A 72,089-nucleotide genomic window follows, 5' to 3' on the forward strand; every position below is an offset into this window, starting at 1 on the left:
AATCAAAATGAAATAAAAATTAGGGTTTTTTTTTATTACAAATAAAAATATTTCTTAAGAATAAGAATAGATCATATCGCTGCAGTGTACTTATTATGTTGTCTTCAATTAAACTGCTGTGGTTCATGTAGTCGTTCAACTGCGGACAAGTTTATTCTGTTAATTTTATCAAACAATTATTATTGAACATTATACGATTGTGTTTGGTTTTTTAAATTAAGTTATGTAGCATATAATAAAAGATTCTTAAAATACACAAATTTATTATCTCATTCTGAAATGTTTTACTCGTAATTTGGTAGACGTATCCAGTGAAAATGTTTGAAGAAATAGATTATATCACGTGACTGACGCCATTGTGTGCATGTGACGTGAGATATCGTCAACGTCCCTAACTGCGTTATGCTTTCCAACTCCGTTCTGTTTGTTTTCTCATGCACATTTCATGCAATTAACATCCAGTTTGTTGTCAACTGCTTATCGTTCATTTGTGAGGTTTTTCTTCCCAGTTCGAGAACATTTTCATTAACAATAAAGTTCAGACAAGTAACTTAAGTATCTAAATACAAAACTTTACAAACCCCTAAAACCATTAATTTTACTAAGTCGTTTTTGTTTATTCCTTAAAATTATCATTATCAGGTCCACATGACTTGTAGAAATGACTTAAAATGGAGAAAGATGAATTAACACGCGTGCCAGACCAGCAAGGCCAAAGCATTTAATTTTTACGATTTTTAAGACCCCTGTAAAAGGTATGCTACATTTTTGTGCCTCTATTGTACATAGTGAATAGTTGCACAGTTGACGAACACATTGTTTAAAAAAACCTTTAAAGGATAAATTCAGTTTGTCAAGTGTTCTGATGCAGTCCACATTTTACCAATACCCATCGTTAACACTTGATGTCAATACTGATACGTATTACGTTCATACCAATGAATATTTTGTAAAATTAGCTTTGTTGATCTGGTACATGTGAGGTCATGTGATACGCACCAAATGTTTATATATCTACCTCCATTTTAAGTTAATTTTTACTATTCATGTGGACCCGATATCAGTAATTTTAAGGAATAAACAAAAATGACTTAGTAAAATTAATGGTTTTAGGGGTTTGTAAAGTTTTGTATTTTGATACTTATTTTTCTGAACTCTATAATCCTATTGTTTATTAAACTGTTCCTGAACTGTGAAGAAAAACCTCATAAATGAACGACATGCCGATGACAACAAATCGGATGTTAATTGAGCGAACTGTGCACGAGAAAAGAAAGTGAACGGAATTTGAAGCATAACGCAGTTAGGGTCGTCGACGATATCTCTGCCAGTGGTCTCATTAGCAATCTGCAGACAATAATGTACGTTTAATGTACGAGACTGTCCGCATTTTGTCGCGTCTCCCAAGATTCTTAGATTGAAGAAATAAAATTACGGTTTTCGAAGACGATTATTGAGACCTAATCGTAATGTATTAGACTATTTGTCATACCGCTAAGTAAGCTTTGAGTCTTGGTAGCAACACAGTCTTAAATTTGGAAACAGGATCAATGTCGAGTGTAATTTGCGGCTGTTGTTGAGGCTGTGGTCCGGGATTCTGTTGCGGAACACCTTGTTGACTCGCTGCCATCTTCTTCTTTCCATGTAACTTCCACCTTTATTATGAAACCCGCATCTGAATTAAAGACAGTCACAAAGGATGAACGGCGGACACTCCAATATTAAATTAACCATAGCTGGATTTTTTTGCGCCACTCCCCTAGTGGCACCAGCGATTAAACTCTTATAACCCTTTGGCGTCACTCTTCAAGTGACGCCGGTTTAGGAAGTTATAATAACTTCCTAAACAACTAGTAGACTGCCAGGATTGGACTGAACTGCGGTTGGACACGGTGGGGGTGGAGGTGATGGGATGCCGGGATTTGGGGCATTCTTTGGGGCTACAGGCGTAGGCGGTTCCAATCTAATTAAAATTAGCTCCACTATTACATGTGGATCTAAAGACAGCCAGTTGGAGCTCATGTCCACCAATCAAAACCTCACTTGCAGAATCCTGCCAGTGATTTAAAACTAACAACACTGCGTAGTCCCCAATGTCCAGGTAACATTTCGTCTATAAATAATAATTTATTGATTCGATTTCAACTTATTTTCGTGCTTATATCCAATTAAGGTTCAAGCACGCTGTCCTGGACACACACCTCAGCTATCTGGGCTGCCTGTCCAGGACAGTGGGTTAGGTGTTAGTTTGTTAGTGATTAGTGAGAGAGAAGAGGGTGTAGTGGCCTTACACCTACCCGTTGAGCCTTTAAGAACTCGCTCTGGGTTGGAGCCGGTACCGGGCTGCGAACCCTGTACCTACCAGCCTGTAGTCCGATGGCTTAACCACTGCGCCACCGAGGCCGGTAATAATTTAAATATTGACCAATCACACTTCGCCTTTTATAACGTTATTTGGGAGCATACAAATTCTAAAAATATCGGGCGAGTCTATTTTAGTGGCCGCAGTACAGCGAACAATACCAATACGTACGGGGTGGGTTATCAGTCTTCAATTTTACATTAAAAATTATTTATTTATTTATAAAATAAAAAAAAACTAAATCAGTCTTCAGTTTTACATTACAAATTATTTATTTTATAAAATAAAACGTTTTAAGGCATTCGTAATTCACACGAAACATGTCGTATACCCTCAGGATAATTCGGAATGTTTTCAAATTATTTTTAAATCACTGGCAGGATTCTGCAAGTAAGGTTTTGATTGGTGGACATGAGCTCCAACTGGCTGTCTTTAGATCCACATGTAATAGTGGAACTAATTTTAATTAGGCGGTTCGACCTTACGTTTTGTGTAGGGCCGGCCTCCCCTTCCTCCCGACCCTCACCTGGTCACACCAATGTTTAAAATATGATTGGCAGCCCCTTTCCTCTTAACCTCCCATGGGCCTGGGCTTAATGAATATTGGTTAATAATTATTATTAATTTTAGTCCAGCACATCTAAATTTGCGCCGGAAGGAATGCTAATATATTTCTTTAAGGGCGCAGCCAAAACTTATTAACCCCAGTTTTCCCCTCTTTTATACTTTTGGGGTTAATATTCAAAATTTCAAAATTGACCCTATTTGTTAGGTTATCCCTGTCCCCATTCAGACCCCCGATCCTATCGGACGCCGGACTCGGGATAGGCGTGTTCGAAACCCTAGTGGTATATGGACACGTTAAACCAGTTACTAAGCTAAGCTAAGCGGACACTGCGAGTTACACTGGCGTAGGAAGCAGGGTGGGGGGGTGGGGGGGGAGGGTGGTTATGCCTCCAGTTTGTAGCAGCAGCGATGGTTTTTATACCGACTACCGCATCGCCATAGTACAGACTATCAGCTGGCTTACCTTACTCAGGAAATCGACAATGCCTTCCAAGAGAAAAAGAAAGTGCTTGCAGTATTCTTTGACCTGTCAAAAGCCTTTGACACAGTCTGGAAAGAGGGGCTGTTGCTTAAATTTCTGGAAGCAAGTGTCAATGAGAAGATGCACAGATGGCTGAGTGATTACCTGTACCAACGCACTGCAAGAGTGGAGGTAGACAACATAGTCAGCATCATCGTCAAAAAGTGCCCCAGGTAAGTGTGATATCACCAAGTTTGTTTCTTGTCTACATAAATGACATCACAACAGCCATACCAAAGTACATTGTATAAAGAAATAAAGAATTGAATTAAAACTATATATTTATACGTGTGACCCTCCCCCTTTTTGGCACTTGCCTACGCCCGAGTTGCATGCGAATATAGACCCGTAGGAATGGGGAGGTACACCCCCACCCCCACCCCCACCCACTCGAGAGAACAAACAAGTACTTTTTAAATAAAGATACAAATGTGACTGTAAACATTGTCACATATCTTATTTTTCTTTTCTTACTGTTTGATATTATTGGTCAGGTCTGTACGATTTATATAGCTGTATACCTGTACATGTAAATTAATTGATTGGTTGCGACTGTGCCACACGAGAGTTTGTGCACCCCCCCCCAATCTCCGCCTGGCAATATTCCCTTATTAGGCCACCCATGTCGACCTCAGTACTATGACTTTTCCATTCAAATAAGACTACAAATGTACTACCGGTATTAATATTGTACCACTATTGTAACTGAAAACATAACTTTTACCCCCCCCCCCCCCCCACACACACACACACAAATGCAATGCTTGAAATCATAATGCATGTCAAATAATTCATCAATGAGTAATAAATAAAAACAAGTTTGTAATTTTTAACACTTTATTTTTGTTCATTCTTTTTTACTTTTAGAATAATCCTGCTGGAAAAAAAAAAAAGTTAGAACGTGTAGTTGGAACAAGCGTGGATTAGGATGGTGCTGTCTTAACATGGGATGAAACAGGAGGCAATCCCAATCGGGTAGTGGTAGAGGATCTGGATCTTCGAACTGTATGAGGTTGGGATACCAGACTCTGCCTGGCCACATTAGAGCAATGAGAAGTAGTCGACAGCGAAACTCTTGAAACCACTGGAGTACTCATGGGAGCAGTACTGGTGGAGGGAACACAAAAGCGTCCAGACAGTCCCAACTGATGGCCAGTGCGTCGAGATCGAGAGCTTCTGGACCCGGAACCAGTGAGACGTACCACCTTAGGTGACTATTGAAGCGTGTAACGAACAGAGCATAGTCCTTCATGTCCTTCACCTGGGAAGCGAAGGCCGTCAGGAATACATCAATATATGATAAAACATACAAAAGACGTCGTTGAGTGGTGTCCATTGCTATAATGGTGCATTCAGGAACCTCAACTGTAGCAGAGTATTTTCCAAGTCGTTCCAAGTCACCGTCGAGTTCAGGTACCCTATCCTTGAATGGCATATTGAATACCGGATAGGAATGGGTGTACCATGGCGGAAAAGCCAACGGCGAAGTAGTCTCTTGAAGTTAAGAGTCCAACTCTGAAGCCACATTGGAAATCATGGTGCCTGCTACTAATGACCGAAGAACAACATCACGGGACTCAGCCCTTCCAAGTAGGTGCCAGTGGATGAAGTAATGACGGTAGCAGCTCATAAACAATTTCCAAGCAGTCCTTCATGGTCATTTGGTCTACCGCATCTGTATCTTCAACAACAGACACATGAGACTCATCATCTGGAGAAGCCTGGTGCAAGCGTGTCGATCTCCTACACAGGAAGTTCTAGGAGATGGCTCTTGGAAAGCCTGTTGCGAGATCTAGATAAACTCAAATACTTCCTACTAGTAGTTGGTGGAGCCCCAGGGACCGGCGCAGGAGCTGTCTCGCCCATAGACACAGGGGTTGTATACACTAAAGTGGGAGCCGTCAGTAGTAGCTGGTCAGCTGCAGAAACAGTTGCCAAAGGAAAGATGGGAACCACTGGACCGGTGGAAGTGGTGGCAGACATTGCAGCGAAGGTATCGTTGACAAAAGTGATTTCAGTACTTATGCAACCGAGTCCATAATGGAAGAGACTGAAGGTGTGGGAGCCGGGGCCGGATCGGTCTTCTTAGCCTGCTGGGCAAGAACCCAGATGTAGAACCCAGTGGAAGACAGAAGAGACATCTCGAGTCCATTTCGCAAGGCAGGTGGCAACCTGGACATACATCATGCGGGTCTCTTTACGTTATGAACTTTTTACTTAGTGCAATAACACACCACTCTAGTTGAACTAGTGTCTGACATATTCAATTAACTCTGTAATGAAAAAGCAAACACATGAGTCTGTACAAATGTGGTAAACAAGAAGCCACCATTATAAAAATGGTGATCAAGACTGTCAACTGGCATACATGATAATTAATAAATTTGGAAAGAATACTTTAAAGAAAGTGATTACCACCAAAATAATTGTACACCAATAATGTAACAACATTTAGAAATGTGTTACTAACATTAAAGTCTCAAATTAACCAAGTAAAAAGAATAGATGGCTCAGAATACGACGGTGCGAAAAACAAGGACGTCCGAACAACAAGAGTGAAGGAAAAAGAAGGAAGTTACGTCACGTGACTGTGACAGGAAGGGGTGCACAGTAGAAGAATCTTAGGTTATCCAATTGGATGTTGGAATGTTCGGACCAGACTACTATCCTTATGGGAATATGCACTAGTTTAAGGACAGGTGATGTTGAAAAGAAAAAAGCATGCACAAAGAAGAAAAAAAAAACGAAAAAAAAAACAACCTCCACAAGGATTAATGTTCAAAATGCAAAAATAACAATCAACTTCCATGTATAAAATGCAATCAAAGTCTAACAATTATGGCTAGCAACACAGTGCTGAAAGGTTTAAGGCATTTATGAAAATACATTAGGATATACTGGATATAATATTCATATATATATAAAAGCAAATAAAATAAATATAACTGCTTACGTAAAATACTTAAAAGAATACCATCAATGAAATGTTACAAGATAAGCATATATTAAAGTAAAGAAATAACATACAAACAATAGACAGTGAAACTCCTCTAAACCAGACATCTTGGTTCCAAGTAAAAAGTCCGGTTTTAAGAGGTATCCAGTTTAGAAGTTCTCTTCTGTACAGATATTTAAAAAGGGACTGTGAAAAACGTCCGGTTTTGAGGGAATTCCAGTTTACAGAGGGTCTGGTCTTGAGAGGTTTCACTGTATTTATATTAAATATATATTTTGTTAAAAAAACCTTATATATTAAAATGTAATTTGTGAAAGAAATGCAGATAAAAAGTAATCAAAACAGTAATAAAAACGAATGGAAACATACGAAATTAAATGGAAACAAATTAATACACTGTACAAAAAAAAGTGAGTATTTATCATGAAACAAAAGAGTAAATGCACGAACCTAAAAATGTGCATAGTAGTCAGACATACATAATACATAATAAAATCTAATGGAAAGTTGTAATTGATTATAAAATTCTTTAAAATTATGATCATCCATATGGGAATTATGAAAATGTCTACAAGTAACCTACTTTTAAAGATGCCCCTAAACAAAGCCTCAAATGTCTGACTTGTAATCAGAAAGTTTTTGTTTTTAACAGAATGTGTGCATAACCATCAATTTTGGATGATTTCAAATTAAACTTTATAAAACCACGACTATAGAACTGTATTTATTATCATTAAGTTGCGGGATTTAGCTCAGTCAGTTGAGTGCTTGCCTAAAATGCTTGCGCCGCAGAATCGAACCACCTCAGTGGATCCATTCAACTGATTGGGGTTTTTCTCATTGAAACCAGTGCACCACAACTGATCAAAGGCTGTGGTATGTGCTTTCCTGTCTGTGGGAAAGTGCATATAAAAGATCCCTTGCTGCTAATGGAAAAATGTAGCAGGTTTCAACTGATGACTATGTGTCAGAATTACCAAATGTTTGGCATCCAATATGGTTAATAAATCAATGTGCTCAAGTGATGTTGTTAATCAAAACAAACAAACAAACACACTTTATTATCAATACTACAACTCAATTCAACACAAACTCAGAAATTAAACCAGCAATATATTAATTGAAGTAAATAGGAACAACAACACCCAGCTTATTTTAAAATATTGCTGTTTGGATTTTTAACATACAATATGTATGACTATTTTGACACTTATTTTACAGGCACTTTTTATACGCCTGTCTATGATGGGTCGTATTATTGTGTTGCGTTGTCCATCCGTCCTTCTGTTAACTTTTTCTTGTCTGGACTATATCTTGCATATAGATGCATACAGGACCATCAAACCTCACATGTAGGAACAACTTGGGATGGCGGTGTGTCGCATACTATTACTAGGTCACTGTGACCTACTTTTCACAATCTACTGCACATTGTAAATCCTTGTCTGGACCATATCTTGCATACAGGACCATCAAACCTCACATGTAGGAAGAACCTGAGATGGTGGTGTGTCGTGTACTATTACTAGGTCACTGTGACCTACTTTTCATGGTCTACTACACATAACAGTAAATCCTTGTCCGGACAATATCTTGCATACAGGACCATCAAACCTCACATGTAGGAACAACCTGGGATGGCGGTGTGTCGCATACTATTACTAGATCACTGTGACCTACTTTTCACAATCTACTGCACATTGTAAATCCTTGTCTGGACCATATCTTGCATACAGGACCATCAAACCTCACATGTAGGAAGAACCTGAGATGGTGGTGTGTCGTGTACTATTACTCGGTCACTGTGACCTACTTTTCATGGTCTACTACACATAACAGTAAATCCTTGTCCGGACAATATCTTGCATACAGATGCATACAGGACCATCAAACCTCACATGTAGGAACAACTTGGGATGGCGGTGTGTCCCATACTATTACTAGGTCACTGTGACCTACTTTTCACAATCTACTGCACATTGTAAATCCTTGTCTGGACCATATCTTGCATACAGGACCATCAAACCTCACATGTAGGAAGAACCTGAGATGGTGGTGTGTCGTGTACTATTACTAGGTCACTGTGACCTACTTTTCATGGTCTACTACACATAACAGTAAATCCTTGTCCGGACAATATCTTGCATACAGATGCATACAGGACCATCAAACCTCACATGTAGGAAAAACTTGGGATAGCAGTATGTCGCGTACTATTACTAGATCACTGTGACCTACTTTTCACGATCTACTGCATATAACAGTAAATCCTTGTCCAGATCATACCTTGCATACAGGACCATCAAACCTCACATGCAGGAACAACCTGGGATGGTGGTGTGCCACATACAATCACTAGGTCAAATAATTTGTCTATATTCACATTAGAATTGAATCACATCCTGTAACATATTCATTAATATCTATGGTTTTCCAACAAACTCCTGATGGGCGTATCATGTACCTCACCGGTACTCTTGTTCACATAGAGATAAACTAAATTAGTCGTGGTGCACTGATTAAGTTAGAATAAGAACTTGATCACTACACTAAGTGCAATCTTTCACACCTCAGTTGAACATTCTATGACTGAGTTACAACATGCCCTTTTAAAACAAGATCAGCTGAATTTAACACAGAAATATGTCCAAGAATTGGTGAAGATTTCGACAATAATTCAGCATTACATGGTGGTCAGTGGAAAGGCTGAAACAACACACTGGATATCTACAATACTCTTGAATAGGATTATGAGTAAATTAAAACTCCATTTTCCTACCAGGAATTTGTTTTTTGCAGATGAAACAATGACATGAGTATCTCTTATTAATGCTTCAGTATTACAAAAAATTTGAATAAATAAATACATACATAAAAAGAGCAATATGTAAAATATAATTTTTAAAAATCACACTGATGTTACCCTTAAGGAAATTAAATCCACTGAAAAGAGTTAAATATTTTGTCCTGGTTATCTGCATTCAGGCAACACAACAAACACTTTTAAAACTGGTAGAACTTCAAGGGTCAATCACAATTATCAACATGTTTACATTGGTACACCAGAGAGTGGAAGGGATACATGCCAGTGTACACTTTTAAAACCAAAAACAAATGTTAAAAATATCCATGACCACGTCAACATCTTTAGATACGATTTTAGAGAGAGGAAAGGAGGAAAACATATATGCTTTGTATGATTTAGATTTTTTTTGTTTTGAAAACAAAAATGAACAATTTAACTATAAAATCTGCATCCCTAAGCATCATGTAACAAATGGCGATCAAAAGACTACTGATATGTAAAAATAAAATGCTTTTAAAAATAATTGATAACATTAGAAGAACAGACAAAAGATCAATTAATTTTCAATCAAATCCGTACACACAGTAACAATTACAGTATACCCAAGTAAATGGAATGCACTGTTTAAATATAAGAGTTTGTACATAAATACATGTATTTTCATTCTGCATGAAACAACAAATACTGAGGCATATGGGCTTTAAGGCACAAACTGTGTGTCTGAGACAATTCTAACGTACACTTCAATTTAACAAAATATGCATATACAATATGTATTTCTAATACAGAAATCAATCGACTTGGGGGTCTTCAAGCTGACTTGCACATCTAAAACAAACAACTATTCCACATAGATGCACTATACACAGATTGGATTAGAATAGAAATCATAATTTATTTTACATTTTCAGATAAAACACAACTTTAAGCTTAATATATACTTATTACCTGAAGTGTTATTAAAGGGACTGTCCCAAGTTTGATGCCACTGTAAGATGTTTCCAACTAACAGAGTCTTTTTGGTGACTACTATTACATATTAAATACATTTTCTTCTTTAGAATACCAATATTTATATATACAACGTGTTTATTGTCGTTTGCTAATGTTTGTAGTAGTCATTCTTCATAATACTTCGTAATATATATTTTTTCGTATGTACGAAATTATTAAAAGGTAAAATTGTTTTTGGCCATTACAAATATTAGGATGACAACAAACACCTTGTTTATACAGACACCGATATTGTAATAAAGAAAATGTCTTTTAATGTGTAATGTTAGTCATTAAAAATACTATCTTGTACACATGTGACAATGGCAGCAAACTTAGGATAGTCCCTTTGATATAAATATATTTTGGCTATAGTATTTATTTAATATGACTTCTTATTACGTAAAATTACTAGATCATAACAGATATTGTTTCTTAAATTACTTTTGTAACAATATTTTAAATAAGCCAAAACTAATGTTTTATTTGATTAAATCGAACTCATACTAGATATTTTAGTACAAAACACCCTAAAGTACAATAATAAAAACAGGTTATGGTTAACACAAGATAAAAGTGAAATATATTATTAGAACTTTAAAATAGTCATGGTTAAGTTTGATTAAACATACTGAACCACTGATTCAAAATCTTAAAGGTTTTCAGAAACAATTTTAAAAAGAGTTCTTAAAACATTTTCATCAACCATACAAAAACAACTCCTAAGGGTCAGATTCAAGCCTTTAGCAGTCAAGGTTAGGGATATTTCACAAGTTTTTTTCAAGCATATTGGTGAAAGTAAAATTTTAATATACAGTATTTGTGCCTGGTCAAATTATTTTAAAAAGTATTAGCTACAATACTTAAAACAAGTCATGGCTACTTTATAAATAAAAAACAGAAGCCTTTTTTATACTAAGAAAAACTAGTTAAGGGCCAATACACTTTTTGGTAATTCCTTGCTTGTGTCATATTATTTTAGCAAGTTTTGATCATAAATGACTTCCAAACATTGTTTTGGTAAAATCTGACCTGTGACACATGTAACGATGTTGCACATGGTGGGATTGTCATTACATTTATGAAAACTACACAATTCGATCAGTTAGGATTCATTACATACTGATTTTTAATAATACTTGTCATTTTGTTCACTCTAAATTGTTTTAAACAGTAATTTTAAGAACTTGCTATAATGCTGACCACATTTACAGAAACATGCTGAAAAAACTACTGGCCCTTAATTCATTTTGTTTGGTATATTATACAATCTAGAAAACCTTCACATTTAATGTTTTTATATCCAAAACAAGCTGTACTTTCATTATTCATACAACATCTAGTAGAAAAATATTTTTAGGTTTCTACAAGAGAGTATAACTGAAATGAGTCACCTTAGTTCAAAACAGTAGTTACTGTTAATATGTTTGGTTAATAGCTGCACAAAAGACACAAACATCTAATGCTGTGATTGTATAAATGTTAGTTTGACATAAGTTCACTTATGTGTAATGAAATAAGCTAAACACCCAGCAGTTACAGTTTCCAAACAACTCCAATAAAAGTATTCAGAATAATAAAATAATTCATAATGTCTAGTGATGATGTAAATACAAAATCTACTACATAATAATTTAACAGTTAAAATATATAAATATATACATACAGCCACGTTATGGATTTATTGATGGTCTGCTATTTAGTTTTATGAGATCATTAATAGCAGAAACAAATCCCAAGCGAGTCATTCAAAAGTTAATGCATGTTACAGAAACATTTCTTATTTTAATTGTGGGCAAGATACAACTTAGTTTTCCATTTGTTATATTATTTATAATAAAAAACAACAACTAATCTTTTCTTTGCTGGCCTAAAAAAAAAAGTATAAAATGAAATAACCTCATGTTACATAACTATTTATAATTCTATTAATTTACAAAAACTACTATAAATAATAATAATAATAATAATAATAATAATAATAATAAAATAATAAATTGTATTATTTTATCTGAAATACATGGATCATTTTTTGTTGTCATGGTAAGAATGTCTATGTAATAGTTTGGAAGTCATGAATGCAGCTCAAGGCACATGTTCTGGAAGGTTGCATCTGATGAATGTCATCATCCACTCCATTTTAGGATGGACATCCACTGAAGCTGTCTGCTACTTATCAATGGCTGGGGCTGATTTTCGGCGAGCCATCATCACAGCTGGTTTCAAATATTGCTCCAAAAAAGCAATACTCAGTGGTTGCCTAGCCACCATTTCTTCAAAAGGAAATCGTTCAGAATTCGACTTGGCTGGTCCAAAATCAATCTAGTGTTAAAACAACAAGAAATTAAAGTTGCAGTCTTGCTTCACCATATTTAAACTAATGCAAAACACAAATACAATAATTTCTACAGATGTAATAAATGTGTTATCATTAGGCTGTACATAATTAATTGTATATACATTTTTATGTGAACTACATGTACATTCTAAGCAAAAATAGCCAAAGGATCCTGAAGAATGGTGCATCTTAAAAATATTACTGTGGTTGATTTATTCTATGTAGATAATGTACACACCTGCATAAGGTAAGTAACCATAGAGCATATTTTCCTGTCTTTTTTCACTGGTTCAATTATCCATCCACTTGGAAGCACCTGGTAACAGAAATATAAGACATAGTGCATAATTATATATAACCAACAAGTAACAACAACAACAAAAAAATACTTCACAACTGATGTTAGTTTATTTCAAAATTAGTTATCTTGCTGGTCTAAATACCTGTATTAGATGGAGTATACTAAATTAGTTCCTGTGTGTGATTGTTTATAAATGCAGACCTTGCTTTTTAAGGTGCGCGGGTGCGATCACGCTCGTACAGCGCACAAAATTTCAATCTGGCGAGTGAAAAATAATGCACGTTACACTTAACAAACAGTGCACGTAAAATAATTTTGTATATTGATTGACACTATTTACTTTATGTAGCTGATAGAAAGATCCATTTAATAATACAAGAAACAAATGTTATGATAACGGTAGCGTCCATGCAAGATTTTAATATACGACTGGTACTTATCGTTGCTATACAAATCGGAAAACACAGGTTTAATAGACATCTTCGAAGACGTACCAATCCGATCAAAATCCTTTGCCTATTTAATTTATTATTAATTCGAAACAGTCCACTTTTGTAAGGTAACAGATACAATGTCTAATAAGGATAACTCATTTATACTGTTCATATAGTTATGACAAAAAGAGAAATGGGACTGAATTAAATAGTGGCTTCTATAGCCTACACAAATAAACTCATTAGAGAAATCAGTGAAGTCGGTAAAATTGTCTCGATTAGTTCATAACTGTTAGCCTACAAAGCTTACATACGGTCCCGAAAATGGCAATCGTATAATTTTATACTTTCTTTAAACAAACAAAAAATTAGACGGAATAATAAAAAGAAGGAAAAGAAATGATAATGGGTATGTAGGAATAAGCCTAGGTATTTTTTCACGTCTATTATTTTTCTTTATCTTTAAAAAAAAATCAAATAAAACTTCATTTAAATATTTGTATTTCAGCCAGAGGTTAATGAATGTTCATATTGTATTTAGATATGTATATATATACACACTATAGTAACAGTAATCAATGATCATTTCCGACTATTTAATTTTTGTTTTGTTTGTTAGAAAGTCACAGACCATGTGACTGGAATAGGATTTGATGCGCAGTAGTTTGTGGCATATTGACCAATCAGAGCTATCGGGGTCAGATTATTTTTACTCTTGGAATTCTGCACGCACACGCTGGTCTACTTGACAACTTATTACGCATTGATGATGGTATCTAAAATTATGGGGTTTTTTTTATTATCTTTATTATGGCATCCCACGTTTGGAATAAAATCCTTTGCAATGACAGATTTTTTTTCAGAGTTTGTGTATTTTGTTATTAACAACATTCTAGATCAATGACGTAACGCCGTCAGAGTTGTTCATAACTTGTAGCGGTAGGTTAAATGACGTGTTACAAATTGTTGGGGGGGGGGGGGGAGAGATTGGTTGCGTAATTGTTTAATTAAAAATGACACGTGAATGTCAATGTCCCAACTAACACTATCAATTGAAGTAATTATAGGCCCAAGTTTCACGAGTTATTATTATTTTTAAAAAATGTTTTAATAATATGAGTCAGTAGTGCACACCCAATATGCTTGGGTCGTAGTTCATGAACCACCTCTTCGGAACCAGTTTTTTTTCCCCATCCCAACTATCCTAATCATATTCGTTGTACATAATAATGACATTCAAGACAAGTTGATTCCTATATATGTTTAGCTGCACGTTCATCAAACCATTTAACACTGAAAAGGTATATATATAATTGTGTGCATCAAATTATCTGAATAGTACATATTATAATTTAAAAATCAAATGGTCTGCATCAGTGTATACATGTATCTATAGTACTACTACTCCTGAAACCTTTTAATAAATTATAACTCTATTCCTGAAAGGGAAAAGTCAGACTACACCAATGAACCAAACAACATAAAATTAGAAGAAAACATTATTGGTTCATTTTTGCAACATATGTCTTTACATTTACATGTACCAATTATTAAATTAATAAATGCTTGATTTTCACTCGCCTTTGCATTTTGACGAGTGCGATTTGACAGTAAATGCCTTTCTAATTTTGTTTGAAATGGAATACAGGGTTAATGAAAGAACTTCCACCCAAGATATAATGGGCGGCAGGACCCAAACTGTAAATTTCATAAACACAAGTCTGCAACATGTTACAATATTTAGTTCTCTGGGTATCTTTGCTCTGAGTGTGCCAGACACTTAGGTATTTAATCATCAATAGACTTGTTTGCCACCACTTACCCAGTCAAAAGCAGTTTTACAGCCCCAGAGAGACTCACTATTTGTTAAAGAGTCTAGCTATTTGAATACCTTAGCTCTGACTGTGCCGGGCTTGTGAGGTATTCTGTCATCAATGGACTCGTACGTGAGTATGTACTTCTCCCCCTCGACTCGCTCACTCTGTAGCAGACATATATCACATGCAGCCTTCTTCAACATCTGCAGAACCTCATGGTACAAGTGAACTGGCAACACAAAACAATCACTCAAATATCTTTACCAGAAAATGTTTACTGGCAACACAAATACAAACAATCACTCAAATATCTTTACCAGAAATGTTTACTGGCAACACAAATACAAAACAATCACTCAAATATCTTTACCAGAAAATGTTTACTGGCAACACAAATACAAACAATCACTCAAATATCTTTACCAGAAAATGTTTACTGGCAACACAAATACAAACAATCACTCAAATATCTTTACCAGAAAATGTTTACTGGCAACACAAATACAAACAATCACTCAAATATTTTTACCAGAAAATATTTACCGGCAACACAAATACAAAACAATCACTCAAATATCTTTACCAGAAAATGTTTACTGGCAACACAAATACCCGGTACAAACAATCACTCAAATATCTTTACCAGAAAATGTTTACTGGCAACACAAATACAAAACAATCACTCAAATATCTTTACCAGAAAATGTTTACTGGCAACACAAATACAAACAATCACTCAAATATACTACCGACAAAAAATAAGGGAACGACTGATGTGAATGTAACTAGCATTGACATGCACTGTTACAATACAGTGGCGTTGCATCTGAACGCTTCATCTGATCAAAATGAAATTTCACATCATGCATGAACAGCATGTGATGCACGTGCACACAGAAGATCACGTGTATGTGCTTATCGTGGAACTCACAATTACCGATGCAAGTGAGGTAATCACATGCGTGAAAAAGGTCCCAAGACAATACCTTAATGAAGAGACGAAATGACGAATTGTCGGTACGATAGAGGGAGGTACATCAATATGCCAAGTTGCCCGAATGTTTGGTAAATCAAAAAGTGTAATTTCTAGATTGTGGAATAAGTACCGTCAAAGTGGCGGGGTTGCAACGAGACCTGGGCGTGGCAAGCCTAAAAAGATGACACCTCGACAAAATCGTACCATAACATTAATTGCTTTATGCAATAGATTCAAATCAGCTGCTGCTATCAAAAGTGAATTCCGTACAATAACAGGAAGGCGATTTTCAACACCTACTGTCAAGAACAGACTCTACAAAGCCCGCCTGAAAGCGAGGCGTCCTCTGAAGGGTGTGACCCTAACAGCTCACCATAGGCGGCAACGATTATGGTGGGCTAGGCAACACCAGGGACGGACTGTGCGACAATGGCGTTACACCATGTTTACAGACGAATCGAGGTTCTACCTCAGATTCACAGATGGCAGAAAACGATGTTGGCGACGTAGCGGCGAGAGATATGCCCGGGCTAAAATTCTAGACCATGATCGGTATGGGGGTGGTAGTGTCATGATGTGGGGAGGGATCACACATGACAGGCGAACAGATCTGATTATTGTTAATGGAAATTTGACTGGCCATAGATATCTGGACCAAATTTTGCGTCCTGTCGTTGTTCCAGTGGCAAGAAATATTGGCAGAAATTTAGAATTTCAAGCCGACAATGCCAGACCACATCGCGCTCGGATAGTCACCGATTACCTACGACAACAAGGCATACAAACAATCGACTGGCCCGCTAAGTCCCCCGATTTGTCCCCTATAGAGCACCTGTGGGACGTTCTCGGGCGGAGAGTGTACGCCAGGGACCCAGCACTGGCAACACAAATACAAAACAATCACTCAAATATCTTTACCAGAAAATGTTCACTGGCAACACAAATACAAACAATCACTCAAATATCTTTACCAGAAAATGTTTACTGGTAAAACATGCATAACAATCGCTCAAATATCTCTACCAGAAACTATTTATTGGCAACACAATACAACATAATCACTCAAATATCTTTACCAGAAACTGTTTACTGGCAACACAAATACAAAACAAGAGCACCGGTTAGGTACATGTTTCCCCTATGTCAGGAGTTTGATTGAAAACCATAGATATTAATGAATATGTTATGGGTATGATTTAATTCTAATTATTTGAAATGTTTGCAATGGGATGGATGAACAGTTTGTTTTGGACCAACTACTGATGATACTGTATCCATTGGAGAAGGTGCTGTATGATTAATGCAGTTATTCTTATTTATTAGAAAGGGAAATTTTGTTTAGCATTTTTTCAAAGGCTAAACAAGATTTTCCAATGATGTTCAGAATATAGATCACAGTGACCTAGTAATTATTGTATGTGACACACCACCATCCCAAGTTGTTCCTACATGATTGTGAGGTTTGATGGTCCTGTATGCAAGATATGGTCCGGACAAGGATTTACTGTTATGTGCAGTAGACCATGAAAAGTAGATCACAGTGACCTAGTAATAGTACGCGACACACCGCCATCCCAAGTTGTTCCCACATGTGAGGTTTGATGGTCCTGTATGCAAGATATGATTCGGACAAGGATTTACTGTTATGTGCAGTAGGCCATGAAAAGTAGGTTACAGTGACCTGGTAATAGTACGTGACACACCGCCATCCCAAGTTGTTCCTACATGTGAGGTTTGATGGTCCTATATGCATCTGTATGCAAGAATTGGCTAGACAAGGATTTACTGTTATGTGCAGCAGACCAAGAAAAGTAGGTCACAGTGACTTAGTAACAGTACACGACACACCACCATCCCAAGTTGTTCCTACATGTGAGGTTTGATGGTCCTGTATGCACCTGTATGCAAGATATGGTCCGGACAAGGATTTACTGTTATGTGCAGTAAATCATGAAAAGTAGGTCACAGTGACCTAGTAATAGTACACAACACACCACCATCTCAAGTTGTTCCTACATATGAGGTTTGAGATGGTCCTGTATGCAAGATATGGTCCGGACAAGAAAATGTTAACTGACGGACGTAGGGATGGACGGACAGACGGATAACACCATACCATAATATGACCCATCATAGACGGGTTATAACAATCACTCAAATATCTTTACCAGAAAATGTTTACTGGTAAGAAATATGCAAAACAAGTACTAAAATATCTTCACTAGAAATAATGGTGGATGCTATTAATTTACAGGTTATAAAGTTTATTGTAGGCAGTAATTTTATCAAAGATACAAAATAGTAAAATAATATTTGTGTATAAATTAATCACTGATGGTGAAAAAATATTAGATTTATTTTCTATTTGTATTGTCAGTAAATAGTTTGTGATAAAGCTATTTGAGTGATTTTTGTATTTTTGTTGTCTGTTAAATAGTTTTTAGCAAAGCTATTTGAGTGATTTTTGTATTTTTGTTGTCTGTTAAATAGTTTTTAGCAAAGCTATTTGAGTGAATGCACCGGCCTCGGTGGTGTCATGGTTAAGCCATTGGACATAAGGCTGGTAGGTACAGGGTTTGTAGCCTGGTACCGGCTCCCACCCAGAGCGAGTTTTAACAGCTCAGTGGGTAGGTGTAAGACCACTACACCCTCTTATCTCTCACTAACCACTAACAACTACATGTAACCCACTGTCCTGGACAGACAGCCTTAATTGGATATAAGCATGAAAATAAGTTGAAATGAAATAAATGAGTAAATGTTTTGTAGTAGTGTTGTCTGTCAATAGTTTTTGATAAAGCTATGTGAGTGAATGTTTTGTATTTGTGTTGTCTGTCAATAGTTTTTGATAAAGCTATCTGAGTGAATGTTTTGTATTTGTGTTGTCTGTCAATAGTTTTTGATAAAGCTATCTGAGTGAATGTTTTATATTTGTGTTGTCTGTCAATAGTTTTTGATAAAGCTATCTGAGTGAATGTTTTGTATTTATTTGTCTGTAAATAGTTTTTGATAAAGCTATTTGAGTGAATGTTTTATATTTGTGTTGTCTGTAAATAATTTTTGATAAAGCTATTTGAGTGAATGTTTTATATTTGTGTTGTCTGTCAATAGTTTTTGATAAAGCTATCTGAGTGAATGTTTTGTATTTGTGTTGTCTGTCAATAGTTTTTGATAAAGCTATCTGAGTGAATGTTTTATATTTGTGTTGTCTGTCAATAGTTTTTGATAAAGCTATCTGAGTGAATGTTTTGTATTTATTTGTCTGTAAATAGTTTTTGATAAAGCTATTTGAGTGAATGTTTTATATTTGTGTTGTCTGTAAATAATTTTTGATAAAGCTATTTGAGTGAATGTTTTATATTTGTGTTGTCTGTCAATAGTTTTTGATAAAGCTATCTGAGTGAATGTTTTGTATTTGTGTTGTCTGTCAATAGTTTTTGATAAAGCTATTTGAGTGAATGTTTTATATTTGTGTTGTCTGTAAATAGTTTTAAAGCTATTTGAGTGAATGTTTTGTATTTGTGTTGTCTGTAAATAGTTTTTGATAAAGCTATGTGAGTGAATGTTTTGTATTTGTGTTGTCTGTAAATAGTTTTTGATAGTTATCTGAGTGAATGTTTTGTATTTGTGTTGTCTGTAGTTTCTAGTAAAGATATTTGAGTGAATGTTTTGTATTTGTGTTGCCAGGAAACATTTTCTGTTTCAAACAAACCAAACCTTTTTAAGGAACCTGTATCTACAAAACAATCACAGGTATGGAATGTTAAAAAAATCTCTATAAAGACAACATGACATTGTAACAAACTAGAAACACATAAAAAGGGTTTGTTTATACACTGCTTGTTGTGGCACATTTTAAATAATTAACATAATGTCTCATACTCACCTATTTTCATACTACTTCCTATTGACTCCAAAATATCAACATTCTGAAATAATAAAATGTAATGTATATAATCTTAAATGGCACATTTTTACATACATACTAATAAACCTCACCCCTCTCCCCAATAGATGTTTATAAGACAAAGGTGCACCCACTTTTGCATTACCGGATATATGATATTGTAAGAGAGAACATGGGCATATTTTTTTAGATTAAAATTCAATCAATGCATTAAAAAAGTTACTAGAGAAATAATTTTTACAATGAATAATTTTGAATTTATTTTAAAATAGTTCAATAGTTGCCTTCAAAGTTTCATCATATGTAAATCTTGTTCTTGGATTGCGAACAGCATCCCACACAGTTCGAGCTGGCGCATGAATCAAACCTTTACCAAGATAACTGAAATAAAACAGCAATTATTATGATTATCAATTATTTTTCCCAGGCTAGTCTCCATACATTTTCCTGCAGGGACTATAAATTAAAAGAGTTTGCTAATACATGTATTGCGATGGAGAGCCCATCAAGAACGAGGTTCCTAACTTTTGTCACCATTCAGGATCTCAATTTGTATGCTTCAGGAGATTGCTAAACATAAATCATGGGGGAAACATGCTTATATAAATGTATAAATATCTGAAGCTCACTGATATATCACTTGTGTGAAGTGTTATGGGTCACAGGATTATCCTCTTCAGTGAACACAATCATGGAGTTATTTCCAAATTCAAACCAGTGCTCTGTGTATGGTTTGTTAAAGACTATGGTATGTGCTATTCTGTCAGATTGTGGAGTGAAATACATTCAAAGATCTTTTACTGCTAATCAAAATAGAGTAGCTTACATAGATGCAATGTTATATTAAAGGAATGCTCGTGTCAGGCCTTTGGACTGGTATGTATATTCAACGATATATAATGCACATTATTGCTTAATATCAACAAGTATATTATTATATTTAATTAATAAAAAGTTAAATGTGACGGCTGTTATATATAACGGGCACACCATTTTATTCCATTCCAGTGAATACGCCCTCCGGCGAGCTGGTGGTTACGTAATACTTATAGCGTAACGTCAGGAATGAGTCTTAAAACTAGAGAAACTAATGTACCTGGTTTTTATGGGATGATAAAATAGGCATACACTGCAATGTTCTGTAATAATATCCATCCCAGTAAGCCAGCAATAAGTATATACTAGTATTATTTTTCAATACAAAATAAATCACCATTGTCAAAGTGGCTATACAAGTCGAAATAATTGTTTTGTCCATGCATTAACCTATGTACTGAAAGTTAGTTAATTGGTCTATTCTGTTAGTTGCCTCAACCTGTGATTCCTGATTGGCAGGTGTCTATTTGATAAGTAACCAGACGAGCCAATTAATTACCGCTGTCTAGACACAAAAATACATACCGGTATTGTGTAATAACCTGTCGCCCCTAAAATGGTAATGGACATGGTTTATTACTGTAAATAGTTCTGTAAAACTATTGATCAAGTAGACTTTCTCATCTAAAATCACAGATATGACCAATTACGTAGTCCCAAAGAAAAGAAAATTATCACTTGGGTATTGTGGGTGGTCGTTTTTGCTCCAACGTAGCATACCAATAGGCCTACCGTATTTTCCGGCATATTATACGCACTGGTGTATAAACCGCACCCCTTGTTTTTAGACCAAGTTCCGACCTTTGTTCATACATAAACCGCACCTTTAAATAAGCCGCAGTTAAAATAAAGCCACAATCTTAATTACAGTTAATTATTGTTTCTATTTAATAATAATAAAGAGATCCATTCTTCCTTAAACTCAAACAATAAATAATTGTTGATTGTGTTGCTTTCAGTTTCGTTTCACCAAATGGGAAAGTTTCATAAACAAAACACCGTTGACAAACCCTGCTATTTTTACGAAAATATGAACTAGAACTTGATAATGCTTTGTTCGTAATCTTGCATTAGTTGCAAAGAAAAAAAAATACATGATAATATTTTATTTGTTCCAGTATGATTACAAAGCGTGGAGCAAAAAAGGGGCACAAGTGAAAATTACTATGAACTACTCACTCGATTGCAAAACACGTGTTTCTCTGTAACCTAACTAGCGTGCTGTGTGCAAAAATTACATATTCAAACGAGGTCGGGTCAAGCTGGATATGTGGCAGTGAACCGAAACTAAGCACAGTCCTATTGATTGTTTAGTTTTGACATTGTTTTATAACTTTTAAACAACGGCCTTTAAAAATATATACATATATATTTGCCGAAAATTATATATGTATAATATATATATATATAATTACATGTAATATAACGAAATACATTACAACAACGTTATGCTCTGTATAAATTAGTGAGCTAATTAGATTGGAAATGTTGACATTTAATACAAACATTACAAGTACTACGATTATGTGATATTAATTTGCAAGCTTCGTACTAAACTTAAATTCTGATATATTAATTAAAAACATTACAAACAAATTAGAAACAGTGGCGTTAAAGATATCAAGAAACTGTTTTGATGTCATTGTTAAGGTCCGGCTTTTGCAATTGGCCATTAATGGCCATGATATTGTAATTGTGTCATGTGACATTGTTTAGGCTGCCACTGGCTTTTTATTGGCAATATCGAACATGCAAGTTGGGTGTGTTTACTACAAAGTATAACAACATTACTTTGTATAATACAATGTATGAGGCAAGTTACTTCATTTTAGAACATCTGACAAACACATCTGATGTACTACTACCAATAAATGTCACAGAAATCAAACTAAGAAACTTCGCGGACGAGTCCATTTTTGAAACTGTAAGTATAACAATACACAAGTGATGTATTGTTTCTAGCCTGACTAGATTATTAATAAAGAGCCATTCCATCGTAATACTCAGTCCCAGTCATTTGATATGCTATATTATTATTATGAGAATGAAAAAAAAAAGTTCTGGTTTATATGTACAGCGGTTACCATAAAATTCATAAATAAAGCACACCGTTTTATAAACCGCACCTTGCAATTCACAATAAAAAAGTAGCGGCTTATATGCCAAAAAATACGGTAATAGTGTACATTTTTCCTTTGGATTATTTAACAGAGAAAAATACTATATGTAACTTGAAATACAGTGAGTTAAATAGTTTATTACCAGTACGGTATATTATCATGTCATCGTCTTGTCATAAATTACTGCTTTTATTTACACTGTGCATACAGGAGTTGGAAGGAGCTGACGTCACTTCACCCCATGCTAGAGTACCGGATGCCTTGAAAACAAAAGAAAATGGCTGCCCCAAGTTAGCAGGAATAATCATGTTTTTTTATTAACTCTAAAATTACGCGTTTTTCATTTGTCAAAGTGTCAGTATGTGTTGGTGGTCCGGGTATGCATTTTTCCAGCTTACTCTCCCTTTAAGAATAAAAATTGTATTATGCGAGCCTCTAGCGAGCATAATACATTATTTGTATTCCTAATATATGATACTGATGTTACCAAAACACACAAGGGTCATAATCTCTTTATCATATAATCTCAAGCTTAATATATGTTTTTGTAAACTGTACACGCAACTTTAATTTCAGTCCACCATGACTAGATATTCAAATGACATAAGAATATGTGACACAGTGTCTTTTTGAATGGAAATGACATCAAACTTGAGTGATGTCATTTTGGATGTCCTTGCATCAAAATAAATTAGTGCTTAATGCTTTTTGTTTTCTGAATACTGGATAGCTTTCAGTGTAAAGTTGCTATTGAAATGTTTTTATTTGATGACTATGAATGCACACGTCAATTATGGAGTGTCACCGTAGAACATTTGATTAAAGTTCATTAAGCATAGTGCCGTGACCTCGATTAATTTGCAAAGTTATCAAATTTTAAAAATATTTTATAAATATCACCGGTCAAGAGATTAAACAGATGTTAACGATAGCGCCATTCTTGGTAGAGCCATCAAGGTATTACACTCCAATTAAAACAAAGGACCCAGAATTTGCAAATGGTTACAACACTTAACACCTGTCAACACCTGTGTATGGAGCTCTGTCGGGTCAAGTGTCCTAGTTGGAAGCAAGAGGCTTTTGTGCAATACAAACTGCTTGAAACAGCATACAATATACTGAAATAATCTATAAATGTATTTATCGTTGACTGTTCAATGTAGTATATCCAATAATTATAAAGGATTTTAAAATTAACAAAAGGTTTCCACCTTTTTTGTTAACAAGTGGGAATGAGCAGAACAGCTACATGTGATGACATTATTACTCTCTTTGTCTAAACATGTACTAGCTCAGGCTGTCAAACACTTCAACGGTGCAATCTTTTATTAATTTTCAGGACACAGTACTGAATACTTGTACTTTTTATACATATATGGGAATTAAGATTCATAACTTTTATTCCTTTTTTATATTATTTTATTCCATTATGTAAAATATATACAATTTGTGGGGTTTTTTTCCACTGATGTGACAAAAAAAAGAAGAAAAAAGTTTCATGTTTTCATGTTTGTCGTTTTGCGTTCATAATTCAAGACAAAACTATACAAATGTCACTATGATTTTAAAAAAAACCTATTTGGCAAATATCGTCTTTTAAATGTTCTTCTTTTTTTAATTCCTTTCTTCCCACCCACCCCCTGGTAGTGACGACATCAAGTTGGACTGATTGACAATTTTATTTTTCCCCACCCCTGATATATACATATATATACTGACAATAAAAAATGCAAGGTTTTCTTGTGTCGTATATATTTCAAATGTTTTATTATTATTTCATTGTTTGCATTTTTAGGTTATGCCTTCATTCCTGAATAAATTTGTACAAGTGTTGTTGTGTTATCACAGACAGCGTCTGCATGGACAACGTTGAAATGTGGGTACCCTACGCCATTGCCTGATCCAAATCAATAGTGCGTGTGCCCACCCCGAGCTGCAGTCGCTGCTCTAACGTTCCTAACCACTGACCCAATCAAGTTGTTTATGGTCCTTTGTGGGATGTTATTCCACTCACGAAGAAGGGCCTGCATGAGCTAAGCAACGTTGTTTAGAACACCGCCATCCCAAGTTGTTCCTACATGTGAGGTTTGATGATCCTGTATGCATCTGTATGCAAGATATTGTCCAGACAAGAAAAAGTTAACAGAAGGACGTACGGACAGAAGGACAATGCCATACCATAATATGACCCATCATAGATGAGCGCATAAAAATGGCTGTCATCAAGTGGTTTCATACTCACAACACACCAATAATCATTTTTTGCCATGAGGACAAATGCTACCATTCTGTGACCACCTACTCAAAAACTAAGTCCCTTTTACGGTCATGTTTGAAGGACTATAAAGGTCCCATAATTTAACCTACCTTTGAACAGTAACTCCATTCTTGAAGTTTCGTTTTAAAACCACAACTTCACTGTCAAAACTATAAAACCTAAAGAAAAACAATCATATGGATCTATCATGGAAAACAGAAATTTTAAATGATAAATCAATATTAGTCCACCAACTTACAGAAGTGATACACGTTACAATGGAATACATGCAGACAGTGTCACTATAGTTAACCAATCAGAACAAGAAAAAGACACTTCTTAAATAATCAATGTAGAATTTATCTTTAATAAATAACAAATTATAAATTTTAGCATAGTGAATACAATAGAAGCAATAGAGAAAACAGATTATAAAATTGGTGAACTAGTAAAGTTATATATTCCAATAACCAATTCAATTCAATTCAATTCAATTTATTGCATATTACCAAACAGATTGGTATCAGCAAACAGATAAAAACAAACAAACATACATCAACAACAACAACAATTAATAATAATAACAATATTAATGTACAGGCCAGACGAGAAACAAAATTTGTATTATATTTGTAGGAATAAAATTACTATGTAATAATAAAGTATATTATAAAAATAAAATGGTCAAAGTACTTGGAAATAATTAAAGTAAATTACTGCCCCACTGATAGCTGGAACAAGAACTTTACGTTTGGAAATACAGCCATCAATAAATGCTAATACATGGTTAAGAATTTCAATGTCACCATTATTGTATGACAACATAAATATAAATTGTAAATTGCTATTTAGAGCAGGAGAAGTCAGAAAAGGAGCTTAAAGCTGTATCCTAACCGGCCGCTAGTGACGCGAGCAATTATTTTAGAAATCATTGATTTCAACTGCCATATCCAACTGCACGCAACGCAACATATAAATCTGTCGCGTCGCGCACATGCAGTTAGAATGTGGCAATGGAAATTTCGAAAATAATCGCTTGCGGTCGGTTAGGATAAAGATTAACTTAACAAATAGTTGTTGCCTTTCAACATAATAAATAGGGCAGTCTAAAATAAAATGTTTTTCATCTTCCACAGCTTGAGAATTACAAACAAAATAAGTCCTCTGTTCAATTAGTGTTTTCAGGTTTACAGAATCTTCCAAGTTCAGTATGAAGATTGTGTGCACTGATTCTCATTTTAGAAAATTATCTGCGTTGTTCAAAGTTTGGTATGCAGAGCAGGTAGTTTTCTAATTTAAACTCTGATTTAAATAGACTGTATGTTCTGAGTTTAGAATCATTGTTTTGAATAGTATCTGACCAGAATTTTATATATTTCGACTCGAGTTCTTGTTTCAACTTACGTGTGTCTCTGTGATAAACTTGTTTTTTCATGATGCACCATCTACAATGTAGGTTCATGTACTGTAAAAAATTTACATGATAAAACAAGGGACACAATCCATATGAAAGAAACCAACAGAGTACAACGATCACTTACGTCCAGCCACCAGAGGCCTCCAGCTGATCTTCCAGAGACTTGTCTAACTGGATATTAGAGGCTTGTAAAACCTGGAAACAAATAAACAAGATTACAGTAAAGTCATTATAGTTATTGTATTGAATATAATATTATATTAAATTATTTTTTTTACTTTTAACTCCAAGAATGGACCATCTCCAGCCCCAGCCCCAGCCACCAAACAACCAACAGAAATGACTAAAACATGAAAACCCATTCCATCACATGTTTACTCTTATTATCAATTAATAGCAAGTTGTCTTTTATATCACGAACACATTTCGAGTGGGAGGTGGGTTCTAAGGTTCCTACAGACAGGACAACCTATTTTCATTTGTGGAACACTGGGTCTGTTCAATGAAGGGGGACAATCCCATGACATGTCACACTCCAGGTGAGAACCCTACCACTGACCTACCAGAATATCTCTGATACAACCATAAACACACTCCAGGTGAGAACCCTACCACTGACCTACCGGTATATCTCTGATAAAACTATAAACACACTCCAGGTGAGAACCCTACCACTGATCTACCGGTATATCTCTGACACTCCAGGTGAGAAGCCTACCACTGACCTACTGGTATATCTCTGACACTCCAGGTGAGAAGCCTACCACTGACCTACCGGTATATCTCTGACACTCCAGGTGAGAAGCCTACCACTGACCTACCGGTATATCTCTGATACAACTATAAACACACTCCAGGTGAGAACCCTACCACTGACCTACCAGTATATCTCTGACACTCCAGGTGAGAACCCTACCACTGACCTACCAGTATATTTCTGACACTCCAGGTGAGAAGCCTACCACTGACCTACTGGTATATCTCTGACACTCCAGGTGAGAAGCCTACCACTGACCTACCGGTATATCTCTGACACTCCAGGTGAGAAGCCTACCACTGACCTACTGGTATATCTCTGACACTCCAGGTGAGAACCCTACCACTGACCTACCGGTATATCTCTGACACTCCAGGTGAGAAGCCTACCACTGACCTACCGGTATATCTCTGACACTCCAGGTGAGAAGCCTACCACTGACCTACCGGTATATCTCTGACACTCGAGGTGAGAACCCTACCACTGACCTACCGGTATATCTCTGATACAACTATAAACACACTCCAGATGAGAACCCTACCACTGACCTACCGGTATATCTCTGACACTCCAGGTGAGAACCCTACCACTGACCTACCGGTATATCTCTGATACAACTATAAACACACTCCAGGTGAGAACCCTACCACTGACCTACCGGTATATCTCTGACACTCCAGGTGAGAAGCCTACCACTGACCTACCGGTATATCTCTGACACTCCAGGTGAGAACCCTACCACTGACCTACCGGTATATCTCTGACACTCCAGGTGAGAACCCTACCACTGACCTACCGGTATATCTCTGACACTCCAGGTGAGAACCCTACCACTGACCTACCGGTATATCTCTGACACGCCAGGTGAGAACCCTACCACTGACCTACCGGTATATCTCTGATACAACTATAAACCTACTCCAGGTGAGAACCCTACCACTGACCTACCGGTATATCTCTGATACAACTATAAACACACTCCAGGTGAGAACCCTACCACTGACCTACCGGTATATCCCTGATACAACTATAAACACAATCCAGGTGAGAACCCTACCACTAACCTACCGGTATATCTCTGATACAACTATAAACACACTCCAGGTGAGAACCTTACCACTGACCTACCGGTATATCTCTGATACAACTATAAACCTACTCCAGGTGAGAACCCTACCACTGACCTACCGGTATATCTCTGATACAACTAAAAGAAAACAAAACAACTCCAATAAGATTACCTGTGCCAATAGTTCTGCTGCTGCTTGGTTTGCCTGTACTTTGTACTTGGTATACACTGGGTCTAAAAGAAAATTAATGTTCAGTATTGAAAATCATTTGCAAAACCAAGAAAATATCAGTAATTGTTGTCAAGGTACAGTGATTAAACAAATAAATAGAAGATCCAGGATTAATAAATGGAGAAATTGGAAGTTTAATTTTCATAGGTGTTGGAAAAACTCCCCCCCCCCCCCCCCCCCCACCCCACCCACTCTAAAGATTAAGCAATGGCTCCCCCGAGAGTTGAAAGTTGAATTAATATATAGCTGCCATCTCCCACGACCCAGATGCTGGCATCTCAATAGTTATATTTTTTAATGGCCCAATAAGGAAAATCAGGATTGGCTCACAAAAACAATGTATAATTAAAAATATATATTTAAAAAATATATTAAAATAAACAACATTTTACTAATTTTCATGAAAAAACCCCCAAACTTACCCAACAAAAAAGTAAAGAAACTTTAAGTGTTTGTGTGACAAATATACACTTAATGTAATTTCAATGTCAATCTCCAAACCCCACCATTTGGTCTGGTCCAAACTTCTGAACAGCCAATCATATTACTATAAAATGTTCTACCTACATGTATTAAAGCTAACAAGAATTCTGCAGAATTAAATGTCTTGCCCAACATAAATGTATTCAGTGTCACTTATAGTTACATCCATTGATATTCATCTCTATGCATATTTAAGCAAAAAAATTAATTAATACAAAAACAATTTGAATAAATGTAAAAAAAAAAAAAAACATGCATTGAGATGAACATTCCTAGATGCAACTATAAAACAAATTCCATTGATCTAGGACTTATAGTGTGTGAGGAACAGAGCTACATTTAAATGTGAAAACAACATTGGAGCTACATGACTGTGTAAATAGTTAATATACCATCACCAGGAAAAATAATAACTATATCTTGTTTTTTGACTTTGACAGAGTGAGACAAAAATTCTCAATTTAAAAACAGTCAATAACCAAATCTTTGCCAAGTACCAGGCCCTAATCTAGCCAGCGAAAAGTCAGCTCAAGTCACCAAGTTATTAGCAGTAGTGAGAATTCGAAGTCGTCATAATAATCAGATTTTAAAAACAAAATCACACAACAGACGTCAAGACACCAACTTGTTTAGTGTCATGGCTCACTAAACACCTTGTTGGTCTCCTGTTTTATGTATGTCTCACTGTTTGCAGTGACCAGTTATGTGTTGTTTATTTCTTGATCAGATTTATTTCAGTAATGCCAGTAAATGCAAATTATTACTTTCATTTTAATATTAAATCATCAATTACTTAATACTATCATATACTTACTGAAAAATTCAGTTGTTCTGATTCAATTTTATTACCAGAAGTAGTAGTATTTAATAATGAAATTGGAGAAAATTTACTGTGTTTTCTCTTTTATAAAACTTGAGGTGTTTTTCTCTTTTCTGTCCTAACAAATGCATATTCCCCTAAGGATAGTAGTCTGGTTCAAACATCCCAACAGCCAATGAGATGGCTTAAAATTCTTCTACTGCGCATACCTTCCTGTTCTATACATGTGACTGTAACTTCCTTCTTTTCCCCGAGCGAATCGCACGGAGAACTGGAAGCAGGGAGGCCTGGGGGGTATAAACCCTTGAGTACAGGTGATGTATCTATAAAAGAGAAAACACCAAGTTTTTTCCATTTCTTTTCAACAACACCTGTCCTCAACAAATGCAGCATTCAAAAGAAGGTGGCAGGTTCCATACTCCGAAGATGCATTCGTCTTCTCCCCATGGACTGGTAGGAATGTGACACAGTGGAACAATAGGCTAGCCATAGTAAATCCATCTCCATTGGGAAGCCTGGAATGGACCATAACAGTGATGTTAGTAGCAACAGCAGTGATGGTGGCATCCTTCAGTGGAATGGAGGACAGAGCCCTTGGTTGCATCTAAAACCGTGAACCCGTCATCCACCAATAAGGGTTCTGACAGGGTGGGCAAGTGTAGCCACCAGGGATGCAGGTATTAGGTAACCTCCAATCAATCCTTGTGTGCATCCATCAGAACACTGAACTAAACATCCCCCTGTTTTTTCTTTCTAGTAAACAGTGATCTGTTAGATCAATTAGGAGGAAACATGTCGCCAATGTGCAGTGCATTATGACTAATGTTATCCTGACAAAAGTCTTGTCACCAAACCAGTCAGGACAACGTGTCTGGCAGAACATTCGACACCCCTGGAATGTGACGGTCTCTGAGCTGCAGCGGAATGGCGTCTACCAACTCGAACAGGTGATATGTGAGCTGGAGCAGGCTGTTGGAATGTGTTCCACTCTGCCGACTGATGTATGCTGCGGCTGTCACATTGTCTGTGGCTACCATGAGAGTCATATGGATCAACTGCTGGCACGAATGACAGACTGTGTTTAATTGTTGAGATGAGCTCACCAACATTCCAGTGGTGCATCAACGAACAGAAGGTGACTCGGTTGAAATGACCACAAAGAGACCCTAAAATGTTCGACGGAATCTGCCACCACTGGAGACTGGACAGGAGGTTGTTAGGAAGGCCAATAATCAATTTGGGGTCTTTCTGTAGATGGCCTAAAAGTGTCATGTCTGCCAAGACTGTGGAGACCGCAGACTGAATCTTGTTACATCTGTCAGAGAGAACTTTTACTACTTCCAGATCTGTACGCAGCAGGGCTCCAATGAACTGAAGGCTCTGTGTTGGCTGCAACTGAGACTTTTCTAGGTTAACAATCCAGCCAAGGCGTTGCAAGAACTTAAGTATGAAGTCGACATGAACCGCTAACTTTGTCTTGCTCTGGCACTTCATGAGTACGGGTAGAAAGATATACCCTGGTGATGGAGGAACCGAGAGATCGGGGTCCGTTATCTTGGTGAACAACCAAGGAGCCACCGAGAAACCAAACGGCAGGACCATCCACTTGTAGTGTGCTCCCTGCAGCATGAATCTCAGATACTTGTGATGATCTGGATGGATGGGCACATGAGTTCCGGAAATGCTAGTCAATCGTCCAGTTGTATGACCATCCTGATGTTTGTTGAAGTATGCCAGATTGTGAATCATTCTCAGATTGCCTGAGTCTTTCTTCGGTACAAGAAAGATGTCCGAGTAAAACCCCAGAGTGACGAGATGCAATGGTATCTTCCTGACCGCTCCCTTCTCTATCAGTTTGTCAACTGTCTCTTGTAGGACCTGGACACGAGTGGCAGACTTCCCTTGGAGATGTTGTCAAGGGATGTGAAGATAATTGCAAACGGTAACCATGTTTCAGGATCACAACTACAAATATGTCGAGAGAAGTTCCCAGTTCTTCAAATATGCCTGGATGTTTCAACTGCTGTTGGGCACACCGGAAGTGTGAATTACACACTGCTGTTCAAAAGCAAGTCGATGGGCGGGAGAAGGCCAAACAAGTCCAAGCAATCCAGGTTTGGCCACCTGGAATCAATAGCAGGCAGGCTTCCCCATAGGTCGACTTCTGGTTCCAGCAGACTTGCGGTTCGTGTTGGTTCTCCGAAAGGGTTGAAGCTTGAAGCTGCATGAAGGTATTTTTGCCTTATCGAAGACTCCAACATTGAGATCAGTTGCAGCACCTTCACAGTAGCCGTTGACTGTTGAGCTTTCTTACTGTTGACAATGACGTCGGAGACCTTCCCGGCAAAGAGCTTGGAGGCAGACCAAGGTTGTGACAGCAACATCTTCTTGTGGCTCTTATCTAGCGTAGTCTGCTGGAGACACGCCTGGCATTGATATTGAGGATGGTGGACATCGATGTTATCATGGACATCATATAGGCTATTATCTTGGCCGACTGCAGAAATAGAGCGTAGCCTTTTACATCCTTCACCTGAAAGCCAGGGCAGCCAGGAAAACATTCAAGTAGGACAAGATGTACAGCAGACAATGTTGCGAAGTGTCCATAGCCGTGATGGTCCAATCAAGGAACCTCGACTGTTGAGGCATGCTTCCCGAGTCGGTCTAACCAGATTTTCAAGTGCTGCGTTGGTCGCAATCTTTGGAACCAGACCCTTTCGTATTCAAGCTGGAGGGTGAGACAGCAAAGACAGTAACTCGTACACAACCACCAGGCAAGAGGCCCGTGATGTGAGCTGTCACTGACTTGGCATTCTTAGCCCACTGGGCTAGGACACGGAGATAGGCGTTGTACCCAAAGGCAAGTACAAGACACATCTTTCATCCATCAGGGCTCGACCTTAGCGGTAGCCCGGGGTATTTTAGCTACCGATTTCTCACTCAGTCTACCAGTTGTCTAACCCCGGTAGTCCGCCGGGCTACCAAATGTTTTGGCATGTCCAGTCACTCCACAATCAACAAGACGTTTAAGACGTCGGTGTCTGAAATTCCACCTTTCATGTGTGCACTCTCTGCTGCCAGGAGTCCTGTAACTGTTAATTGCTCCCCTAGTGTGACCCACAGGTGGCAGTTGCGCAATACGATTCAGTGAAATAAAGGAGTATATTTGCCAGTGGTACAATATTTATTTTTAAAATAGCGGACCAAAACAAATAATTTGATGTAATGCAGTGGCCAGATATACCTGGTTCGTACAGGTCATGGAATTTTCATTTGGGTCATGGGTTAACTATTCGTAGTCATTTATAACAATCAACAACACGGTCCGTTGTTTTTACGCCTACTTATAACAAACGCTTTGTATGATCAAGACTATTTGCTGCCAGCTAAAGTCTAAACTAAACGATAATTCAAAAGCGGTTTATTTCCTTCTAGGCTACCTATGCAAATGGTCAAATTATTGTTTACACAATTAATACCTATTACTATGTTAAATAAATGTATAAATTGACGAATATTTCCAATGTTAAAAATATTAATCTTTCTTACAAATTAATTTTAATGAAATCTCTTTTATCGTTTACTATGGCTTTGCGTGATAACCTTGCTCAAAATGACAACTGACCTTGTCATGTGATAAAACAAACACACATGGTGATCCCCCGTCTCGGTTAATTGGCTTACGGCATTTACAAGTTTATTGTCATCAATAAAAACTGCCATTGTTTTGGAATAAAGGCAAGTTTTGTTAAGATTCTTCAAAATTATACCTATTAAACATAGTTGCAGCATTTGAAGTATTAAAATATGCAATATCGATCTGAAGATCATACGATTAGTAGATAGTTGTACTCATGAAAACCGTATAAAGTGTTTCAATAATATTTTGTAAGCCTTCATTTCGAGATTAGGTCTAAAACCAATAAATACTACTACTACTACTACTAATAATAATAATAATAAATACTATTATGTATTTCTGGAATTGTACTAACCAAGTTAATGCAGATAGAATAGGTCGGTTTTTTGGTGGTGGTTAGATTTTTTTTATATACCATATTTACTCCTCTTTTGAGGCCATCCCTAAAAATATTTTGTTTTGTCCATTTCTGACCAGTAGTTTCAAATGTGGGTAGGTAGGTAGCTATTATTTTTTTTTTTAGGCCTAATCTCGTAATGAAGGCTTACACAATATTATAATGATACATATGAGACACTTCATTCTGTCACATATTAATGTTGTAGTTTTGTGTATCTCCCCCAGATTCTGTTCAATGATTTAAACTAAAAAAAATATTGTTCATTAAGGGTTATCATGCAGTTTTAATAATTGTATATTTCACAGTATAATGCTCATGATTTACAAAAACCCACCCTAAAACGTTTAAATAAAAATAAATTATTTTCTTTTTTCCTCTTTTTTTTTTCTTTTCTTTTAAACTTGTGGGGCTACCAATTTTTACTAAGGGCTACTAGAATTTATAACCTGGTAGACCAGTGGGCTACCGCTGAAAAAACTTAAGGTCAAGGCCTGTCTATGTCACACGGAGATCGGCATTTGATACAAGAACGTACCACATGAGATGTACTAATATCTGACATTGTAACTTAATCTGTAACGATAAAGCAAATAATATGAGTCTGTACAATTCCGGTAAACAAGAAGCCTCCATTTTAAAAATGGTGACTGAAGACTGTTGACCGGCAAGCATGACAATTAATAAATTAGGAAACAAAACTTAAATAAAGTGATTAAAACCAAAATAATTGTAACAACAATAATGTAACAACATATAGAAATGTTTTCCACACATTAAAAGTCTCAAATAAACCAAGTGAAAAACGACAGATGGCTCAGATTAAGACGGAGCGAAACAGAAAGATGTTCGAATCATAAGAGCGAAGGAAAAACAAGGAAGTTACAGTCATGTGACCAGAACAGGAAGGGGTACGCAGTAGAAGAATTTTAAGCCATCTCATTGGCTGTTGGGATGTTCGAACCAGACTACTATCCTTAGGGGAATATGCATTTGTTGAGGACAGGTGATGATGAAAAGAAAATTACTGAATGAATGTGAATCACTACTCTGAAATGTACTAATAAATGTTAACTTCGCCTATGTTGATCACACTTCTCCCCTTTCTCCTAGAAAAGGAAAAGTCACTTCTCATACTTTTTCATTACAAGATTAGGGCATGAAAAGCATCTAAAATAAACACATTTTTTAATGCCACACACCTCGAGTTCAGTCATGACATTAAATTAATATGTTGTTAACGTAAACAACTTAGGTTGTTAGGTCCTTTAGTGATTGTATTGCACTACTTTCTATAATGCATTTATGAAATCTAGAAATATCTCATGATTAGAAAATCTACTGATATTTATTCAGTCTTTATGTTAAAGCTATCCCACATCAAAAAGTCCTTAACTATTTTCAGCTTGGGAGAAACACTGCTAAATGACCATATTTGGATACAGTCCACTATACCAACCTGCAAACAGAATTAAACACTGCTACAACTAAAAATTTTACAGGCATGTTTCTTCTTTTAAGTATAAACAAATTAAACACTAACAGATAATACTTTACTAAAATGTGCAAGTCTGGTTAAGCAAATGAAATGATTTTACAGAAGGCGAAAGCTGATGTTGTTAAGGTTTATCTGTAGCAGTGCTATAACAAATACCTGTAGTCTCCATATCTTCCTCAACACTCTCTGGTGTCTGCTGTCTGTCGGTATGTCTTAATTCTGGTCGGTGACCTGTAAAGTCACTAATTGACCTCTGCAGACTTTTCTTTGACTTTTCCTGTTTGGGAACATCATCATTTTCTGATGTGACGTTTCCAAAAGCAGTACCGATTCTCTTGGCCTGAGAATCACCATCAGACTGACTGATGACGTCTGATCCAGAGCTATCTTTGATCGATGAAACTTCACCACCCATGGTCGTAGTGGCGGAAGTTTGAAAATGGAGGATACTCGAGTAGCGCTTGAAGTCTCCTCTCTGTGATTCTAGGGAGCTCGTTCCCTGGGTTGTTCTCTCAAGGAAATCTTTGAATTTAGAAAATAGTTTCGTGTATCGCTTTGTTTCAGGTTTCGCTTCTGAGATAGCATTCTCCGGTACACTGATGGGCAGCAAGCTTTTTTCAGGAAGAGATATGCTGACAAATGGTGTGGACAGTATCTTACGGTGAAGAAGATATTCCTTCAGTGAGCAGAGAACAGCTGCAGCGGTATCAACCAAGAGCTCATGATGTTGATCTCGGGTCCATGTTATTATGGTGACAAGGCTGTGATCCATTTCTAAAAACATTCACCAAAATTATAATATTACACATTTTCATAAAGATATATCTATTTAATGCTAGTCTATAATTAATACTAATACAACTTTCATATAAGTGTTTTTTCCATTGGTTAATTTTTATGATAAATTAGATGGTAGATGTATGCTGTCATGGGCAACCAGGATTTATTATGATAAAATTCTCAGAACTCATCTAATATACTGTCACTTAGCCTCATTTGTGGTGTCTTCCATTATATTGAAACGTCGATATAAATAATTTTCAACAAAATTACTAACTTCAGATAAAAATGATGTTATTGTTACTATTTTGTTATTATTTCGTGCCACTGTAACTTTTAACACTTCGTTAGCAGCAATGAACGTGCACCCACCCACCCCAAGTAAGGTCCGATCACTGATCAATCGGAGCAGTCACCAGCATGTGACTTGTCTGCTCTTCTTGTATGTGTTCTCAAAAGGGTGCAAGCAGGTTTATCAGAAATAATTATATCACAATCTGAACCTTATTTTTGTTTAGAACATACTTTTTGTGACAAAAACATTGATAAAGAAGACGAGATGGAAATGACTTAACATTAACTGTTTTAAAATATCGCACAATTCTGAAAAACATTTGAAAATAATAAATGCATATTATTTTATGTATTTATATAAACTTTAAGTGAAAATATGTTAGCAAGTTATAAACTTGTAGACCTACTCCATCAACATGTTTTTGTACAAAATTAAACCAGGCGAATTCCTCAAAATAATTCAATATGAGGTTGAAACACCGCTCACAAATGTTAAGTCCGATCATATCCATATGTCTTGCAACAGAAATTAACAGCCAACGAATATATTTCTTTTAGTGTATCCTGTATTACAATAAATCATGTTCAAAAGACAGACTAAAATGCTGATAAATTTGCCATTTGGTTCGCTCCTAAGTCAATGATGTCATGTGAAAAGAACGAAAAAAATATTGCGTCATACTTTTACTTATGGTACTAAAAGCATTTTTATTGAATATTGTAAATAAGGAGAATAGATAATTAATTTTTTTATATTTGTGAGATTTCTTTAATAAAACACAATAAAATGTCTTACCTGTAGATACTCCTAATAGGTGTAGTAATAGAATAGGGATAATATCACTGTGTTTTGTTGTTACCTATAAGGATTTATCACAAAAGTTTTGTGATAAATCCTTATAGTTAACAACAAAACACAGTGATATTATCCCCTAATTCTAGAAGCAATAACTGATATTTAGGAATCAGCAAATATGTATTTTCCACAGAAAAGACTTTGATATACCAGTTATGAAACACAGAGGAGAACTGGTGGATTCACTGTCAGGAATTGATCTTGTAACCTCATGCACTTCAGATGTATAGTTAATGATTTAACGACTCCTCTTCACATTATATGAGTTTCAATACAACACCAAATAGCAGTTATGGATCTATATAATGCATTTCCTAACAGACTGGACAATAAACGTGTTAAAAGTTTATAAAAAAAGAAAGTAAACTCAAGTAATGAGCACTTTTTTAGTGGCACCCCCCCCCCCCGTATTTACTGGCCTACATGTACATGACGGCACATAAGTCTGCGCAGCAAACATTAAAACAACCAATTCTGTCGCTACTGTTAACAGAAACAACAAACAGGTAATGGATTCAACTTTTGTAGGCAACAAACACTTCCTATTATAGTTACTTTCAGGTTAATTTAGATTATGCAAATAAGATAAATATAAATGGTGTTCCATGCTCTTTAGTTTGGATAACACACAATGACAATATAAAAAAGCCAATGTCAAATTTATGATCATTATTCAACAAAAGTTGTCCGTTATTAACTGTACATGAGCACAAATAGTGTTTGTTAAAGATATAGGACAATCAATGATAATTATGAAACAAACTATAGCTAAAAATAGGCCACGTTGTAAGCTTTATAGTCTGAGAAGCCATATTGGTTGTGTTGTCTCACTTGAAGAGAAATTCAAAGAATACTTGGATGTTTATGTTAACAGATAATATAAAACATTTATTTCATTTATGGATTGAAGCTTCTATTTAACCTTGTGTGAGTTGATATACAAGGTTGATCATTACAGCGGTGACACAAAAGGTGATACAAAAACACAGTTTGATCGAGACTGGTGCATTAATTCAGTGTTTTTTCAATCAAATTGTTATCTATCAGTTTTATACATATAATTATTATTCACAATCAAGATGTGTTGTTTTAACAACTGTTTTATGAATTAAATTAACATTGGTTGTTTGTTTACAAATATACCCCAACACTTGTTTCAAGATGTAATGTAACGTAATTAACATGCACAGACTTTTGTGCCGCATGCATACACTAATGTAACTTGAGTGTATATTAGAGGTTGAAACCAATGTAGGGTACACCCAAAAATGTAACGGTTACCATGATTTTTAGCAAAAATTAAGGTTGATAATAAAAACATTAATTAAATCTCAAAAATGCCATGTGACACCCCATTTTCTTGCAGGTAGATTATATGTCAGATGTCACACTTTTCATTGGGGTACTGCTTGGGTTTGATGACACATTGTTCATTAGAAAGTGGTGATGTCGGTAAAGTGAATTTATTTCGTTCAACAGAGACATGGTTTGAACATACAGCCTCACACCTTGCTAAATGCTGTTATTTTACCAACATTTAAACCAACTACGAACTTCAATAACCTTTTTAAAAACCATCTTGACTTCTGATCAAAGCAGCAATCCCAAAAGCACCCTGAAATAGAATATTTCGTCTGTCCACAAAGACAAATTGATAAATCAGTTTAACAGAACATGCATGTTATAACAAGAGAACTGTCAGCTGAATACAGACATAGCAGTATTTGATCTGTGGTTGCCACCATCAAAGAACAAATTCTGCATAATGTCAGCTTAGATGCAGCAAATTAGCTGAAGATTTAAAACAGCAGCTTTTCCATGATCACCGTCACCAAACTATGTGATGATGTGCAAAAAGTCATTTTAGAGCAGGACCCATATTCACAAAAAGGTGTAAATTTACGTTTACGATTAGCACTTACATTTGCTGTAGATTTATGTTTACGTGCAAGAAGCACCTTATTCTCAAAGACGGCCATAAATGTAAACATAACTTAGTTGGATGTAAATCTACGATTTAACACTCTCACTGGAGTAATTAATAAAAACACATTAGAAACGATGGCTACCGGGGTAAATAACAAATGAGTAAAACGCAATTTTGTTTGTCGTCTGCTAACAATAACACCGCGAATGGTGGACCATGGCATTTTGGTATTGTGGGGATCCGTGTTTTGGTACGAACTTGAGGACATTTCTTAAAAAGGAAAAGATCACTCAGGAGAAAGTGGCCGAGTCGAAAACATCCGTTCGATCACCAAAAAAAATATGTTCAATCCATGGGTGTTCGCCATTGTAAATTGCATCATTTATTGGAAATGCTGCTAGTTTCCGTAAATAATGGCAATCGTGCTTGATTTATTATATGTACACAACTTACGTGCAGCGTTAGTTGCAACCTGAGGCACTCTTATATTTACGTCCAACTTTACACGTAACTTACGTTTTCGTTGTTTTGTGAATAGCTCTTCAGTTGTAGATTTACGTTTACGTGTAAAAGTGTAAAACTACGCTTACGATGTTTTGTGAATATGGGTCCAGAGCTTTAGAGTGCATCAAAGTCGAGGTGATAAACATGCCCAAAATAAACACACCCAAATTACATGCTGACCTCAAAATATTTCACCTCAAAACCACTGAAATGTTGAGTTGAATTACATTAAAATAACTTGAAATGCATTTTTGAATATTGACAACTCTACAGCAGCTGTTAATAACAATACTGAACTAAAACAACCTTCCTACGCTCAGAAAAGACAAAAGTCTACGTTGTGCCCAAATCAGTGAGATTTCAAATGATTTTACCCTGTACAGAGTTGCATACAGTCCTGCCACCAGCATGCCAGTGAATAAAGTGAAAGCTAAAAGACATACTGACCAAACCAACCTTCCACTGGCTGTGTGACGTAGAACTCCCACGACTGGCACTGCTCGTTCACCTGAAGAAACCAGCAACACCCATTGTCTTCCCTGTGCCAGTATCTACAAAAATATACTTAACTATACAAAACCATAATTTTGTTGGACAATTCCAATTTTAAAAATCCTTTTATTTAATAGAAAAACAAAACTAATGTTTTGCCACATATTTCACACCTTTGTTTACCATAACTACAATGGAAAAAATCCTATAAAGATGGCACTACATGCTATAAATGTGCTTTTAAAAAAAAATCTCAAAGAGAATGACAGTTGTGAGCCAAAGTTTTTAACTAGACTTTGACTAGTTGACTGAACAATTATGGAGGAGGCAGTATTATATAGTGGCAGGGGTTGAATTTTAAGGCAAATGTTGCCTTCAGTTTAAAAACAGAAAGTAAGCAATACAGTACCCTTTTGCAGGACTTTGAATTTAAAGATGGAATGGACAACAATTGTCATAGCTAAGATATGAATTGCCCACGGTCAGAGGCTTTATTGATAAGTTTTTTCTTGCTAGATAAAAATTATTGCCAATGGATGAAGGAATACTTTAATGTGTTTATTTGTTGCAAAAGTTATTGGTTTAAAAGTTGTTATAGGCAGGCTCAACATTGCCTTAGTATAGTACTTTACCTATGACAAAAACATAAAAAATTACTAGAGATAACAAATACTAAAGTTTAAGCCACAACAGTTACCTCATTGAACATTTATAGGAAAATTTTTAAAGGCAGGTCTCCAAACATACCAGTTTGCACTAGACAATATTAATAACCTTAGTATTGGTATCTAAGGTGAATGGCACTGCATCCCGAGAGCAATTGTTTGTAGCATGCCAGCCGGGTGTCATACCAGGCCTCTAACAATTGCTAGAACAATCGTTTCATTCGAATGTTGCTCGCGCGAATCTAATTTTGCATAACCCTTTTCTCTTGCATTTTTTGTTTGGATTATAACGATTTATGCAAAAGGGATATGGGTTACCTGGATCTATTTCTGTGTAACCGATAAATGGGTCATGCAGATTTTCAATTCTTAGTTTGTTTGTTTTGTTTAATTACACCACTAGAGCACATTGACTTATGGATGTAAAACATTTGGTATTTTTGACATAGTCTAAGAAAGGAAACTCACTACATTTTTCCATATAGTAGCAAGGGATCTTTTTTGTATTTCCTAAGTTCAAGGGCCATAACTCTGTCAAAAATAGGTAAATCACCATGAAAGTCAAACTTGATCTGTAACAGTATATGATAAACCTATTTATTACCTACCTATTCAATCTTACTATATTGATAAAGACATTTTTAAACTGTGATAAACTGATCTTGTATCACACATATGTGCGATCTGGATCGGAACTTGTAAATGGGGAATTCCTTTTTATTTTTACTGGTGTTAGCGCCTTTTTGTTACTGACGTCATGTATGATTTACAAATTACGTCAATTTGTATTTCACACATTACACAAGCAGTGACTGCTGTGCAAAATCTTCAGGAGCTAAAAAAAGCTCCCCTGAATTTGTTTTGCGAGAAGTCATTGCTCTCCTCAGAAAATAGCATACCGTAATTGTTAAATTGCAAATGTCACCAAACTGATAATAATATTCAACAATAAAATTAACATCTGTTATGTTTCAATGTCATTTATACTGGCCCGTAAGCCAGCATGTTTAGCGGGGGGATCGAAATTTCATGTAGATGGAACTCATCAAACATGAGTGCCGAAAGCACGGAGTTGTAAACTGGGGAGGGGTCCCCAGATTTCTTTTAATATATATATATAATAAATATATAAGCTTGTGCAAAAAATAGGAAGTGAAAACAATGTATGTAAAGTTCTGTATATATACAAAATTTTAACTCAATATTTTGAGGCATTAAAAAAAAAATCCAGGAAACAAATATTTGTATCTCAAACGTTCAAGGGCCATAACTTTGTCAAAAATAGGTAAATCACCATGAAAGTAAAATAGTCTGTAACAGTCCATGTTAAAGCCATACACAACATTTTTGCTCAATATCTCAAGGCATTGTGAATTTGTTTTGCAAGAAGTCATTGCTCTCCTCAGTAGGGGTGCAACGATACGGTCAAAACCGTATTGCGATATATTGCGATATAAGAAACTGTATTGCAATATGTATTGCAATATAATTGATATTATTTATGGGTTTTTTTTTTTTTAATGAAAATAGAAGGCATAACTTTTTAATGATCTTTATTAGTTTCAGCTGTCAGGCTAAATGTTTTAGGCCATATTTTTATTTTTTAACACAATACTAGTCTACTAGAACACTGGCGTGACGGTGTCAAACTATTGATGATGATGATGATGATGATAACTAATTTAACGTGTCCATATACCACTAGGGTTTCGAACACGCCCATCTCGAGTCCGACCTCCGATAAGATCGGTGGCCTGACTCGGGATGGAGGGGGGGTATGAAAATGGGCAGAATTTTGAAAATAGCAATTAGTAAAAAAGTTAATAGAATAAAAAAAGAAAAAAAAAAGGTTACAATCCAAAAATAAAAAAGAATTGACTGCTCGGCCGAATATTTATATAATTTGGAGCATTTTAGAAGGAAAGTCCAAAATTAAATAAGAGAAAGAAGAGAGGATTGGACTATTTAATAATATTTTTAAAAAGAAGTAATTTCGACATAAAATTTTGAACGCAGATCTAAAAGTTTAAAGTCCGATCGATATGTCCACGCGAGTGGCCTCGTTAAGGCCGTTTGGGTGCACAGCTTAAAGGGACGAGATAGGTTGCATCCCGTCAAGAAAACCCCTAGATTGACAGTCGATAGACGTTGAAGGTGTACTGCTGTGCTGAAATACAGATCTTGAGAAGCCGGATCTGTCTGAACGAGAGAGAGTATCAGACTAGGGTATAGTCCAGTCATCATGGGTTGGTATAGTGGTGCGGACGGGCCCGACTCCGGAGGATACGAGATGGTATCACTATAAAGCAAGGTAAAGTCTAGAAAAAGAGTAGTAGGGGCCGACCCCGCTTCATATTTCTTCTTAGAGTGGGGCGGTCAATCTTCCAGTACTGCTAGGACAGGCTCGGACATGTACAGACTAAACGCGAACAACCGTGGCGTTCTGCAGAATGGCCGTCATATGAGTCACGAAAAAAACCTGTTGACAGTCAGACGGAGAAATGACGTGGAAGCAAGGAATCTCGCTAAAAAAGAATCCAACCTGGTGGTGCAGGCTGTCGAAATGAGAAGCGTTCCAGCGTTCAATCAGTTCCAATGGCTGCATACATTCCAGTACTTCACTTCGCTGACAAAAACAACGAAATGAGGGACCCCCCAAGTCGAGCACACGAAAGCACGTGCAGTGTGCACAAGCGAAACAAACACGTCCAGACTGTGAATGGTCAAACTATTCATAAATTGTCACATTCGGAAATCCTTACTATCGGGCTTTTCCGTTGCTGCTCGCTTAACACGGAAATGTACGTATTGAGTCACAATGTTTCGCCAGATCGACTTAACCAGAGCCGAGGTTATTAGCCGAGGTATTTTGAACGATCGGCCGAAGTATTACGAGTTCAGTGAAAAACAGCGAAGTGTGATTCTCATTTGTTGGTTTATTTCTTTGAAGATGATAGCCGTAGCCGTATTCCAACGTAAATGAACAACGAATGATAATGTGTAAGTAACAAAACATTTATTTGTAATTATCGTTAACTGGTTATTTTCACTGGACTTTTGACACGTTTTGTTTAGAAGTTAGAACCAAGTATAACCGACCTATCACTTCGTATGCCAACAAGTAAGCCGACTACGCTTGACGTGATTGTTACATTTCCTGTCATCACCAATTAATAAAATGATGTGGTTTTTGTTTGTTTGTTTGCCTATTTCAAATCAAATAAGTTACAAGGAAAAAAAATCGCGGTACGCAAAACTGTACCGCGATTCATATCGAGCTGATCAATTATCGCGGTATACCGGTATACCGGTTTATTGTTGCAGCACTACTCCTCAGAAATTAGCATACCTATTGTTAAATAGTAAATGTCACCAAACTGATAATAATATTCAACAATAAAATTAATATCAGTTCATGTTTCACTGTCATTTATACCGGCCCGTAGCCAGCATGTTTAGTGAGGGGATCGAAATTTCATGTAGATGGAACTCATCAAACGTGAGCGCCGAAGGTGCAGAGCCAAAACTGAGGGGGTGGGGTCCCCAGATTTAAAAATATATATATATATATATATTAAAAATAAACTTGTGCAAAAACAATGTATGTAAAGTTCTGTATATATACAAAAAAATTTAACTCAATATTTTGAGGCATTAAAAAAAAAAGTCCAGAAAACTAATATTTGTATCTCAAACGTTCAAGGGCCTTAATCACCATGAAAGTCAAAATGTTTGTAACAGTCCATGTTAAAGCCATACAATTTTTTTTAGCCCAATATCTCAAGGCATTGTGAATAAAACATCAAGAAAACTATATGTGGGACAGATGGATGGACGGACAAACAGAAGTATGGAGATGAAACCTATAGTCCTCTCCGGTTGCACCGGTAGGGGACTAACAAGCATGCATATAAATTTTGCACTGTTAAATTTATATGCAAGCATTATTTTCTTTGCAGACTGCAATGCAGTTACCAACAGCTGTTTGTGATATTTACATATCACAAACATATGCCATGGTGGGGATTATATATATACTGAACAAAAAAAGAAACTTCCGATTTGTACATATAGTATTTGTTGTGTTAAAAGAATTCATTGTGTAATGTAATTATATAGGTAGTATTAGCCGTGAGCTGTATTATCAGGATTAATGAATTTTATCGATTATTTTTGCACTGTTAATCGTCGACAACGTGAAATTCAATTTACACGTGCATGCATGGTTCAACATGTCCCATGTAGTATTTGGTCAATTTGTTTTACTTGTCTTACTGACATTGTTGTCAAGTGAATGAAAACGCTTCGAAATTTGTAAAAAAATTAAATGTTTTTACATTTTAGCATTTTTAGTATGCCAAGAATACCCAATAATTTATGCGAACGGGCGATTGGCATGCTTGATGCTGGCATGTCGATAGAAGACGTTGCAAGGCATGCTGGGAGTTCTAGTCGAGCGATACGAAATATTCGCATAAGATTTCGAATGACAGGAAGCACCAACGACTTGCCACGATGTGGACATCCGCGTGTTATAATGCGTGGTCAAGACCGCTATATCATGAACACGCATTTGCGCAATCGATTCCAAACTGCCACTGCTACTGCTGCTAACACACCTGGGCTTCATAATAACCGAATCAGTGGGCAAACTGTTCGTAATCATCTGCGGGAGAACGGTTTACATGCACGACGTCCTTACGTCGGATGCGTTTTAACGCAACGTCATCGTCTAAATCGTCTTAATTGGGCACGTGTACACACTCGTTGGATACAGCGATGCTGGAATACCGTTCTTTTTTCGAATGAATCCAGATTTTCTTTACAACGTGGTGATGGCAGGGTGCGCGTCTACTGTAGGAGAAATGAACGCTATGCTGACTGTTGTGTTCTTGAACGAGATCGTTTCAGGGGTGGGAGTTGTGTCATGGTCTGGGCAGTCATGGCCCATGGTTATCGTTCACCACTAGTCGTCACTGATGGCAATTTAAATGCTCAACGTTACCGCGATGACATTCTCGCTCATCATGTCATTCCTCTGTTCCTTAACAATGCCAATATCTTGATTTTTCAGCATGATAATGCCACCTCTCATACAGCTAGAGACACTGTAAATTTTCTTAGGACAAATAACATTGATTTCATTGATGACTGGCCCACTAAAAGTCCTGATCGCAACCTCATCGAGTATATCTGGGATAGTCTGGACAGACGATTGAGGCGTCATCACAACCCACCCACTAACATCAACGAACTTCGTCAAGCGCTCATTCAGGAATGGAATATTCCACAGGTAGAAATCAACACTTTAGTCAATTCTATGCACCTGCAATGCACTACAGTGGTCAATTCAAGAGGTGGTCATACCCGTTATTAAGTGGGGTTTTTTTTTTTATACCCCTACCACACTTGGTCAAAATTTCTCCTAGTTTCTGTTAACCTATGGCCATGATTTTTGCACCAAACGATGCATCATGGAACACTCTTTAAACGCATATATAACAATTATTCCCCCGGTTTGTTTTCATCAAGTTATGTTCAAGCAAAGTTAGCGGAAGTTTCTTATTTTGTTCAGTATATATATATATATATATATATAAACAAAAAACCCACATTGCAATATCAATCTGGTTTACAGCAGTACTTTTCACTTGTAATGAAACCTAGGAAACTGACCTCTTGTATTGTTGTGTTGTTGTTTCTGTAACATTAGATTCCCACCATGTATCAAACCTGCTCCATCTCGGACTGCAGATTCTTTCCTCCATAATAATGTCATGCTTCACAGAAAGTGATGTCACACCTTTCAACTTTGTGGAAATTTCTAAAGAACTTACACCTCTCACAGATGAACTGGCTACAACACCGGGCTTCCATTCACATCTTAATGTGATGTCTTTCAAAACCTGTAGCACCATCTGGAATCAAAATGTACAATATCTAAAACATTGCTAACTTACGTTAATGTGGTGTCTTTCAAAATCTGCAACACCACCTAGAAATGGAATGTTTTTGTGCCTAAATTAAAATATCTGATTAGTCAAAATGATTCACTAAAAATATAATTTCAAGCTAGCAACAAAAACAATCTTGACAACAAAATGGATGAAAATCATCAGTACAAACATTCAAAAGTTATTATTAAAACATTGTTTAAAAAGGTGTGAAATTCATAAATGTCACATTATGCGTATAAAATAAAGCATAAAAGCCACTTTCTCTGAGATATATACTAGCGTAAAAAAGTAACAGTGTAACCTAAAAAATCAGATAAAATTAACACTGCTCAATATTTTAGCCTGATGTTTTGCAGTTGACCAGTGAACGCACCGCCACACAATAGCTGGGTCAATGCCGTATTGGCACGCGCCGTTTCACTTCTTAGACATGGGTCTGTTTTTCACGCTTTTTCCGCCCAACATTTTACTGCTCCAGCTTTTGTCGACTTTGCTACTGTTGGGTCATTGTTTGGCAACTGGGGGAACAGAAAAGCAGTTTTTTTCGGTTGAAAGTGGTCGTAGAGCAATGCCCAGGCTAAATGAAAATGACCACCTTCGCGCAATTGGTATGATCCAGGCTGCTATGCTCCATCGCGCTGTTGCTACGCAATTTAGTGTCCACATAAACACTATTCAGGCTTTGTGGAGATGTTTTCAACAATTTGGTAATGTCAGAGACCGACCACGTGCAGGTCGTCCATGCGTGACGTCACAACAGCAGGACAATCATATCCGATTCCTGCACCTCAGGAATCGCTTCCAAATGGCAAGTCTGACAGCACAGACCATTCCTAGATTGCGTGCCATCAGCTCCAGAACTGTACGGAATTGATTACGTGAATGGCATATTCGTCCGCGACGTCCGGCTGTCCATCCAGTTTTGCTAAGACGCCATGGTGTAGCACATCTGGCTTGGTGTAGAAGACACTTGCGCTTTAATCGCCGAGACTGGGCTGGTATTCTGTTTACAGATGAGTACAGCAGCGACAGCCTTTCAAGAGTCTATCGTCGTGTTGGAAAACGTTTTAGTGACGCCTGTGTTGTGGAGCGATGTGCATTTGGCAGAGGCAGTGTCATGGTTTGGGGTGGTATCACGTCAACTGGACGAACACCTCTTGTGGTCATCGATGGCAATTTGAATGCTGTACACTACCGTGACGACATTATCCAGGCTCACGTCATTCCCATTTGTGCAAGGACAGCAACGTCACATCACGCTTCAGCAAGACAATGCTAGACCTCACGTTGCCCGGGTGGTAAGAGATTTTCTAGTGCAGCAGAACATCGATGTGTTGCAGTGGCCTGCAGTCTCACCCGATCTTGCACTAATCGAGCACGTCTGAGATGAGATGCAACGTCATGTATGTGCACTGCCTAACCAGCCGGTGATGTTGGCAGCGCTGTGTCAGACGTTAGTCCAGATCTGGAACAGCATTCCCCAGGCATTCTTCAACAATTTGGTAGGCTCTATGAGGCGACGGTGCCAGGCCTGCATCGACACAAATGGTGGCCATATTAACTTTGTGAACTGGTTTTTGACCCCCGTGTTTTTTATCCCCAATAGCAATGAAATGACGGATGCTGTGACATTTTAAATGAATTGAAGTTTTGCAGAATTGCCTAATAAAAAAATACTATCTGATCATTTTATTATTTTATGTCTTGAAATTCTGTTTTTATCAACATGATAACCATATACAGTTACTTTTTTCTGCTAGTATATTAAAATGAGTCTGAAAAAACCCAACCATTTTTCTTCTTCCAAATAAACCTTTTCATGTCCACTCCACCAATATGTAGCAAACCATCTCAAAATGATGGAGAACTTTTGAAAAATATAGAATGATCCATTATGAATAAATAGTTTTTATACATCACAAACTTCAATGGTAACTAACCTGTGGAGATGCTCTCAGATGGCAGAAGCTACTGAACACTTTAATGCTGGCTGTGCTTAAATTGTGGGGGACAGTCAAAAAGTTAAACCACACACGGTGTCCGTGGCTCACATGGTCAATCTTCCAACCCTTTTGGCATGATACAGGAAATGGCTGCAAAGGAGAAATTATAAAGTGAGTTTTATTGTAATAGTGATATACTATCATATTTGAATATATTGTGGAATACATGTATATTCTTAAACTTTCAACCAAGACCAAACTATTATAAAATCATAAAACATACTTGTATGATAACCATTCACAAAATATTTCACATTGGAAGAAAAAAAATTCAGTTTGTTTAGAAAGGTTTTACATGTTCATTTAAAGACAATATAGAAAATTCTAAATCATTTCAGATTTCAAATTGGCCCTTTGACCTGAATTATATTGCATTTGGTGAAGTAAATGGGAGTGTCATTTCTTCCATCACTGCAAATATGACTAAATGTGTACATTTCTGTAATGGTAAATATGTAAGAATGCACATGTCAATCAGTTTATGTAGTTAGTCTATTTCAGTGATTAAACATCTGCCAAATGTCATTAAAAATTGTCAATTATTGTGATGGAAGCTCCTAATTTACTTTATAAACTAGATTTTTAATTAAATGCAGCAATAATATATATTACATTACAAATATTGCACTGCAATACACCAGAAAACAAGTTACTTTGTAGTTCAGAAACTATCTTATTGTTTCATATCTTAAAAATTAAGCAGTGATAATTTATGTATTTTGCACACGCAAAACATTTTTTTTTTTTTTTAAAGTTTATGTTTGTTAATTACCAACTGATTAATGACAATGTCCGGGTTGAGGAACCCCGAATACACTACTTTATAATAGTTACTTTAATACAAACATCAAATATTTTTTAATCATTAACATCAAACATTTAATACTGTGTCATTAATGTAGCATGTTAAATAAAAAGAAAGAGCAGCATTTCTAATAATGTAATATCACAAAAACCAGAAAGGTTGTATATATATTTATATCACCTTTTCCCTTAATTAGTAAATCAAAAATGAATCTTTTTTGTTTTCCTTTAGAAAATCTGCTGTCTAATTACAGAACACACATTGCATCTTTTTTCCGTTTCCTTTATTTGTTCTCTTTTTCAACAATATTTCTTCCTATTCATATTTAAATTGCAAAAATATAATACTGTTGTAACATGTATGTATTATGGAGAAGGCCTAGTAAGTTGTATAACTTGTGCCTAATCCATTTGTTCTTTTAAAAAGCAATAAAATGTTTCAATCACCTTTGATGTTTTCAGAAGGTCCATTACTTCTTCGGCTGTAAAATGTTCTTGGCTCTAAAATTAAAAAATACAAACATATCTATAAATAGACTTTAGATTTTTCAAAAACCCAGAAGCATTTAAATGTTGAGAAGGTGGACAATTTAAAACTAACTGGTGTTAAAAGGGAAGTATGATACATGTAGTTCAAACAAAGTTGCAGTGTTTCGCACCCTCTCAACCATCCACTTGTCATGAAACAACTTGCATATTCATTTGTCCTGTTTGAAGTGTACTTGTTCCACCTAAATGCTTCTGTTGCAAAAGTCAAACAAAATTAATCATGGCCTCTTGTTAAGACAGTGAAATATAAGTTTAATAAAAGTGTTAAACATAAGTGCAACATTAGTCTTCAATGGATGATAATTTTGTTAATAAACCATAATTTTCAGTTGACGTGTCCTGACAGACGATCTTTCTTGTCGTGAGTCATTATTTATTATATACTATTTTACTTATTATAACTTTGAATGTATCTTATATTTTTTAACCAAACAATTTTACCACTGATAACCATTAATTTGCTGAATTTATAAGACAACTGCAAGACATTAGAATTGATATATTCATATTACAGAAATGTTATTCATTAAAATTGATTGTCGAAGATTCTAATTTGTAATTTGCTTTAAAAATATTTAAACTATTTCATAAATTATTATAAATACTTGTTTTGACAACAAATAAAAAAATAAAAAATCATATAACAAAAAAAAACATTGATCAGTTTTGTTTTGAAAGTTCTGGCTGTAAACTAAATGTTTAACAGAAATGGGTTATGTAGTGAACAATACATACAACTGATACATGCCATAGTATGATAGTTCTTAAAGCCGCACACCCTAGTTCCATCCAGGGAAAATAAATTATAATTTGGTTAATCTACAAACCTGTAACACTTAGATCACGTTTTTATCAAATGGAGTGAAAAAGCAGGTTTTATATCGATAAATACCATGGGAATCCCCATGTCCCAATTGCTTGAAATAATTTTGAAAGTTAGTATTCTGATGTCACCGGTAGATGTCGCTCGAAGCACAACAATGCCTACGTCACGACAAATTTCACAGACTTGGAGTGCGTTCCTTTCACCTCTCCTGGACATGTTCCAACTGTTCTGTCCTGGTTGTATCCCCTCTCCAGATATCGTAGACTTAGCAAAATTATAGGTTTTAAGGGTTTGTAACATTTTGTATTGAGACACTTACTTGTCTGAACTTTATTGTTACTGAAAATGTTCACGAACTGTGAAGAAATATCTCACAAATGAACAACAAGCAAACGACAACAAATCAGATGTTGATTGCGCGAACTGTGCACGAGAAAACAAACCGAACCAAAATGATAACGGTCACGTGGTATACCAATGTCTGTGACGTTTACACAGGAAGATTCCCTCTAAAAATAGATTGGACCTCGCTTGCTTAACGTTTTTTTCTCGAGTGCGCGGGGCATTTTAAGAAATACAAAAAATGCATTTCGTGGTTTTACAAACATCAGGATTACCAGGATTACCAAAAAGCACTTCAGGTGAATGGAAATGTGTATTCTAAATAATAAAATGTAAGTAAAGTGCAATTTTATTTGTGAAAAAAAATGGGTTTAATAGCGAAAAACAACGCCGTAACTAGGGTGTGTCCCTTTAACATATGTGGGTAACTTTTTCAAATGCAGCCAGTTTAAAGCTAATTTAAAGTGCAGAAATAGCAATAAAAAGGTAGCTATTTGCATAACAACTGTCTGTTTATAAACACTGACATACTATGGTACTTCAACTTGCCCTACATCCCACCTGTCCAATTAACATGTCAAGAAATCTGAATGGTGGTTATTTGATGACAAATCAAGTCTCCAGAAAGAAACACACAAAAAAGTACCTTTTGTTAAATATATCACATCAAAATAGTACCGTTGGATATGTTATATTTATTGTGTACGAAACCAAAACAAAGGTACGAAACGTGACCGTCATCAACCTTAATTAAACTTTTAAGTTTAAAAGCAATTAACACTTTAAGTTTCTAGGTCTGATTTCGGACTTCTTACAGGCATTAAAAATTATATAAATACACTCTAGATTACAAAGAAATAGTCAATTGACAATAACCTTGCTGAATACATAGGCCTGTCCACTGATCCATCGCAGTAGAGATAAATATCTGAAACTCAGGAAAATGAAAGTACAGACGATGCTTGCGAAAGCAGACAGATACAGAAGCTCCATATCGGCCCCGTGTATAAATCTGGAAGGGATTCACATTACGCTACACTGCCCATAACACATTGTGGTGTCAGGTGTAAAAATAAAATCGTCCACATGTTGCTATTTGTCATTTCATCTGTTTAATTTACATCATGTGACATGCACATTTGACGTCTACACGAGGATTTGTTTGTAAAGGAAGCAGAGTTCGAGTTACTTCCCTTGGGTTGTATTTTTCTCTTCCTTTTTTTTTTTTAAAGAGACTGTCGCCTTTTGAGGTTCTAATAGACCAACTCAATTCATATTGCCGATAATGTTAACGTTTACTAATAAAATATCAAATGGCGTGTAATATTAAAGGAACATACCCTAGTTTTTAAACACTAAGGCATATTTTATACTATTATAGCCGTTTTTTGTTAACTGAAATCATACTTTACAAGTTTACATTTTACGGTTAAGATTATCAATTTCCGTACATTCGAAGTGTTGTTGGTCTTCCTAGTGTTTTTAATATCACAAAATGCATTTAACATATTTTTAAAAAAGCACGTGCGTCTGAGAAGTAACACTTATGGAGTCGAGTTTTAGTCTATTTTTAGAGGGTATTTCACCATTTCAAAGTCAGTCTCATGTTTCACTCAATTGTAACTTTATCCAAATGTGTTACAGGTTTGTAGATTAACTAAACTTAGTGTTAATTTTCATGGCTTGAAACTAGGGTCTGTCCCTTTAAACAAACGTAAATAAACAAACAGTTTTACACAGCTGTAAAATTTTGTCAAAGTCTCGTCTGCATCGTAGAAGAGCACAGTTACTTGTGAATCTTCAGCTGAGATTTATGCATACCAGCCCATGACATCCTAAATGCCACCGGCCTCGGTGGCGTCGTGACAGGCCATCGGTCTACAGGCTGGTAGGTACTGGGTTCGGATCCCAGTCGAGGCATGGGATTTTTAATCCAGATACCGACTCCAAACCCTGAGTGAGTGCTCCGCAAGGCTCAATGGGTAGGTGTAAACCACTTGCACCGACCAGTGATCTATAACTGGTTCAACAAAGGCCATGGTTTGTGCTATCCTGCCTGTGGGAAGCGCAAATAAAAGATCCCTTGCTGCCTGTCGTAAAAGAGTAGCATATGTGGCGACAGCGGGTTTCCTCTAAAAAAATATGTGTGGTCCTTAACCATATGTCTGACGCCATATAACCGTAAATAAAATGTGTTGAGTGCGTCGTTAAATAAAACACTTCTTTCTTTCTTTCCGAAATGCCCATCTATGGTTTTAAAACATACAGGTATTTTTAGTCTTAAGGAAAGTACAAAAAGGGTCATAATTATAAGAGGATTTTTTTAAAATATTTGTGGCTAAATGTTTGTGTTACTTCCGATGCGGAAGCAATTAAAAGTTTGTACGGCCATGAACACAATGCATATGATGCGATTTATACTATGCGAGCGCCATAGGTGCGAAGCGACACTAGGAGTATGTGGGAGCATGCCCCTCCCCCGAATTTTTTTTGGGAAGTCGTGCTGAAATGATGCAATTTCTGCTCATATAAGTGAGGAATTTGTCCTGTCAAATTATGCGATATGTAGTAGAAGATTTAAAAAATTTGAAGAATCAGTATTAAGTAATTCATCGATCTAAAACTTCAAAGAGCAATCTATTAATTTTAGAGTTGTACAATATAAAAATGTGATCGTCGTTCGCAAATTTATATATCTTATCCAAATCCTATCTGCTGGCAATAACTGATCTTGATGAGTTTAATATACCATATAATGTCAACATATTAAATTTACATCCCAAAAGTCAATGTGAGATTAGATTTTATTTCTATTTAAACTATAGGTTTCTCTCAATCCTTCTTTCCGTCTGTCCCACATATAGTTTTCCGTGGGAGTTTTTTTTTCGCAATACCTTGAAATATTTCAAATAACTATATAACGTGACCATTATATAAAAGATTCACGTGATTTTGGATAGAACAGAAAATATAGGTACAAACTAAGGAGTGTGTGCACCACAAATAAATTTAAAAGTGTTTTCTCAGTAATATCACTTTTTGAATTTAACACATTCGTTTTTCCAGTATGAGCATGATTGATGTTGCTACGTACTGTTTCAGTCCTACTTTTGTCCTACTTTTGTCCTACTTTTTATATATTTTCATTCCTATTTTTCATAAGGGTGTCCTGGACAGCCTGCAATACCTTACCTAGAGACCTTGCAAATTTGCATACCATTATTAACCGGATTAATACACTAAATTATCACATGGGTTTATGACATGGATATCATGGGTAAATTATAGAATAGCTTTAGCTGTCTTTTCCTTATTTGCGTGGTAAGGTGATGGGCAACAATGAGATAGGGCTCAATATATTGAAGAAATGGCCGATTCTGAGAAAACCTGATAACGTAATAAACATCCTTAAAAAGGTCGCACCATGAACAACATTCCTTTCTCTATGCAAGCACAGTCAAATTAATTTGACTTTTTAATATTATTACTCTTATACATAATGATGATTTTTCTTCCTATAAATGTCTAAAATAATAACTAATATACAATATGAATTACCCTAATCGACAAAATAATGGGGATAACGTAATAAACCCCACTTTTATGGACATCTTAATTTGTCCAAAAAACAAAACAAAAAACTATTGGATTGTAGAATCTACACAAAATCATCTGTTTATGGAATGTCAACCTCTTTCTTATAAAGAAATACAATGATTGTAATTATAATAAAACAGTGTATTAATAGATATTTATTATCTATATTATTTTGGTACCATGTACTGTGGACATGCAATTTTCGTCAAAAATGGATATTAATTGTGATTGTATTTTTCTCCAATAACTTGCCTATTTATCGGAACAGGGTATTGTATTGTGTAACACATACTCCGTTCCGATAAATAAGCCTAATTATGAAAGTTCTTATTGTCGTAAGTAGTTCCAGAAATTATTGCAGACAGATTGTTTTATTTAGTAAATTACAGTCGACACTCTGTTACATAATCAATATACATGTATACATTCGGGTAACCGTTAACATTCATACAAAGTACACCAGTGCGTGTGCGTGCGTGAATGTGTGTTGTGAAATTTTAAAGATTTATGTATATGCATTGCATTTATAAGTTATTCAACTAACTTAATATTTGTATCCCCTCTGTTTTGTCATCGTGTAAGAACGGTTCTAGGTCGATTTAGCTGAAATGTGGTAGGTAGTTGGGTACGTCGGTGGCTGAAAAAAAAAAAGTCACAGGAAAAAAAGTCACAGATAAAAAAGTCACAATTTAGTGTAGGAAAAAAAATAACAAAGACAAAAATCACAATGACCGTTAACAGTCTATCATCTTACGCAATGCACTTGGCATAAGATTCAGGATTTAGGCTTGGGTCCACACTATATGGCCGATGCTGACTTTCGCCTATTTTGTGGTATGATGGATGTTCTCGCCTTTTTGCCATTAGATGAATTTGAGAAGGGTATAGAACACCGTAAAGCTGTCATGTCGCAATATACACCTGAAGTCGATGACTTTTATTGTACATTCGAAAATGGTTAATTCCGACAGGTTCAGCAGCCAGCAGACAGGCCCGGTGCTCCGCTCAGGTTGCGCCGTGTGCCACCAATGTTCGCTCCTGTCCTGTGGAACGTTTATGACGCCGTGATGTAGTGGTTTCCTGACCACAGGTCTGTGAGATGTGTAGTGCTGTAATGTAGCGTAGGCCTATAACCCGCCGCTCTCGCTTTCATCTGCAGCCGCTGGATAACCTGACATGGTGAAAAGGAGGGCAGATGCACGTAAGTCCCACCCTCCCGGTACACAACCTCTCCGCAGACAATACTCCCGGTAAATGGGCCATCATAGACCTAGGCTAGATTGAGGGGGGTCTCGAAGCAGCTGGGGACCCAGAGTTGCAGTGTTCATGGACACAGTCTGACACACTAATCCAGCCCCAGTTATGGGCAACTAGCACGGACAGACAAAGGACGTAAGTCATGAAATACTGTCTAGGAGAAGGAAATCTCTGACCCAAAAACCTGAGCAGGCTAGGCCCGATAGTCTTGTCAAGCAGCTAGCCTAGGAGAAGATAACTCCAATCTAAAACATCATTGGGCAGGTAACACTCACTAGTCCTGGTAGACAAGTTATCTAAGAGGACAACTCAGATGATAAATCACCCGGGTGGAATGGACTCGATAGCCTTGGCTGGTAATCATTCTTGGGGACGAGGCTTAATACCCCGAGTAAAAACCCCAACCACCGAAGTCGCAAGACATCAGCAATCACGACGTGGGAGATAATCGGATGTCTACGCTTTTACAATCATATGGCCGTACAAGTATCATTAGAAAGATGTTGCGTCGTTCTGTTTGACTGCAGCCAGGATGGGACGACGCCGGGCTCCCGGTCTCGAAGGGTCCCAAACCAAGCTACTGACCGCAGCTCCGAGTCTCCTGTCACGACTGGGGGAGATCAGAGTAGAACTACCAATCAACAACAACTTCGCATGATGTATTGGAATGCTGAAGGAGTGCGACAAAAGAAGACAGCTGTAGAACTTCCTCAAAACCCAAAGCATTGACATCTGTTGTGTTCAAGAGACCCACCTCAACAGCTCTCATAGATTCTTTGTTCGAGGCTATGAACTTCACACACAAGACCGGGAAAATCGACCAAAGAGTGGAGTTGTTACACTCGTCAAGAACACTCTCTCCTCTGTGGAAGTTGAAAGATCAAGTGACGCAGACACAGAATACATCACTGTAAAACTTATTCTATAACACAGGAACGTCACTGTCTGCAATCTTTACAGCCCAACAAACAAGATGACTCTGTTTAACAACGTTAAACCTGATGATGAAAATTGGATTGTAGTAGGCGATTTCAACAGCCACTCTCCCAGCTGAGTGTATTAAAGCCTAGATGTCAAAGGAGAAGAGGTAGAACAGTGGATGATCAGCAACCATGTCATCCTAATAAATAAACCAGGTGACCAACACACATTCTACTTCAGAGCATGGCGAACCACCAGCAACCCTGATCTTGCCATTGCCACTGATGACATCCAGAAGATCACTGCCAGAGAAGTGTGCTAGCAGCCCGGAGGTGGTGACCATAAACCAGTCATCCTGAACATAAAAAAGCAAATCGATTGCACTGAAGGTAAGTTATAACCTAGCTGGAAATACAAAAAGGCAAACTGGGATCTCTTAAAAAAATTGACTGACTCTATCACCAGGAAATCTTTATTTCAAAGCAGAGTGTTGACAAAAAAGCCTACAGCTTTACAGCTGCAATCCTCGATGCAGCAAAGCAAACGATACCGAGGGGAAGAAGACGAAACTACAGACCATTCTGGAACTCCACTCTCGACAAACTGCACAAAGAGCTAAGTGAGGCCAGGGATATTCTGGAGAAAACTCCAAATAATCGAAACATCGTTAAATACCACCAGGGCAAAACAGCATTTATCGACAAAAAATAAATAAAACAAACTCGGACAAGCTGGCAGGAGAAAACCTCATCCTTGAATCTTGAAAAGGACACAACAAAACTTTGGCAACTCACACAAATTGTGAATGAAGACAACACAAAGAGAACCAAAACAACTCTCAAAACAGAGAAAGGTGCTGTCACAGAGAAAGCAGTGGCAAACATCTCTGCCAAAGTCTACCAATCTGAAAGTGAAATCAAAGTCTCATCAGGTAGACTAGGGGAAGTCAGAAAAAAGATCAGAGAATTGAAGAAAGTTCCAGACCCAGAGATTAGCTCCTGCATGAAAAAATATTTGGGTCTACATGAGCTTGAAGATGCACCGATAAAACTCAAACAGAAGAAGGCACCTGACGGAATCACAAATGAAATGCTAAAACACTTCGGACCTGGAGCAAAGCAAACCCTCTTGCATATTTTCAGTCAAAGCTGGCATACAGGGAAGGTCCCAGCAAAGTAGAAAAAAGCCCATATCAGACCCATCCTTAAGAAAGGAAAAGACAAGCAAGAGACCAGAAGTTATAGTTCAATCAGTCTCCTTAGCTGCGTGGGTAAACTGATGGAAAGAGTCATCAACAAGCGCCTTCTCTGGCATCTGGAGTCCAACTCTATCCTGACTCCTACACAGACAGGCTACCGACAACACTATAGTACAGACGATCAGCTGGCTTACCTTACTCAGGAAATCGACAATGTCTTCCAAAAGAAACAGAAAGTGCTTGCAGTATTCTTTGACCTGTCAAAAGCCTTTGACAGTCTGGAAAGAGGGGCTGTTGCTTAAATTTCTGGAAGCAAGTGTCAATGAGAAGATGCACAGATGGCTGAGTGATTACCTGTACCAACGCACTGCAAGAGTGGAGGTAGACAACATAGTCAGCATCATCGTCAAAATGAGAGGAGTGCCCCAGGGAAGTGTGATATCACCAACTTTGTTTCTTGTCTACATAAATGACATCACAACAGCCATACCAAAGTACGTCGCCAACACCTTACATGCTGATGACCTTACTGTGTGGAGCTCCGAGGAGCATACGTCAACTGCAACCTACAGAATCCAACTCACCATTAACAAAGTAAATGATTGGACCAAAAAATTGGGACTTCAGCTCAACCAAACAAAAACAGTTTCATCACTCTTTTCCCTCTCTACTCAAAAGTAGAAAGTGAAGCTAAAACTTGAAGACCAGCCAGTGCCACAATCAAATACACCAACTTTCCTGGGACTGACACTAGATACACGGCTGACATGTACGTCTCACATCGATACCACAAAGGCAAGAGCTGTCAGGAAACTGTCATTAATGAAGAAATTGGCTGGGACTAACTGGAGTGCCAACTCCAAGATCACCAAACAGGTATACACCGGAACTATAATACCTACCATGGAATACGCCTCTCCAACCTGGACAACTGCTTCAAATACGTTGGATAAAGTGCAGCACATGGGTCTCAGAATCATCCTCGGTGCTATGAAGAGCACTCCAATTGGAGAAATGGAAAAAAATACATGCCTTGAGCCGCTGGAGTCCAGGCGAGAATATAAGGTCCTCATCCAAGGAGAAAAGATAAAAAGACTGTCGTCACACCCCCTACACCAAAAGCTCCAAGACAAAACAAAAAACAGACTGAAAAGGCAAAGTCTCAACCACTATGTGAAGGACCTGCAAAAAATGCATACTGATGTGCCCGTGCAAAATGCCAGTCAATATGAAGAGCTTTCTCCAAATGTTTGATCACCAACACACCATCTCCCAGAAATCAAATTTGATGTTCCAGGACTTACAAAAAAGGGGGAGCAATCACCATCTCAACAGTTGGCACTCACCCTAGAATTGATAGACAGGCAATATCCAAAGACAACCTGGATCCATGCATCCACATATGGCTCAGCGGAGAATGCTATACGAAAAGGTGAAAGTGGAGCATACATCAGTAATCCAGATGGCTCCTAGGCTTCCCTCTCCATTCCAGTTGATAAGCTAAGCTCGAACTACATAGCAGAATTGCAGGCCCTGATTGCCGCGACAGCGCTTCTGATAGAGAAAGGAAAGCAACAGAATACAGTGCTTCTGACAGACTCCTTGTCAGCTCTCGTCCTTTTCATCAGGACCCTCAGAACTTCTGATTAGACAACTGCAAGAAAACCTGAATGCTCTTAATCAAAGCAGCAAGGTGATACTAGAGTGGATCCCTGCACATGTAGGAGCTGCAGTCAACGAAAATGCCGACCGACTGGCCAAAGCAGGCAGCTGCCTCCCACAACCCAACTCTTCCATACCATACAATGAAGCCAAGACAATCCTAAAGAAAAAATTCAAATATGATTGGAAGGCGAGGTATGGTGGATACAGCCCTGACTGTAACAGCATTAACCAACTAGACAGAAAAGAATACATTTTAATCATCCGTCTTCGCACTGGACATTGTGGCCTAAAGAAGCACCTAAAAAGGATAGAACTTGCAGAGGTGGCCCAGTGTGAATGTGGTGCTGAAGAGCAAACACCGGAACTCGTTCTACAAACCTGCTCGCACCTAGAAGAAATTCGACAGAAAGTTTGGACGGAAGACACGTCCCTCAACACCAAACTCTGGGGACCTGTCGACGACCTCCGGATTACTGATATAACGGTGTAAAAAAAATTGAACGCAGAAGAAGAAGTTCATGACGCCACTATGAAAAATAATCTTCCTACGAACAATTTGTGTGAAGGTTGGAACAACATGTTTTTCAACCTTGTGGGCTACTACCACCCCTCAGCGTGGCGTGTTATTGAATGGTTTCAACGTGAGCAGGCGACAGTGAGCAGCATCATCAAGCAGGATGCGGTTGGCAACCCACGTCAATGACAGGTTCGTCGACGCTATGTGCAGCTGCAAGAGCGCCTTCGCAAGCTATGTGTCCATCGTCTTGAGGACCGCTAGATTGTGGCAGAATTTCTCTATGGCATCGGGTGGAACATCCGCTTAAACCAAACAAAGAACCTTAACAAAAACTCTTAGTGACAAAATGTGTTTGGTCTGCCTTTCATTGCCTAATATATTTTTTTATTTAAAAATTGTGACTTTTTGTCTGTGACTTTTCTTCCTGTGGGTTTTTTTTCTATGATTTTTTTCCTAGATTTGGGTACTTCGGGGGAGGGGGGGGGGATGGGATTGGTTGTATTAAAAAAAAAAATATATATATATATATATATGTATAGGTTATACATGTGTATTGGCCTCAATCGCGAATTTTGTAGTATTGTGTATTATTTGTTTTGTTCCGCCGTCTGTTTTGTCATTTTGTATGAAACGTTCCGGGCCTATATAGCTGACATTTGGTAGGTAGTTAGGCCCACCAGGGGATTGATGGTATAAAAAATGTATATGTATAGGTTATGTGTATTGGCCTCTATCTCGAATTTCTGATTGTATGTCAGTTTCTATGAAACTTACAGGTAAAAAATCTTGAAACTCTTGAGTTAATTTCTATTGCCTATCTGCATAAAGGTTTCCAAATATTGAATTAATCCGCAGTTTGCTTCCGGGGGAATTTGGATTTCTAATGTTAAGTCCGGCCCCTTTCAGGCATTTTTTTTCATTTTTAAAATGCAAAAATCAGTGTAAGTCGAGAGGTTTTCAAGTTAGACAAAAATTATTTTCACTGTTGCCATCTACGAGTTAGAGCGTTATCAACATTGTTTAATTTTAGAAAATTGTCAGATAGATTTTGCAAATAAAACAAATGCACTATTTGCGCAGTTTGTATATCTTTAAATCTATGAAGGTGTAAAAAATTAAATTTATATGCTGGGATTAAGAATGTACTGCTTTATTAACATATATTATAGAGCAAGTACAATGTTATTTTTTAATATGCAGGACAAAATGAAACAGCACTACCTAAATAGAATCTGCACGCGTCGTAGCTGGCCAGTTGTTACTATAACACATCATCACTATTATCCTGTTCAATTATTTAGACCCAAAGTTTTTTGCAAATGTTACGTTTATTTCCTATTCGATATTTGTTTTCTTTGCATTTACATGAAAACAAACCCAAACCCCGACAGGTTTTATATACAAATCATCATATAAAATGCACGAAGTTGACTTAATTCCACTTTTTAAAAATCTCTGTGTCGTTTGAATGCACGTTATTTCTCCTATAAATAACTAAGGTCATTTGCATATCAAAAGCATCATTCTATAGTGCGTTTCAAACTAATGTTCGGTTCTATCGTCCTATCCGCACAAATCGTAGTATGGCCTATATTTAAGAAAATATCTGTAAACATGAAGAAAAAAAAATGTATCAAATATTATAATTATATTGTGGAATACATAGACAGCGAGGGAGAGAGAGAGAGAGAGAGAGAGAGAGAGAGAGAGAGAGAGAGAGAGAGAGAGAGAGAGAGAGAGAGAGAGAGAGAGAGAGAGAGAGAGAGAGAGAGACGTCATTTATGTAACGATGCACTCAACATATTTTAATCTATGGTTATATGGTTATAGGGAGAGAGAGAGAAGAATATGGTATGCATGCGATTGGTGGAGGTGTGACCCTCTGCACAACCCGAACCCCACTTAAGGCTTCTTTTGTATATGGAGCGGGACGTAGCTCAGAGGTAAAGCGTTCGCTCATGGTAGGTCGACTGATCGATCCCACATGGTGGACCCATTGGGTTGTGTCTAGTTCAAGCCTGTGCACCACAACTGATGTATAAAGCTGTGGTATGTGCTATCCTGTCTATGGGATGGTGCATATAAAACGTCCCTTATTGCTTATCAAAATTGCTTATCGGAAACAGTGGCCCATGTGGCGGTAGCGAGCTTCTTTCTCACTGTCATAATGCTCCTTAACCATATGTCTGACGCCATATAACCGTAAATAAAATGTGTTGAGTGCGTCGTTAAATAAAACATTTCTTTCTTTAAATAAGTATTATTGCTGTTTGTAAAAAAAGAAAGTTCTGAGCTACTTTCTGTTAAGTTTGGTAGTGGTTAGGAGACAATGTGTGTGCAAGTGTGTGTGCAAGTGTGTGTGTGCGTGCGTGGAGGGGGTGGGGGTGGGGAGTATTGCAATATAAAATAATACATGTCTGAATAATATACAGCTATTATAGCTTGGGAATCTGTCATTATCGGGGGGCAGGACGTAGTCCAGTGGTAAAGCGCTCGCTTGATGCGCGGTCAGTCTGTGAGCGATCCACGTCGGTGGGCCCATTGGGCTATTTCCCAGCCAGTGCACCACGACTGGTATATCAAGGGTTGTGGTATGTGCTATTATGTCTGTTGGATCTGATTTATCAAATGTTTGACATACAATAGTCGATGATTGATACATCAATGTTCTCTAGTTTTGTCGTTAAACTAAACAAACTTCCGTCATTACCGATTTTGTGTATATTTATAAGTTATTATTTTGATTTTTGTTTCTTCAAGTTTTTGTGTTACAACAAATACGAAGGTTACATTTATTTTTTCAATATATTCGACGAAGCTTTTACGGAAACGACAAATACAATTTACAAGTATGTAAGAAGATTTCTTACACACTCGTTGGTTATAACACCATGCGTTATTTTTGGTTACACATGGTTGTTAACACGTGTACGTGTGTTAACGATTTTAAGACATACGACTGGCTGCTCCTAGGTGATGACCAGGTCACCGATGCCATACAACCAATGAAAAACTACAAGAAGGAAATCGATTAGACTGCAACGACTGTTAACTTTTAATCGAAAAATATGTAAAACATTTGCTTAAAACCTGGTTTTGAGGATATGTATGAAACAGAATACTAATAATACATTCGTGTCCGTTAGATACCATTTATCTTACAACTCGTTGTTTAAAAACGTATTAAACTCGCTTTCGCTCATTAGATACATTATAAAACAACTCGTTGTGAGATAAATAGTATCTAGCGGACACTCATGTATTATTCTCTTTAAATAATATTTCAGCCAGTGCTGTATCCGAGGCGCGTTGGGACATTTAAAGGGACATTCCCAACTTTGCTGCATTGTAAGATGTTTCCGACTAATAAAATATTTCTACGATTAAACTTACATATTAAATATATTTTCTTTTTTAGAATATCAGTGTCTATATATTCAATGTGTTTTTGGTCGTCTTAATATTTTTAAGAAGCCCAAACTGGATTTTGTCTTCAAATAATTTCGTACGTACGAAAAAATCTTTTTTAGGAAATAAAATTAAATTTAACCTAGAACAAATATTAGAACGATCAGAAACACATTTAATATACAGCCACTAATATTTTATGCAGAAAAATATATTTGATATGTAATTACAGTCGTCAAAAAGTATCTGTTAGTCGATAACATCTTAAAAATTGCAATAAACTCAGGAATGTCCCTTTAACATAAAACAGTACGTTTGTACACTCATAATAATAAGACTAAAAGTTTTTTTTATTGGAATTCTCAGCTCGTTTAACACCAACATTAACCAGCGGCATCCGATACAGAAAAGATATCGTCCATGAAATTCATAGAACAATGTAGCAGCTAGCTAGCATGACAGTTGTGTTTATCATATAACCATGAATTAAACAAAAATGCCCGAATCTGGATAACAACATTTATTCATATTAGCATTACTACCAAAGAGCTATATAGGGTTGCAAACAATCACTACGCATTTCTACATGGATTACAACTAACTTTGAGGGTAGATTGATGGAAATACATGGTAAAAAGGTCTCAGATTAGCACATTTTGCTCGTATATCTATAATGTTTGCCCTAATTTAAGGTTTTGCTCTAACACTAGGGGGAGGCAGTTGTCCCCCATCCCCGCCTAGTACGCTTATGACCATGCTTCGTGTGACCCGATAACCCCTACATGATAATTCGAAGTGTTATTTGGTTTAACGTGAAATGCATACACTAGTCTAGCGGACGTTTTTTTTGCTGTTCGGGGCTGCGTTCAGCCAGACCGAGCAGTAAAACGTCTGCTAGACTGGTTTATGCGCTTCACGTTAAACCAAATGACCACGTCGGTAACCAATCAAATAGTTCGCGAACGTTAGCAAAACGTTCGCTGACTGAACTTAGAGCTGGCTGGTAGGTAGGTAACTGGTTTAACGTGCTCATATCTACCACTAGGGTTTCGAACACGCCCATCCCGAGTCCAGCCTCCGATAAGATCGGGGCCTGACTAGGGACAAGAAATTCCTACATACTAAAGATAATTTTTAAATTGTGATTTTTAATCCGAAAAAGAATAAAAATGGGAAATGGGAGTTTAATTTTTTTTACTGCGCCTTTAAAAACAATATATAAATATCTATACTACAGTAAATAAAAAATTTATTATAAGAAAAATGGCGCAATTTTTAGCGCTGGCTGAACTCCGAAATGGTTTGGAAGAAAGTGACGTTACTTCCTACCACCTCCTGTATGCACAGTGTAAACAAACCAGTAATTTACAAAGCGCTTCCCATTGATCAACTGGACTTGTAAAAGAACATAAATGACTTGATAATATAATAAACTATTCAACTAAATATATTTTAATTTGTATTAACATAACGAAATGGGGTTATAGTATTTTTCTCTCTTAAAAAATCCAAAGAAACAAATGCATACTAGTAAGCTACGTTGGAGAAAAAACGACCACTCACGATACCCAAGTGATAATTTTCTTTTCTTTGGGACTACGTAATTGGTCAGTTCTGTGATTTTAGATGGGAAAGTCTACTTAATCAAGAGTTTTACAGAATTATTTACAGTAATAAAGCATGCCGGCAGATAATGTCCATTACCATTTAAGGGTGGCAGGATATTGCACCATACCCTGTGATGTTAATAACATCGGTACGTATTTTTGTGTCTAGAACAAAACATAATACAGTTATTTCGACCACTTGACAATAGTGGTTTATTTTGTATTGAAACAAATATATACTTATTGCTGGCTTACTGGGATAGATATTATTACAGAACATGCATGCCTGTTTCATCATCACTAAAAAATCAGGTACGTATGTTTCTTCAGTTCTAAGACCAATTCCTGATGTGACACGTTAAGTATTACGTAACCACCGGCTCGCCAGAGGGCGTATTCACTGCGATGGAACAAAATGGCTGCGCCCGTTATATATAATAACCGTCACATTTAACCGTGTTATTAATTAAATATAATAATATACTTCTTGATATTAAGTAATAATGTGCATTATATATCGTTGAATATGCATACCAGTCCAAAAGCATTGTGCGAGAATTCCTTTAAAACGGAATAAAGTTACAGATACTTTGAGGAGGTTCATTCGAATATGCATCCCCCTCCCCCGAACGACCTTTGCAGGTATATATACAGGCGCGTGCGCAGGGGGGGGGGGGGGGGGGGGGTCGACCCCCCCCCCCCCCCGCTCAAGGCGAAAAAGAATTTCATATCCCGATTTTTTACATTCCTGTGAAAGTAGCTCGGCTAGCCAGCAGAAAACACCTCAGAATAGCCCTAGAAGGGGTCAATTTTTCGCCAGACATCTCGACCCACCCCCTGCAAAATTTCCTGTGCACGCCCCTGATATATGAAACAATATGTAATAATAAGTAATAAGTCAATACCTTATATGCAAATACCTTTATGCAACAATTTGGTTATATTATTAAAATTATATTATGATGTTCTATTCAATAAATTAATGGACAACATATAACACTATTATCAGTCAACAAAACGATTTTTCATTGAACAGTTTTAGAATCCCAATCAGTATAAACGCAATAATATTTCCCAAAAGAAATCCAATTTCCATGGCAACACCAAACAAAGTCATTGATGTTTTGTTATTGTGCACTTTCTTGGCCAAACATAGCTTCAAATAGGCTAGCGAGTAGTTTTGTATACACCATACTCCGATCTGAAACGAGATAAATTAAAACTACATGTATAATTATTTAAATATGTATTGTGTAATACGAATTTGTTTTGTCAACATTTCATTATGATAAATGCGCTCTTGTTAGCTAATGCATGTTAATGTATGAAATACATTGAAATAAAGGTGTGTGTGTGTGTGTGTGTGTGTGTGTGTGTGTGTGTGTGTGTGTGTGTGTGTGTGTGTGACGCATGACCATCCTCCGTTTATTTGGTAAAGTTTACTAAAAAAAATCAGTTTGTTTTGTTTAACGACACCACAAGAGCATATTTATTAATCATCGGCTATTGGATGTCAAACATTTGGTAATTTTGACGTCTAGTCTTAGAGAGAAAACACGCCACATTTGTTTTCATTAGTAGCAAGGGATGTTTTATATGTACCATCCCATAGGCAGGATAGCACATACAACGGCCTTCGAAATACCAGTCGTGGTGCACTGGCTGGAACGAGAAATAGCCCAACTGGTCCACCGACGAGGATCGATCCTAGACCGACCGCGAACGATTTACTTCCGGGAGAGATCTACGTCCCGACCCCTAGTTTACTCAGAATGACTAATTCAAGCACTGTAAGACACCTCTCTCCCTCCCCTCCCCCCACTGATAAATGCTACGACCAAATTTGCTTATAACTCATCTTAATATTAATTATTATCCATCTTATGTAGCTGCTTAACATAGATGTGACTATGTATTTGGAATAAAGCGCGTGTACAAATGTGAAAATAAATATATGTCACCGTGATGATTGTCCCAGCTAAACGTCCAGCGAGAGGAGGGTTTGGACTTAGCGAGGCCACCACGACGATATATGCACTCAATGATGATGACAACGCTGTTATGCCGCCGATGATAGGCCATGACGTAACACTGAAAAACCGACCGGTGATCGACGCCATTGCGATGGCCGTGTTTCCAATGGTTATAATGAGGTGAAATGTCTTGTGACCATAAGGAAGACTATAATAAGTCCCAAGTGCGAATGGAAATGCACATATCTGCATCTGCACAAATGCTGCTAAAGCTAGCACATACCAATCCGGGGCATTGTGGGAATGTTTCCTAAGCCATGTTATAAAAGAATATCGGGCTTCATAGATGTTTGACTTGTGTGACAATTCTGTAGGTTGGTGGTCGTCGTCTGGTAAAGTGACATGGTCTTGTCTGGGCAACAACAAGTATTCATCCGAATCTCTTTCGTCTTGATCGTATGCTCGGAACGATGACTGACGTTTTGATTCAATGATTCCAGCCAAAGAAAGTGGGTTCCAGTTGAGTAATATAAACGACACTAGTGGGACCAGTGCAGTTCCAGCCAGTATTAAAATGTACACTTGAACCGGAAATAGCGGGTCTTCGTACACTGTTTGCTGCTTGTACTCAGTTCTGTTAACCAACGATTCGTTGGAAATAACCAATCTATTTTCTTCGCCGACCAGTTGCAGTTGACACGTAATGTGACCAGCACCTTGGACAAAAGCCAACATTGGACACACCATCAACCCGATTCCTTCCCCTATGAAATACGAAGCAACATATTCGGATTTCATCGTTTCTAAAATGGAAAGAAATATGATGCTGTACGCTCTGCCACTACATCCAAGAACGAAAATAACAGCGAAGAGACCGATCGAGTGAATTTCTCCTTCTATGGTGTATGTTTTCCGCCAAATAAATGACAGCACGATAAGCTGAAGAACTTGATTCATAAGCGCCGAACAAGCAAAATATTTGGAATTTTCCTTTTTGCACGTGCTAACGGCCAGAACAATTACTAGTGCAATGGGAAAGGCAACCGCTATGCAGATGTTAACGTAACTAGCGAGCTTCCACCCTTCCGGTAAGTAGTTGATCATGACTGGCATTTCGTTGATGATTCCCTCAATGTCCAGCCACAGAGACATCCCACAGAAGAATACAAGAATATGCACTACATAGTTATTCGATTTTGGCATAATGAACAGTTTATATAATACGATTTATATCGGCTATATTTATGTTTTGTTTGTTTTACAAGGTGACCAATGGCTTAGAAGTTATTTCAAAGATTATCACTTTCCAGCCAGTACTCCATGACTGGTATACCGATGGACATGGTATATGCTGAGCTATTTGTGAGAAATACTTCCCTTTAAACAATGTGTTTAGGTGCTGTACACACAAATCTGTTTCTATCCGTTGAAAGGTAATCCGTAATTGTCAGCTTCAACGAAACACGTTATCGATGCACCAAGATGAATATCCGTCTGCTTCTGGAGCTCACTATTTTATTGCGCAGAACTACACCGCTATTTAACACAGTTTGGTTTAAATGTTTCTTTTAATTTTCATCCCCAGTAGAAGTAGTCAAGTGCGAAAGTTTAGGCTTATTGTTCAGTTTGTAAAATACCTATCGAGCTATACAGAGCAATACTGAGCGTGGCATCTGGAAAAGGCTTTGTTTATTGTACCAGATGTTTCAGATACTTAAAAACGATCGTACAAATACTAGTACAATAAAATCTATACACCTTACACGCTGCATGCATGGTAAAGTGCGTTCTTTCCATTACACAGAAAATAGACGCAAATTCAATGCTTTAATGACGCGAAAAGGAACGCTTTAACGTCATTTTCTGTATTAAATATATAATTCATTACAATTTAAAAAAAATGTTTATGGATTTTTAATATTAGATGTAATTTATTATTTATAACATATTTATTTTGGAAGTTGTACACCTATTCACAAGACGATGCCATAATTGTGCTAGTGTACAATGTCCTTTACCTACAATTGACTGCCTGGCAAATATATATATATATTTTTTTAATTGCACAACCTCCTCCAAGAGTGCTGGATCCCCCGCTCTTTGAATTACTTATCTGAAATAAAATTTAATCATAATCATCATCATCATCATCATCATCATCATCATGTTCGTGCCTAATATATTCAAATAAAGATCAGTGACGTGATCCAGGACACCTCTCGCACCAAACCACCTAGATGTGCTCTAGCGGCGTCGTTAAATAAAACAAACTTTACAAACCACCTAGAATAAAAGGGAATTTATGCTGCGGAAGTAAAGGTCTGCACAGGAAATATTTCAACCAGTAGTGATTATAACTTGGCGATACGACGAGGCTAAATATCGAAGTTTGTTTTATTTAACAACACCACTAAATCATATTGATTTATTAATCATCGGCTGTTGGATGTCAAACATTTGGTAATTTTGACTCGTAGTCATCAGAGGAAACCAGCTACATTTTTCCATTAGTAGCAAGGGATCTGTTATATGCACTCTCCCACAGACAGGAAAGCACATACCAGTTGTGGTGCACTGGTTGGAACGAGAAAAAATCCAATCAGTTTAATAGATCCACCGAAGTGGATCGATCATACGACGCAAGCATCTCGGGCGAACACTCATCTGACTGAGCTAAATTCCGCCCCTAAATATCGAACATTTTCTGATATAAAAAAAAGCTGCTAAACCGGCTGACAATGCAGCCTAGAAGCAAAAAGAAGGAAACAGGACGCTGTACAAATACACAAGGTTTCGACCAAAGTAACCCAATAATCCATGAGCCAATAGGGTTATCGGTATCATTTTGGAGAATAAGACTTATAGCAAGGTTTGCATATCTAGGGTTGGAAAATAGAATAGTGGTAGCTTTTGAGTATTATCGCCTTTTTCCTGACCCTATCCTAAAATAATCATTTTAGAATATGACTAACACACGGTAAAACAACCTATTTCAACCCAGTGCTACTTTAAATAAGCAGTTGTTGTCAATAACATTTGTCACACCTGTGGTAATGTTAAATAGCATTATAGAAAACATTTAATATAATGTTGACTTTCCCTGTTTCTGTTGAAAATACTCTCCTGACATCAAATAAACGTGTATAGTAACATGTTGTAATTATTCTAAACTGGCCTCGGTAGTGTAGTTGTTAAGATATAGGACTTGTGGCTGGTGGGTTCGAATCCCTTTACCGGCTGCAACCCAGAGAAAGTTTGATGACTGAATGGGTATGTGCAAGGTAATTACACTGAATTGTCTGTCACTAACAACTAAACAACTGTTCTAGACCGACAACACAGATAGATGAGATGTATGCCCAGGACAGCTTGCTCGAACCTTGATTGGACAGAAGCACGAAAATAAATATAAATGGATGAATGAACTATTGTAAGCAATATAAAGTGTTCAGGAGAAATATAATAATTCATTTTTCTTATCCTCATTTGTACTTTCCTCATAGTGTGGTAGTTTGTACTTTACTGGCAGTCCATTTGACATTCACAAGCTATTTGGTAGCGTACATATTTTTGGACAGTTTCAAGCCAGTAGGTCCAGACTGGTCTCAGCTCTTTCTTCGTATTGAGTCTTCCACCCTCTAACAACGGGGTTTGGCACATTCGGCTCCAGCTCCAGACATCGTCACCATATTCCAACCTGATAGGGCTCTCTTTTTTTTTTACATATTACATTAAGCAGCAGACATAACTGTTTAAGGGAGCTATCACTCTCGCTCCTCATCATTCCCTGAGATTAGCTCAAGGACATTCTTAGCTCCCTTCAGCATGTGAATTTATATGGTATCAGTATGGTGATATTTTAAATGACTCCCCATAATCTAAGTTAGGGGAGAAATTAATCACTCCCCCAATATTTTTCACGTAGAGGTCTGAAGCAGTATCAATAAACTGGAGACAGATAACTGTCTACCTCAGCTTTCTTAGCACAAAACAGGTTGTACCTGAGATCATTGACCTTAGTATATGAGACACTGGGGACACAGAAGAGAGCCCTTGCTGTATTCAGTAGCCTGGTTCACAGGGATCCACCCAGAATGGTTCTTGCTAGACATCTGTCCATTTTCCAAGCTTCATGCTTATCAGGATTCGTCTCTTAGAAATTCGTCTTGATAACAAAGTTTGGGGCTAGCATGTTTATGAACGACATCCAATCAGATTGTTTCTCCCTGATTAGTTCTGACTGCTTGAGGATGTCAAACAAATGTGGTTAACTTTGTGACTGGTGCATTGAGAAGAGCAGATATGCAGCATCTTCTGAGCTTTGCATTTGGTCCCTGGTTCTGATGTTAAACTTGGTACACCTTCCGATAATCTAACCCTCTGGATATGTTTGCCCTGCAAGGA

The 72,089-nt window shown here is 37.0% G+C and overlaps 3 protein-coding genes across 4 annotated transcripts in view; all 3 read right to left on the reverse strand.

Annotated features, from left to right (window-relative positions):
* The window catches only part of LOC121372091 (mediator of RNA polymerase II transcription subunit 29-like), an 8,407-nt gene extending 6,688 nt beyond the window's left edge, over nt 1–1,719 (reverse strand). Inside the window, exon 1 of the mRNA XM_041498353.1 lies at nt 1,493–1,719. Coding sequence (XP_041354287.1) covers nt 1,493–1,630 — 138 coding nt within the window. The 5' untranslated portion in view covers nt 1,631–1,719. The remainder of the gene's footprint in view (nt 1–1,492) is intronic.
* Nucleotides 1,720–10,383: 8,664 nt separating this feature from the next.
* Nucleotides 10,384–52,683, reverse strand: LOC121370654. 2 transcript variants are annotated; one of them, XM_041496040.1, is made up of 14 exons: nt 52,419–52,683; nt 50,273–50,326; nt 48,959–49,111; nt 46,738–46,979; nt 40,361–40,455; nt 35,700–36,317; nt 28,646–28,707; nt 26,772–26,842; nt 25,341–25,409; nt 20,262–20,358; nt 19,957–19,999; nt 15,169–15,323; nt 12,781–12,858; nt 10,384–12,526 (listed from the first exon to the last, which is right to left on the reverse strand). In XM_041496040.1, exons 1-14 carry the CDS (start codon nt 52,533–52,535, stop codon nt 12,374–12,376), a joined length of 2,007 nt encoding a protein of 668 aa, XP_041351974.1. In that variant the 5' UTR covers nt 52,536–52,683; the 3' UTR covers nt 10,384–12,373. The 2 variants fall into 2 exon arrangements, with proteins under 2 accessions (XP_041351974.1, XP_041351973.1); XM_041496039.1 differs by having other exon boundaries at nt 40,352–40,455.
* Nucleotides 52,684–66,451: 13,768 nt separating this feature from the next.
* LOC121372177 (riboflavin transporter 2-like) lies at nt 66,452–69,345 on the reverse strand. The gene is made up of 2 exons (XM_041498460.1): nt 67,674–69,345; nt 66,452–66,913 (listed from the first exon to the last, which is right to left on the reverse strand). Exons 1-2 carry the CDS (start codon nt 68,886–68,888, stop codon nt 66,722–66,724), a joined length of 1,407 nt encoding a protein of 468 aa, XP_041354394.1. The 5' UTR covers nt 68,889–69,345; the 3' UTR covers nt 66,452–66,721.
* Between the last annotated feature and the right edge of the window lie 2,744 nt (nt 69,346–72,089).

Source organism: Gigantopelta aegis, chromosome 4 (genome assembly GCF_016097555.1).
Source record: "Gigantopelta aegis isolate Gae_Host chromosome 4, Gae_host_genome, whole genome shotgun sequence".
NCBI lineage: Eukaryota > Metazoa > Mollusca > Gastropoda > Neomphalida > Peltospiridae > Gigantopelta > Gigantopelta aegis.

Coding starts and splice junctions, on each gene's coding strand:
- LOC121370654 (XM_041496039.1), bottom strand. CDS start 52,535: ATGGAGCTTCTGTATCTGTCTGCTTTCGCAAGCATCGTCTGTACTTTC. Junction 50,327..52,418: donor AGGCCTATGTATTCAGCAAG/GTTATTGTCAAT, acceptor TTTTAATTTTAG/AGCCAAGAACATTTTACAGC. Junction 20,000..20,261: donor CATATGATGAAACTTTGAAG/GCAACTATTGAA, acceptor TTATTATTTCAG/AATGTTGATATTTTGGAGTC.
- LOC121372177 (XM_041498460.1), bottom strand. CDS start 68,888: ATGCCAAAATCGAATAACTATGTAGTGCATATTCTTGTATTCTTCTGT. Junction 66,914..67,673: donor TAGCTGGGACAATCATCACG/GTGACATATATT, acceptor ATCTCGTTTCAG/ATCGGAGTATGGTGTATACA.